The sequence below is a fragment of the Diabrotica undecimpunctata genome, chromosome 2 (genome assembly GCF_040954645.1).
Source record: "Diabrotica undecimpunctata isolate CICGRU chromosome 2, icDiaUnde3, whole genome shotgun sequence".
Taxonomy (NCBI): domain Eukaryota; kingdom Metazoa; phylum Arthropoda; class Insecta; order Coleoptera; family Chrysomelidae; genus Diabrotica; species Diabrotica undecimpunctata.
In genome coordinates this window covers 150,926,867-150,998,955 of record NC_092804.1, presented here as the reverse complement: position 1 = coordinate 150,998,955, position 72,089 = coordinate 150,926,867, and the positions used below count along the sequence as shown (strand labels likewise).

General features: G+C 32.2%; 1 protein-coding gene across 1 annotated transcript; it reads right to left on the bottom strand.

The window, feature by feature from the left end:
* Window positions 1–42,734: 42,734 nt before the first annotated feature.
* Window positions 42,735–64,401, bottom strand: LOC140433953 (uncharacterized). Its single transcript, XM_072521924.1, has 2 exons — window positions 64,022–64,401; window positions 42,735–42,822 (listed from the first exon to the last, which is right to left on the bottom strand). Exons 1-2 carry the CDS (start codon window positions 64,399–64,401, stop codon window positions 42,735–42,737), a joined length of 468 nt encoding a protein of 155 aa, XP_072378025.1.
* Between the last annotated feature and the right edge of the window lie 7,688 nt (window positions 64,402–72,089).

Sequence of the window (72,089 nt, the reverse complement as noted above, 5' to 3'; positions counted from 1 at the left end):
GTCACCCTTAATCGAAATAATTCAAATTTCAAACAAAATATTCACTTTTAATTTTCATGAAATTTTCGGCAAATACAGACATCCAAGTGGAAATTTTTCTCACGAACCGTTAGATGTAGGAAAATTCTGAGTATGGCAGAAGAACGAGCAGCTTATTTTATGTAGGAAATGTGTATTCGCTTGACTCTCGGTCCAAAATTGACGCCAATATAGCCGATTAACCAAATTTGATAAAAATCCAAGGGAATCCAAAAAAATTTTTCCAAATTTTCCAAAAAAAAAAATTTTGTTTAATGTTTTGGTACATGCGCTTGGTCCAGCTTATTCCAAACATGTGTTTTTTTCTGATTCCTTTACACCAGTTAGCCGGAAAAGAGGAAAAATCGAATTAAAAAATCTATAGTTTTTTAGATTTTCCGGCAAAACGGTGCATAATTTTTAGCTTAGCCACATGTTGAGATTTTTTTAATCAGCAAGTCACCCTTAATTGAAATAATTCAAATTTTAAACAAAATATTCACTTTTAATTTTGTCGAAATTTTCAGCGAATGCATACATCCAATTAGAAATTTTTCTCACGAACAGTTATATTTTATAAAATTCTGAGTATAGCAGAAGAACGAGCGGCCAATTTTTTGTAGGAAATGTCTATTCGCTTTGACTCTCGGACTTAAATTGACGCCAATATAGCCGATTAACCAAATTTGATAAAAATCCAATGGTCTACAGTTTTTTTCGATTTTCCGGCAAAGCGGTGCATAATTTCTTGCCACGCGGTTGGATTTTTTTAATCAGCAAGTCACCCTTAATCGAAATAATTTAAAATTTAAACAAAATATTTACTTTTAATTTTCTCGAAATTTTCAGCGAATACATACATCCCAGTGGAACTTTTTCTCACGAACAGTTAGATGTAGGAAAATTTCGAGTATGGCAGAAGAACGAGCGGCCAATTTTATGTAGGAAATATCGATTCGCTTGACTCTCGTACCAAAATTCATGGCAACATAGCCGTTTAACGAAATTTGATAAAAACCCAATGGTCTACAGTTTTTTCGATTTTCTGGCAAAACGGTGCATAAGTTCTAGCCACATTTTAATTTCATTTTAAACAGCAAGTCACCCTTAATCGAAATAAATCAAATTTCAAACAAAATATTCACTTTTAATTTTCACAAAATTTCAGCAAATACAGACGTTCAAGCAATTCAATCAACAAAGCATCCGCATTGTCGGGTGTTTGCGGTAGATAATCTGGTCAAATCCGTATATGCGCATAGATAGTAGTAGTAGTAGTAGTAGTAGTTGCCGAGATGAAAACCCTAAGAACAATAGTGGGCAACAAAACAATAGTAGTAGTGAGAAATACAAACGTTAGAGAGCAGTGCAAAATTCAAGATATTGAAATATGGGGAAGGCAGCGTAAAAGAATGTGGTACAGTCATGTAAGACGAATGGATGAGAATAAACTCCCAAAAATTGCCCTAGAAAATAACCCGCCCGATTCAAGACCTCCCGAAAAACCACCTAAAAGATGGTTAGGCAGAAACTTTCAGAATTAAATAGATCGAAAGATCTGCAATAAGTAGAAGAAGAAGTTCTTCGAATATATTTTTATACGGTTTTGTTGTAGTTTTTGCGTCAGCTTTCTTCTGATTTCTTGTGACCACACAATGTATTTTCTTGTTTTATTTTTTAATATTGAAATAAATACAAAAATATAATAAACGGCAAATGACCATTTAAGGTTGAGGCATAAATAACTATAAAAAACCAATAAAAATAAATAAATATATCAATATAAATATATATTAAATTGAAAAATCATTTTTTGAATATGGAAATCATAATCGATATTCATTAATAACGTTTCAACTAATACAATTGTTTCGTGAAAATAATGGAAAATCCGTTTAAAACTTCAAAAGAAATTAGTTTAGCTTTTTCGATAAATTAATGCATTTAGTTTTAATTTTATAATGAATAATAATATAATTGTAAAATAAATTTCAACTTTCCCTTTACTAAAATATACCAGGAAAAAACATTATAAAATATTACAAATCAGATTGCATACAATAATATTATTTCTAGCAACAATACTGCAAGATACAATAAAAGACTACAAAATATACTAAGTGAACTATATAAATTGTATGTATTTACGGATAATGCACATAACGGATTTCTACAGTTAAGTATCCATTTTTTTACTGCATTTATTCCAATCTGTAGAAAGATAAGCGGGACAATTACGTTACCTACCACACTAGTAACTAGTGAGGTAGCTGTTAAGTAGCCTCGTTCATAACACTTCAGACTCAAGTATAAAGACAGCTCGTTTCCAGGTTAAATACAAATACAAAAGGACAAGACATTGTTCAAAATAACTAATAAACTTTTTAATGTGGAAAATCCATAAATCTGAGCAATGAAACATAAGACAATGCAAGTGTATACTGCAGAATACAAGTATAAGCACAAATAAACTAAACAATGAAAGATACTAAAAAATAAGAGTCAGCGAAGTATTAAGCGATTTCACCCAACACACTGATAACCATAAAAACTCTAAAGTTACATTTAAATTATTAATCAAAGATACTAAACAATAAATTATTATCTCATTCGACAGCCTTATATCACAATTATACATACGAAAAGAAATATATAGGAACAACGGATAACAAAAGACAAACAGTGCAAAACACAACAAAGCTAAAGGCAAACCAGTACAAAAAGTCGCAATTACCCGTCAATGTATCTAAAATTCTAAACAAATAAGTCGAAATCTAAATTCACCGAGGCGTCCCTAAAATCACTATAAACCCCACAGACATTCAGTCTTAAACCTTTCACCTCCATAATCCCCAAGGGACATCCCTTATAAATGTCAAAAATGGAGCTACAACTTAATAAATATTCCTAAATCAAAATTCATAAAAAGAATATGAGCAAAGATAAGGAAAAATTATACTATCGCTAGAAAATGACAAAATATACTATTAGCCAACAGGTACAACCAGCCAGATAAGATATTCATAAAAAAAAGAAGACCCTAGAAGATCAAACATGTATTTATTCGGTGTTAGGATGTTGAGGTTAAGATTCTACAAAAGACCTCTCCACATCCACACGGTACAAGAAGTTCTATTTAAAATAAAAACAGTAAATAAAAAAATTTAATAAACTAACTCTCACAAGTGACAGTTAAAAATCTGAACAGACTGACAAGACCTATCCACTGCTATAATTATAATATAATTTTTAGCCCGTTTGAGTTAAACCAGTAGATATCATGTCCTCAATAATTATTTAAAATGTGTCAGAAATCAAAGCACTATACAATGCACACTTTCCTTAGATCAACCAGCGAAGTATATAAATTGCAAAAGCTCTTCTTCTTTAAGTACTGTCAGCATAAGGAAGTTGGTATCATCAGGAACATTTTTACTTTTGACATTTCAATTCTGATTAATTCTGAGATTAATGCTAAGCTGTATTATACCAATTTATTGGATTATTTAACTAAGAAATGCATGTTATTCTGATAACGAGTTGTATTTTGCTTTATATTTCCATAATGATAACAACTTTCATGGTAATTATCATCGATAAATTCATTAAAAAAAATACCAAAAGAATGAGATGTCCCGACAGAACACGCTAGTATTAATGAATAAAAAGACCCATACATAAACCGACAGCAAAGATGACATACCTGCTTTTTGTAACATATATCGTAATAAATTCTTCTCTTTATTCTTTGATCATTTGTCTGGTCGTGCTGACACTTTAAATATTATTATATTATTAGCTTGCTGTCTTCATTGGCTTTAATCCAGTGCCATATAGGGCTTCATGCAAAAATTTTCTTTTCATAGTCTTTATTTGGTCTGCCCATCGTATTGGAGATCTTTCTTTTGGTCTTCGGCATTCTACCGTTCTTTCTTCTACCAATAGTTCCATGGTATCGTTCTTTTAGCTATGTAACCAAAGTAATTTAGGTATGCTCGATTTACTTATTTAATCGATTTTTTTAAGAGTGCATGTTTCAGCTGCCTTTGTAGCAATGGAAAAAATAAGGATGTTGACCAACCTGAGCTTAGTATTTCTTGTTATTGTTTGGTATTTTCATATTTTAATTAATTTAGTTGTTTCGGATCGGGCCATTGCTAGTCTACGCCCGATTTATGAAGAACCTATCCTAACATATTAAATAGAATATGACAAAAACATAGGAGAGCTGGAGAAAGGCTTTATGGGCCAGTATGAAAAAAAATTAAAGGTAAAAGTCTAGATGCCAAGGCCCTTTTTCACCAAACCAAAGATATGTCCTTATACAAATCATAAGGGTGTGGAGGAAGGCGATCACAAGTAAAACTAACTGACTTTACTGTCAGAAGAGTTAACCTCAATATATATTATGTCATTTCTAGAATATAAGCAATTCTAATTTTTATTTTTCTCATTGTTTTTACTCTTTGTATTTATTTTGTACTATATACTTTTTTTATATTAGCGACGTCCTTAAATTCTGTTTTGTTGTACTAACGACTACCACACGAGTATAGTGGAGTCCAACGATATTTCGTCCGTCGGCAAATTCAAACAGATAATATTTGTATGTTATGAAATTCGAGTAACCGATGTCCAGGGACGTATCGCGATATTGGTTGTTTCACCGACACAAATTTTTTGATACAAGTATTAAATCATAAAATAACAATGTGTAATGTGTTTATTATAGTCAAAGAGCAGAAAATATGATTTTGGAAAAACAAGCAAAACGTTATATTTCTTTGTTTTTTAAATGGTTAAAAGTGAAACGTAAAAATAATTATCACTCTAACACCCTGTCGGAAAAAATACTAGGTGAAATAACGGCATCTTCTATAGGGCTTTTTAACGCTTCCCATTGTTTCAGGCACTTGTTATATGTCATACATTTTTAAGATATCTACGTTATACGTTTTTTGTATGTATAGTTATTGGTATATACTATATACCAATAACGTATAACGTAGATATGTTAAAATTATACGACATATCATAAGTGCCTGAAATATATGAAAAGCGTTGAAAATACCTATTAGCGTTTAACGATGACGTACATAGACAAAACTGTGAAAAAGTATTTTACATTTAAGAAAATATTGTTTTAAACAAAGTTAGCGATTTTTAATAAAAAAACTGAGTTGTTATAACTGAAATAATCATCATGTTAGCGTACCTTATCTAAAATATTTCTCCTGCAGGCGAGCTCTCATCACCGTCACTATCCACCAGATTAATAATATAAGTTGTCCACTGTTTGAAAATAATTTTCCCAGTCTTTTGTACTCATTTTCTACTTTCACTACACGGTTTACTGCTTTTTTCCAGTCGGCACTTGTAATCTCTGATAGTTCATATCGAATTAAATCGACCACTTTTGTGTCAAATTTTGGAAACATATTTTTCCTCCGAATCCGTTTTTTTACTTATCCCCAAATAAGTTTGATAGGATTGAATATGCAAAAATAAGGTGGTAACCTCAAAACATTATGGCCATGTTGTATTGCAATAATGTCCAGTGAATATTGTTTCTTATAAGTTTTAGTACGAAGCACTTCAACAACTCTTTCTTATTATAGTTGTCTTCAAAATACAAATCATTTTCTGAGAGGAAATCTTTTAGTTACTCTTTTGAAGACGAACTGTTAGGAATTTTTTTGAGAAGCCTTGAGTGGTAGCTAGCATTTTCCATATCTAGTACACTGTCCGGTGTTATATTGGGGAGTAGTGTATTTTTCCACTCTTCGAATATAGTAGAATTTATAGTCTGATGATAATCTATTATTTATCTATACATTTTTCCATTTTTTTCCGCAAAGCATTAACCCATTTGGCACCCAACCATTTGCATATCCACAGTGCACAATAATCATCCGAGAACCTTTATTCGGAGGTACTTCTTTCGGCACCCAAGTGAACCATCAGTCCAACCCTTACTAGCGGTATCATGCGTGTCATACCATGTCTCGTCTAAATAATATATAGTCCGCTGTTGGTCTCGATATTCTTGAATTTTTTTTTAAATAATCTAAACACCAGTGTACTCTTACTTTCCATAATAGCCACCCGTTTATCAACGATTTTGTATTTGAACCCAAGTTTTTTCAGCCGTCTACGTAAAGTGGTTTTAGGGTAGCTTCTTCCCATCGCAACAAGCTTGGTGTATATAATATCAATTGTTGGTATTACATTTTTTTGTATTCCTCGTAAACCAAATTCCTTAAACATTTAGAAGTCACGATATTAATTTGTTTAGGTTTTCCAGCATCCGATCTTGTTTTTTTCTATTTAACACCACTTTTCACGATGTCGCACATAGTAGAATACGGAATTCCTGTTAGAAAGGACACTTTTCTTATAATACTGCCTCTACAACTATTTTTATGATCATTTTGCAAATTTTTGTAAACGTTCATAAAAATTCTCTTAGATTGTTCATTCAAAACCATTCTTTTCTTTTGAAGTCTTTGACACTTTTCTACAGTTACAGTCTCAGTGTCATTGTTTTTTTGTATCACTTACACTTAAAAGATTGTTGACTACTACACTTTCTCTACTACTACTTGGGTTCTCTTGCTCCCATGCACGAAAAACTGTAGGTGATTTTTCCCATGGTCTAAACATTTTCTTTATACACAAATAGACAGTTTCGAAAAAACAAACAACAAAAAAATACTACAATTATTATAACTACTCACAACAAAATTTCAACAAAACTCAAAATTAAAACAATGCACAATGCACATGTATCTATAAACAAGCTAGTTGCAAAATTACAACTAAATTAAAAATTTGTAAGTCCAGTCCATTTTTACAACCGGATTACTCATCGTAAATCAATCAGTTTAAAACTTGAAAATTAATACTTGGGCATTAGTAAAACAGGTTAAATTGTTAATTAAGCAATATAATTGAAACTTTTTTTCTTCTTTTAAGGATAAAAAAGCAAGTTCATTAGCGGAACGTAATTCAAAGTTATTCTGCACATTATATTTGAAGCATTATTTGGTTAAAACATTTTATTTTTGGTGGTAAAAAATATATTAAATGCATGTTATAATTTGTCTGGACTACAAGTGGTAAAAGATGGTCTGGAAGTTATATTTTTGTTTGAATTTACCGACGGACGATAGAAAGTCGGTGCTAACCATACCACACATCGTTACAACACGAGTAAATTTACCACACTGGTCCCTCTCAAATATGTTTGGAACAGATTTTTGAATTTTTATCCGAACATTTATTTGAATTATCTATCCATTTTAATATATTTGAGTTAGTTTATGCAACTTCATACTTTGTTTTTCCACAGAAGAAAACAGAATTAAGAATACTTGTTCTTAAAAAAAAAATACTTGTTCATCTGACTCTGAGGTTCTCATAAATAGCTGAGCTAATCCTAGATGTCCATTAAAAATCTTAGTTGACCTAGGATAATTTGGATGGCAAACCTTATGTCAAATTTCATTATACCCCTTTAAAATAATTTTTTTACTTTGTAGTAAAAATTTTATTTTTGTAAAATTCTAATTACAGATGACCGGCTAATTCCAATAATTAAAGAGATCTATATAAGTGCTTCCTTCAGGATATAAACAAATGTTTTAATTATATAATTACAAGTATTATACAATAAAATTAATGTAACCTGCAACTAAGTATGACAAGAGATTCTTGTTTATTCTTGAGCGCCTTAAAAGTGACCATTTTTGGATTCTTTACTGCAAATTAAATAAGTAGAATACTAATAATTTTTGCTTCTGAACATACACTTCTGCACAGAATTAGTTTCTTTACTTATGATTAACTATTATATATAAAGTGTAAAATATTGATATTTTTTTTAATGATAAATATAATTTTAGTACATTACCAACTCCTTCAGTTGTTGATTGTGATGATTTTTAAGGTTGATGAACAAGGGAGAGGACATACCTGAAAGAAAGGTAATTTTATATTAGCTATATATTTCATGAAAAAAAATGCTTTGCTAAGATAAAATAAATCAATAGTTATTTCTAAAATAGAAAAAGAGCCAAATCAGAATAAAATATACATTGGAGACGATTTATGGTAAAAGTCATCTAAACTGCATTAATAATAAAACAAATTTAAATGACTGTTTTAATACATATTATTACCAATTCTTGAATTAACTGCTAGGATTTACACAAAATAGTAAAAGACAACAATATTATCCCTGACCTTAAGTCAAGAAAATCACTGAAAAATCAGTACCCACCAACTCTTTACACAGAATAACCTGCTAAATCTTTAAAGCGAATATAGAAACAAAGCTTCTCTAATAATACTTAAATCTAAAAGCCTAAAAGCAATAAAATAATGTGAGTAAGCAGGACCAGATAAAATATAAATATAAGTAATACAAATGCTTAATAATGAGAATAAGAGAAATTATTAAATAACACTAAATAAACAAGGTTTCGGCATAAGTGAAGTACTCTTTAGTTTGACTGTATTGCTTTGAAAATACAGGGACCAGCGCAGAGACATTTTTCTAGGCTTCATTGATTACCAGAAAATGTTCATCTGTGTAAAACATACAGAGCTGAGAAAACTACTACAAGATGGAACCACAGACCAGAATAACTTAAGATTCATTAAGAACCTTTACCTAAATTAAACAGCCTAAATAAAAGTGGGGAATGAAACTACATAGACAAAACTTCCCAATAGAGAAAAATGTAAACGAAGGTTATGGTTTGTCTCCCCTACTTTTAAATCTTCACTCTGAAGCAATTTTTGAAAGAGCCCTGAGAAATACTGAGGATAGCATAAAGATTAATAAGAAGGTTGTTAGTAACCTTCGCTATGCCGATGATGCAGTCATAATAGCCAACAGCAAGGAAGCACTATAAAGTCGTAGCAATCGTGTTTTGGAAAGACATGTTAAATCCGTAATTTCCCTGGGCTAGTTTGCAAAGGCACTAGTTACCGGAAACAGGGTTAAAGACTCAAGTGGGGCGGGAACAATCTACAAGGATCTCCTCGGCAAACATGCTCTACATTTATGTACTACAGAAAGCGAGATATTGCAAATTTTTCCAGCGTGCTTCAATTTAAAGTTCCATTCTAAAAAAACAAAGCTTGTAATCTTTTCCCCTTCACTTTAACGTGGCGGTATTTTAAAAGTACGATCGCTTTAAGTTTTAACGTTTTACTAAACTGAATAAAATCTAGACCTTTACTTATAGTTTGTTCAATTTTCAGCTTTTTGTAAATAAATAATTTAAATAGGTATGATTTAAAAAAAAAAGCTATCTTGGTTTCTATTGGTGATAAAAAGTTCTCTTTTTTAGGATTGTTTTTTCACCATATTTTCAGTGAGCCTACTTACAAGCACGTGACATAAAAGATATCAAAGGTATTATAAACATTTATAAGCTAAAAAGTCTTTTTCTCGAAAATTAAATACTTAAAGAATCGATTCCGATTTGCTGAATATCTCTAGAGTCACTGTTTGGGTAAGTATAGTTGCTTAACTAAACGTTCTTCGCGACAAACAAATTGAATACCTTACAAACTATTTGGTCGATATAGCCGAGATTTAGCACACTTCCATAAACTATTAATTCCTATAATTTCAAGTAGCTATATTACATGTCATTGTTCAAAAAAACAAAGTTGTTAACCTTTATTATAATGTACTGCAAATATATGTTTTTTGGTCTGTTACAATTGTCTCATTTAACTGTTTATGTATTTTATTTTAAAAGTTTAAAATTAAAAAACATTTTACCATCTACAACTTTTATTTAAACCGTTTTTCTCTAAACTGTCAAAGAAATGTTTTATAGGTAAAAAATGATTTTTTCATATTTTACGACTGTAAAACAAAGCAAAATCAGATGTACGTCTTTAAGCATTTGTCATTAGCAATTCCTGATAAAGCTTTTGGAACTTTTAATTAAAATCCTGTACAAGATTTGTACATGAAATCGTTGATTTTTTAGCAGATAGACTTATCATCAGCCGTTTTGAGTCCACTGCTGGACATAGACCTTCCGTAAATAATTCCAATGCATTCTATCTTGAGCACCCTGAATCCAGTTGCGCTTAATGCGCTTGATGTCATCTAACCACCTTGTTGGAGGACGTCCTCCAACAAGGTCAACATGCGCTCCTAGTTCGATTTCAATGTTGTAAATCTTTCAACTGCGTCAATAACACCAGTTTTTCTCCTAATTATTGTATTTGATACTCTGTCTCTGAGGGATATATTCAGCATTGACCTCTCCATCACTTTCTGTGCAACTTCTATTTTATTGATTACTTTTCTGGTATGGGTCAATGTTTCTGCTCCATACGTTAGAACTGGGAGTACACATTGATCAAAGACCTTTCCTTTCAAGCACATGGGAATATCTGATCTAAAGACTTGTCTCAGTTTTCCGTAAGCCGCCCATGCCAGTCCTATTCTCTTGTTTAGGTCCGTTATTTGATTATCTCTTACTAATTTAATCTCGTGGCCCAGATATTTATAGCTATATACGTGTCCAATTAGTTAATTAGTTGAGATGTTTTTCGCCAGTACTAGGTTGATTAAATTAATTTAATTAATTATAAGTCCAACTCATGTACACGAGCTCTGAAGGTCTTGAAGAAGCTGGCAGGCATGATCTACCCGGTCTGCAATAAGGACTATGTCGTCTGCAAATCTCAAGTTGTTCAGAAATTCTCCATTTATGTTGACTCCAATGTTCTCCCAATTATTATTTCTCATAGCATTATGCACCAAAGCGGTAAATAGCTTAGGAGAGATGGTATCTCCTTGCCTAATACCCCTCTCTAAGGGAAATGTATTTGTGTTGCCATAATACATTCTAACTGCAGCTGTTGCGCTATAATATATATTCTGAAAAAGAGTTGTGTATCTATGATCAATACTGCACTCTGTAAGAGCTCTTAACAAGGAGCTATACTGGACTAAGTCAAACGTTTTCTCAAAGTCTACAAATATTAATATCAATGGCATGTTGTATTCTGTAACTTTCTCTATTAAGGATTTTATTACTTGTAGCTGGTCATTCGTTCCAAAGCCATTCCTAAATTCGGCCTGCTCTAATGGTTGGTGAAAATCCAGCTTAGGTTCCAGTCTGTTAGTAATTATTCTCATAAAGAGCTCATATAAATGAGATTACAAGCTGATAGGTCTGCAGTTTCCAATTTCTCTTACATCTCTTTTTTGTGCAATATTGTCATAATGGCACTATTACAATTTTCTGGTGTAACTCCTTCAAAGAGGCAGGCATTATAAAAGGTTCTTAAAGCTTTTATGACGCATTCGCCTCCTATTTTTAGTATTTCACTTACAATGCCATCTTCTCCAGGTGTTTTGCTGTTCTTCATATCTTTCAACGCTGATTCGATTTCCTCCTCGGTTGTATCTAGAAGTGTCTCTGATCCTTGATTTTGTATGGCTGGGATTTCCACCTCTGGAATGTGAGCATCTTGACGATATAATGTTATATAGTAATCTTCGATAATTTTCATAATTTCTTGTTGTTACTATATAGCATGCCCTTGTCTATTTTTTAGCTTATAAATGTTTCTGGTTCCTGTATTCAACTTTCGTTTTAGAACTTTGAGGCTTTTATTTTGTTCTATGGTATTAGTTGTTTCTTTAGTGTTTAAATCCCTTTTCTAACAGCTTTTGAAATGGTTTTATTTAAATTCCTCAGCTCTGCGATGTTTACTGTGTGCTTATCTTTCATTTCATTTCTTTTTTGCATTAGGTTCCTTGTAAGTTTGTATGTTGTAAGTTTTTCATTTTTCCTTGTTTACTTAACTTAACAGTTCTTCTGTGCCTTCCTTAGAGCATACACCAACCTTTCGTTAAGTTGTTCAATATGGGTTTTATCTTGCACGTCATTCTGAAGGTTTCTATCTATTTCTTTCTGGTATGCGCTTGTGTTAGTAATAGCAGTGAACGTAACATTTTTAGTCCTTGTTAGAGATATACTAGTATAAGTATATTATTATTTATCATTATTCTCTACTTTCCATATTTCAACCTATCATAAATATATAACATTATCACTTGTTAAACTAACATTTAGAATACATATATGTATAAAATAAACACGATAATAAATGAATAACGGGGAAATAAAACTGTTTTATTTAATAACCGCAATCAATAAAAGATTCTATGAAGGCAAAATATTCCATACCCTGTCAGTTCCCTAAAATATCACACTGGAAACTATTTTCATTATCAAAACACTGTAAAATTATCATATGTCTTAATACTCCCTTCAAATTCATACCCAACAGAGTAATTCGCATGTAATTACTTTATTGATTATTTAAGAGCTCTTATACCCAGGTGATTTGCAGCCTACCGTCTTCTGAGAGTGTGTCTATCCCAGGATACATAAATAATTTGTAAATTCTGACAAAATTAAGGATTCGTGCGCCTTTACCCTATTTTTGAAACTAGTGGAGACAGTTTTAAGCTGTTTCCTTTATAAGGATTTCCCGTGCTTAAATATAGGTAACTTGTAGAATATTTATTATATCGGTAATACCTTAACCTACTAAGTGATATTAAAATTATGCGGGAAATACTGTAGTTTTGATTTAGTAGATATTTCAAATACGAAGAAAGCCTTATTATTTGTAAAAGTTGTTATTTTAATATGAAAAATAGATAATACAGATTAAGTCTTCAGTTTTTAAATATTAGAGTATTTTACTATTAACCTGTTGCATGCGGAGGTCCGATCCTAAGACTTATACTCTGAACTGAAGCTTATTTATTAATAAAACTATATAGCCCAGTCTGGTTATACAAAAATCATCGATTTCACGACAAAATGTTTCGCAGATATCTGAAGCTTTTAAGACATAGGTGGAGGTTACTAGATGACGAATAGAAGAAAAGATACTCCTATTTTTACCTTGCGTTTTTTTTAAACAATAATTTATGGTCAGAATTTGATTTTTTATCTATAAGTTTTTTCCCTTATAATTTAAATAAACAATATTTATACCATTTTTTTATATTAAGAATATCTTTATTTTCCCGTTTTTTCAATTAAAATTGATAAATAATTTACGGAGATATTTGCAAAAAAGCAGTTTTTTGCACTAATTTATAAATTTAATTAATTTTTTTATTAACAAAACAAAAAAATGTTATTAATACATTTCAACTTCGAGGAATTACCGTCCTTTAAATTTGTACGAAATTTCCCCCCGATCGGTCAAATAGTTTAAAAGTTATTCAATTTGTTTATCCCTGGGACTAATTATTTAAACCATTGAACTTGCCCTATGAATGATGCTAGACACATTTAACAAATTTCATAGGATTTTTTGAGACTTATACTATCTCAGAAGTTAAATAAATATTGAGTTTTCATCGAAATTATTTACAAAATAAACGTTTGAAAAAGGGGTATGTTTTTTACTTATAAACAATTTTAATAACTTCTATATTTTTCAAGCTACAGACTTGTACGTACAAACATTAGATAGCTTGAAAAAAAAACTCACATTTAACAAAAAAAAATAAACCTATGAACAATAGGAACGAAGTTAGCGACAATTTTTTTGTTAATTATATCCCCATTGTTTATAAACATTAAGAAGTAAAATTTGCACAAATTTTGAATGAAAATCCAAACATTATATTGAATTTTATAGGTATAAAATTCATCCAAATTTTCGAAACTTAAAACCTTTCGAAACGAAGTTACTTTCGAAAGATCGACATAGGAAAGTGGAGGGGAAACTGTTTTAGCACCTCGCTGCAAAATTTAATATTATGGTAACGGATTTATCATTCAAAAGCTTCAACAGTTCTATAGGAATTTCATTAGGTCCATTTGCTTTTTCATTTTTAGCGTTTCTTATTGTGTATTCTACTTCTTCTTTCAATATGTCTGGCCCAGTTGCATTGATTATCTGAGTTAAGTTGTTTCTATCGTCTTCAAATAATTTATTCAGGTATTCTGTCCATCTTTTTATTTTATTCTCTAGATCTACAATAAAATTTTCATCTTTGTCTTTAAGTTTACCTATTTGGCATTTCTTTATGCTTCCTGTTATCTCTTTTACTTTTTTGTGCATATTGACCGCATTGTACTTTTTCTCATAAGTTTCCATTTCTTCACATTGTTCTTTAATCCACTCCTCTTTGGCTTCTTTTATTCTCTTTTTTATGTGTTTATTTATTTCTTTGTATTTGTCTGGGTAATTATTCATCTTTCTTCTTTCTTCCATCAAGTCTAGTATATCTTGTGTCATCCAACCCTTATTCTTTGTTGTTGTTTTTGTAATATGTTTCTTTCCTACTGTTTGTATAGCTGTATTTATGTACTTTAATTTTTGGTTAACGTTGTTTGTATCGTTAATTTGTTGCTGCACTGAACGGAGCTTTTCATTTATTTCTTCTCCTGTTTCTTGTCGTATATTTTTGTTCTTAAGTTTATTTAAATCTAGTGCCTTTCTGTGTGGTCTTCTAATCTTTTTTGGTCTCGCCTCTATCACAGTAACTACCGGGTTATGATCTGAGCCTATATCAGCTCCTGGGTACGTCTTAGTACATTTAACAGCATTATGATACCTCCTTGCTATCATAATGTAGTCTATTTCATTTCTCACTATTTTTTCTTTGGTATGTTGTGGAGATGTCCATGTATATAACCATCGAGGAAGTAATTTAAAAAAGGTATTTGTTATTACGTAGTCTTCACTTTGGCAAAATTGAATCAATCGATCTCCTGTGTCATTTCTGTTTCCAAGCCCATATTTTCCCACTTGTTCTCCTACCTTACCTTGACCTACCTTGGCATATTCATGGGCAAGATCGCCCATGAATATGTTGACAGTGAAGTCGAATAAATGAACCAAATTTTAACTTTTAAACCAATGTATGTAAAGAAAATAAAAAAAGTAAAGTTCAATAAACATTGCAAAATTTAATAAGGCAAGTGATGAAAAAATCGACTTAATTTATCAAAGCACTTAAGGCAAATTAGATTAACATTGTATATCATATTTGTAAGAAAAATAAAATAAAAATCAATATTGTTAATTATAAAAATACAAACAATTATAAGTAATATAACGAATATAATAATATAATGTGTAAAAAATTACCTGAAATTTAATTTATAAAATATATAAGTATTATTACATCATTGATATAAAATGAAAAAACATATGTTGATTTTCCGGGATTTTCCGAGATTTATGGGGGGTGAAAATTATGTCATCATTATTAATACTGCGACAGACTATCGAGCAAATTAAAAAAATAAGTATTTACGGTAAATTTCAAATGGACTCAATTTTTCCGAGTTTTCCCATATTTTCCGGCCAGTGAAAACTATGTAGTTATTCATATTTCGACGAGCTACCCCAGAATAAAAAAAGAGGCTTGCAGCTGCAAAGGAAGCCGAGATAATGTAAATTTTTCCTACGTGTTGCAATTTGTAGTTCCGATGCCGAAAAAAAAACGGAGCTGAAACAGATATCCTCTCCACTTTCCTATGTCGATCTTTCGAAAGTATCGTCGTTTCGAAAAATTAGATAAATTTTATAGCTATAAGTTTCAATATAAAGCTTAGATTTTCATTCAAAATTTGTGCAAATTTTACTTCTTAATGTTTATAAACAATGGAGATATGATTTGTTTAAAAATAGTCACTAACTTCGTTCCTATTGGTCATAGAAGGTTTTTTATTTTTTAATGTGAGGTTTTTTACCAGCTATCCAATGGTTATAGGTACAAGTCTGTAGCTTGAAAAATATAGAAGTTATTACAATTGTTTATTATGTAAGTAAAAAACATACCCCTTTTTCAAACGTTTATTTTGTAAATAATTTCGATGAAAACTCAATATGCATTTAACTTCTGAGATAGTCTAAGTCTTAAAGAATCCTAAGAAATTTGCTGAATGTGTCTAGCATCATGCATAGGGCAAGCTCAATAGTTTAAATAATTAGCCTCAGGGATAAACAAATTAAATAACTTATAAAATATTTGACTGATATGGTAATTAAAGATGGTAATTCCTTGACGTTTAAATGTATTAATACCATTTTCTTTTTTTAATAAAAAAATTAATAAAATTTATAAATTAGTGCAAAAAACTGCTTTTTTACAAATATCTTTGTAAATTATTTATCAATTTTAATTAAAAAAACGGGAAAATAAAGATATTCTTGACATAAAAAAATGACATAAATATTGTTTATTTAAAATATAAGGGAAAAAATTTATAGACAAAAAATCAAATTGTGACCATAAATTATTGCTTAAAAAAACGCAAGGTAAAACTAGGAGTATCTTTTCATCTATTCATCATCTAGTATCCCCCACCTATGTCTTAAAAGCTTCTGATATCTGCGAAACATTTTTTCACCTTTTTTTTAACCAGACTGGGCTAATAAGATAATTAATAAATGTTAGCAATTATTAATTATAATTATAGTGAAACAACGAAAAATTTTTGCATCTCTCACATGTATGCCACCAGGTATAAGATAAAGATACTTGCACCAGGAAGGGATGGCGCACATATATTATGTCCCAGGGAGAAGATTTAAAATATGTAATTATACTCGTATACAAACAAAAAAACTAATATATTATAAGTACAATACTTTTAGGTTGTGTGATCATTTGGAAAACATGTTCCAACACATAAGGCCTGGTTTTTCCTGACACATAAGGCAATGGTATAGTGACAGAATTATTTATTATTTAAATTTTTTTATTTCGGGAGCAGTATTTACTAGGTGTGTAAGAAACATCACTCAGTTCAACTCATCTATCTTACTATCACTGTCTAATAGTTCTTCTTCACTAAATTTTTTCGATTTATTGGAAGATATAAATTACATGATTTAGTAATTTTAGGCCGCGACGCACCTGCTTCCAAATTTCTACTCATTGTTTTTATAATTATATTCGAATAATTGCAATTTACAACGAACTGCATATCTTTTAACTTTTTTTAATGACGATTTTAAAAATATATTCGTCACTCTTGCCGACTCGAAAATCATAAGGGATTTAAACCTTTTCTAACATAAGTGGACTCTCGTCTAGCAAATATTATTTAGGGTTTATATATAATTATAATTATTTACAAAATCTTATATACTTCAAAATATATTTTTTTAAATGTTACCCAGCACAACCAATATTTTTATTTGTTTGTATGATCTTTCAGTTGTTTATATATTCGCGAAGCAATGTAATTATAAGTGAAAATTGTCTAATCCAACAGTCTGATAGTAAATTTAAATAATTCGGTGCACTACCGACATAAAAACACATCTTAAAAATGTGTTTAATAAATGGCAAAGGACTTATATAACTAACTTTTTACATTTGAAATATATACACTGTTTCCATAATACATTTAGAAATTCAATTTCATTTCACGTATGTGGCGAAAAATTATTTCATATATAGGCAAGTTATTGGTTTTTATTAAATCTGCTAAATTAAAAGGTCTTTTAATAGGTTTTTTTTATTATTGATATACTCGTATATTTTTATTATAAATTGGTTTATAAATCGTGTATTTAATGAGCAATTTAAAACTAAATGCTCAATTGAGCCTTTTTCGCCACATTCGCAAAATGGAGTTTCAGCTAAATTAATTCTAAATTATTAAATCTTATTCTACATAGGATTGCAAAAAAATTGTTGAATAAAATGTCTCCTACAATTTAAACATCAACATTTTCTAAAAAATATATATTTGCACGAAACTATACGCACGCAACATATTATTGCACGAAATATATTTAATTTGGAGTGTAGACCTTGTTGAAAACAAGGAAACTGTCTTTTCTAGACTCCAAATAGCTTTTCTACAATATTTCTTGTTCTTATATGTGTACTATTGTATCTATTTACTTCATTAATTAATGTTATAAGTGTAATGTACTTAATGTTATGTAATTACAAAAACAAAAAAATATATATTGGAAGTGAACTGAAAAAAAATATTATTGAAAAATAAACAAAGTTAGGTTAGAATCGATGTGTGAGGTTGTCTCATCGAGTTAGAATCTATGAAGAGGGCATCACATGACTAAAAACGACCTCACTTCGGCCATATTGTTAAGATTGTTTTGACACTTTTGACAGATCGTATATGTTTGTTTACGTTTATTGTTTTTCGAATATTTTTAGTTTTAAAATACTTTTATAGAAACTGTAATAATATATTGTGATAGTGCATAATAATGATTTCTTGTTCTCAACGTAGTTGTAGTAGCAGAAGCAATGTTAATAAAAAATCTTCAGGAATAACGTTCTACACTACAGGTTAGTATACAAATATGTAAACAAAGTAATGGCCCGTACTTTAGAGAATAAATTAATAGTATTTGACTGTATTAATTTATCTTTATGTATAATATATCGTGTTTTTAGTGTTTACCGCGGGATAAATAAATCATAGTTTATTAAAAATGTATTGCACTTTTTTAGATTATGATTAAATCTTCTGAATAACTAGTCATATTTTTATAGTAGTTTTAATATTATTGAGTCCGGCCATGATCCCACCGCCATATTGGTATTATCGTTAGACACCCGTAGCTACGCCGTTTTTAATACACACGTTAATATGCTCATAGCTTCTCCATAGATTCTAACTCGATGGGTTGTCTGATACTGATTACTGGATTACCGCAAGGCCGAGATAATTAACCAAAAAAGATGTATTTGGTGACTTTTCTAGTAACTTTCTTGGGTGTAAATCTGTCTTTTTAGTTTATACCTCCTGGTTAAAAATCAAATTATTTTAGCAAAAGCTGTGGTGCCTACATATTTTGTCGTAATTCAACGACATTCTTTTTTTACAACGTTTTTCATCCTTATTCATTACAATTGACACCTTTATAATTTTTCATACTTTGCAGTATGCCCCTAAGTTAACAATTATTTCGTCGTTTTTCTATGTATTTGAAAATGTTCTTCTTAAATATCTTAAGGGTAACAGATTGAGAGCAGTGATAAACAGGATCCGTCTTCTTCCCTCATAATATCAGAATCGTGCTTGTTCGTCTAATTTGCTAAATAAAAATAATAAAATAGGTAATTTCCAAAGGTATGACAATGATGGCAATGGAAAGTTTACAATTAAATATTGAATAAAAGAAGAACAAATCAAAAAGAAAAGCAATAGGTAAAGAGGGGTTACGATTTATTGTAAAAAACAACAAGAGGTATGCCAAAGGAATATTAATTATAAAAAAAATAATTAATTAAAATAAGTAAATATCATTTATTCAACTATAAAAACTAGGAATTTGTACATTTGTCAAATAATTTCTTCATTTTTAGAAAAACAGAATATGGCAGACTAAAAACTTTTATTTTTTTTTACATATTACAAATCTTTAAACATATATGTAAAAGTATTAAATGTTACCTATAAATAATATAAGAGGATCTATCAAAGCTTTAGTTAATACAACATAAAAAATAAGGCCCTAGAATGTAAAGTGTAACATGGGAAAACGTAAAAATCAATGCAAATGTTGGATTTAAATGTAGGTGAAATACGTTCAAGAAAATGTATCACTCTGCTAAATAAATCAGAGCAGTACCCAAAAAAATCTCCATTTATTTGCATTTTACCTTTGGATTCGTATTTTAACCCTTTTAGAGCACGAAAAGCGTAAAATTACGTCAGGAGAAATGTGGTTCACAAATCTGAAGACCGTATTTTTTAAACGTATTAGAACGCCAGTGTTAAATTTCAGCCTCAAGGCCCAACGCTAGAGAGGTTACGTTAAATTCCTTTTAATGCTCTTAAATTTTCATTTAAAACACAAGAGCGCCAACAATTTTATTTTAGACATAAAACATGAATATAATGCCTATTTGTAAATGAAAACGCTGCATTTTCACAAATCTGTTCTTTGAAATTGTAGTTTTTTATAATTTTTTAAAGTATATTCCTTATTGGATGTGTTTAGTAAGATTTAAAATTATTAACAAAATAGTTGACTCGGTGAAGTTGGTACCGCCTATTTTTTATACAAATCAAAGCTCGTTGTGTCAATTATTTTCATTAGATTGGCTGAAGTCAACTTTCGTAGCAATTCCAAAAAAACACAAGGCCAGTAGCTTTAAATCTTATCGCCTAATCAGCTTAATATGCCACATACTCAAAACTGTCCTAAAAGTTATCCATAAGCGAATTTATAAAAACTGTGAAGAGAGAACGAGAGACACTTAGTGTGGATTTAGAAACAGTTTGGGAACACAAGAGGTATAATTTTGCACGTAGTTGCTGGCGCAGATATGCTAGGACCAAAGAAGGGAGGTCTTTATTTGCTTTATCGATTACCAAAAGGTTTTTGACAATGTAAAACATGTGTTAATATATTATCGGAGATTGGTCTCAACAGAAAATATATGAGAATTCAGAAAGATATGAGTATATATAGAACAAGTAAAAATAAGTAAGGGTGTAGAACAATGCTGTATTCTTTCCCTATGCTCTTTAACATATATGTAGAAAAGGATTTTTAGCTTACACAGCAGAATGAAAAAAATATCAAAATAAATAAAACTTCCATAAATACTTATTTAGAATAACAATAGATAGTAAATAACAATAGTACAGTGGAAAAGAAGTGAGTATGGTCTCAACATTAACATCACAAAAATGAAACTAATGATAATCATCAGACAATCCCATATGCAACTACAGTTGAAAGTAACCAACCAACTTTTAGATAGAGTTGAGAAATTTAAATATTTTGAAGCGATCTTAACGATTGAATTGCGATGAACGAGTAGCAATAGCTAGAAATACTTTTACTAGATCCAATAACCTTTGTCAGTGCGATACTCCGTTGGGTTCTTATATTCGCGTCTTAAATGGCTAAATATGGCCGATAATAGTGTACGGTGGGTAGACCTGATCAGTTAAAGTAAAATCGCTAAACCCTATTGAAGCGGCAAAATATGGCGCCTCAAAAGATTGCTTAAAACTCCACGGATCGACTATATTATAAATGAAGAAGCTAATAAAGAAGCTGAGAAAGGTAATATCCAAAAAGAGCTTGTAAATATCGGTAAATAGCGAAAAGTCTCATATTTAGGCCATATTTAGGCAACAAATATAATATTTTAAAAACTATTTTAGAAGGGCTCGAAGATTATTAAATACAGACCAACAAGAGGAACTCGAGGGAAATGAGAATTGGCAACAAGACGAAGAAGAGATGTGCAAAGAACCAACTTTGAATGAAGCCGAAAAAATAATAAGAGACCTAAACAATATCAAAAATGCAGAAAAAGGTTTTATCCCAACTGAGATTTTTAAGAAAGGTGGCGAAAGATTAAAGGAAAGGATATTTCACTTGACATTACTAATTTGGCAAAAGGAAGAAATGCCGAAACAATGGAATAGGACTTTTATTTGTCCTATCTATAAAAAAGGACACAAAACGAAGTGCAAAAACTATAGAGGTATAGCACTATTAGAGGTAGTCTACAAAATACTTCCAAAAATTATTAGGAAAAGATTAACAAAATATGATAAAAAAGTAATTGGAGAATACTAGGGAGGTTTTAGACCAGGAAGCACGACTACTAATCAAATTAGTATAATAAGATTGATACAAAATAACAGCTACGAACAAAACTAAGGACTACTTATGCTGTTTATCGATTTTAACAAGCATATTACTCCATAAATCATCCGAACGATGCTATATGAGGCTATGAGAACATTAAAAATACCATAAAAACTTATAAGGCTAGTGAGAATGACCCTTTGGAATACAATAAATAGGGTAACAATGAAAGAAAGCTTTTCAAGACAGGTCACAGTGAATAGAGAATAAAGAGAAATAAAGAGAGATAATAAAGAGAATAAAGAAGATCAAATATGAGCACAAACAGGATTATTTTCAATGGCAAGGCATAGTGTATAGCGTACGCGGATAATGTGGTGATACTACTGAATATTTAGAAAAAGTTTTCCAGAAATTTGAAAAAGCAAAAAGATACGAATTAATAATAAAAAAAAACAAAAATGCAATATATGGAAATAGAGGAGACATAACAAATAAGAACAAATATATCAAAATGAAAAGGAGCAGAGACTGTATATAATTTTAAAAAAGTGACAGAATTTGAATACTTAGGAGTAACCATAACAAATACGGGAACAGAAGAAAAAGAGATAGACAAAAGATTATTGAATGGAAGCAGAGCGATGGGGTTTTAACAAATTCATTACTAAAAGCTAAAAATGTGTCAAGAACAGCTAAACTGCGAGCCTACGAGACAGTAATCTACCTACAGTGACATATGCCAGGGAAACGTGGATTATAAACCAGCAGGAAGAGAATAAAGTAGAGTTCTAGGAAAGAAAGGTGCTTAGAAGAATCTTCGGAGGAATAAAGACGGCAGTGAATATTTGGAGAAGACGAACAAATAAAGATATAATGAGGATAAATGGAAAACCTGTAATTACGGAAAACATACGAGCCCCAAGGAGCTAGATGGCTTGGTCACAATATACGAATGCCAGAGAATCGAAATGTAAAAACAATACTGAAGGAGAAAGAAATGAGAAAAAAAGAAGATTACGTCCAAAGAAGAAATGGTTGGAAGCAGTAAAACAAGACTTGTTAGAAATAGGCGTGAGAAATTGAAGAAAGAATAATACATAATAAGAAGAGTAAAAGAAAAATTCCCATGCATCATCCAACTAGCATAAATGCCTACAAGCTGCATAGCGAACGCCACCAGAAGACAAAAATGTGAATATCAGAACTGAGACGTCTTTATTGGAGGATTATTTATTTCATTTTATTTAGGAAATAATTACTATGGATATAGACTGATTCTCTGTACAGTATAATGTTCATCATCTAACCTTCTGCGTCCAAAGTTGAACATAGGCCTTCCCTAATTCCTTCTAGTTCTTTCGCTCTTGAGCTTCGTGCAGTCAATTCCCAGTGATTTTTTTAACATAGTCTGTTCATCCTGCAAGTGATCTACCTCTGCTTTTTTTGTCAGCTCGTGATTTACATACTGTTATTTTTTGGGTCCACCACCCATCATTCATTATAGTCACATGGTCGACCGAATTACACTTCATCCATGATATACGCTTTATGATATCTGTGATGCCTGCCCTTCTTACTTTTTCGTTTCTAACTTTGTCCCTGAGAGTCAGTCCAAGTAGTGAGCGTTTTAATCGTCTTTGGCTATTCTGAGTTTGATTGCTGTAGCTTGGATTAAGGAAAGTGTTTCGGGGCTGAAAGTTATGACTGGAAGCACAAACTTGTCAAACGTCTTCTTTTTAAAATAATTTGGTATGTTGCTCTTGAAGATATCTGCTAGAACTCCATATGCAGCCCATGCTAAAGTGATTCTTATTTTCAGTTCAGCAGTTTGGTTGTCCTTAGCAATTTGGATTTCATGACCTAAGTATTTAGTTAATTTTTCGTTATAATCCATCTATTATTAGTTTAGACTCTCTAAAAAATTCTTGTTAGTAAGTCAAGTAAATTATGCCCTCCAATTAAGAATGAACAATATGCTCATCTTTGCTGATGAGCATATTGTGATTTCCTTATGAAACACAAATGTCATAAAACATTTTTTTATTTACATTAAATCATACACTTTTGTCTTATTATTTCCATATTTTTCTGGAAATCCTTGTCTTTTAAAAAATATTTTATTGTCGTTAAGGCGGAATGAAATGTTGAAGCATTTAAGAAGCTTAACTTAGGTGCTCTTGAGAAATAACTGAAATATTGAAAAGCTTCTTGACAATGAAATAGGGCACTAAATCGCCATAGATTTAGATAGAATTTAAGCAAATTGGATCAGTTATTATTAGATGAATAAATAAAAACAAATGATATGCAATCCGATATTTGGATTACCAATTTTCTTCCGCAGATAGTGCTTAAAACATTTGTTTTTGATTTTATATTTTAACCTTTAATTTAAAAGGAAAATAAATGTTTATAAATATTTAGCAGCGGGTACAAAAAAATAAGAAAAATACTGATGGTTATTGAATGATGAATACGATTTGTGCAGATGAGTGAGGAGAAATGGAGTGCAGATGAGTATGAGATATCTGAATGTATTCAAAATTTAAGCAAAACGATCACAAAATTAGACCTAATTTCTGAACAACTTTATAATGCTTATAAAACTGGTTTAAACTGGCAGCAACTTAAAATAAAGATATTTGTTACTTCAGCCGAAAAAAAAGTTTTTGTTAGAAAACTTCAGAAAGAACGTCTTACTCTCATGGTATTCGCAAATGCATCAGGATCACACAAATCATATTTTCTAATCGTGGGTAAATTCAAAAAACCTTATGCCTTCAATAATGTTAAAATTAAGAAGCTACCGATTAGGTACACGTGGCAAAGCCGTGCCTGGGTGACAAAAGAAGTTTTTCTGGATTGGTACAATAACAGCTTTATCCCACCGGTTAAAGATGAGCTAGAAAAAATAAACTGCCATGTAAAGCTCTCTTTTTGTTAGACAATGCTCCAGGATAGCCTGATAGGGACGAATTAAAAATCTAAACTGCCGATGGATATATTGAGGCAATGTACGTAGCGAAAAATACTACTGAATGGATTATACTAATGGATCAAAATGTTATTAAAACTCTTCAGGCACACTACAATAAACAACTCCTTGGGGATGTTTTAAGTCAACCAAATGCTGACATCACTTCAATTTTAAAAAACGTTAACATCAAAGATTCGATTATCAATGCTGCGTTTGTCTGGTAGCATGTCAAGCCTACTACACTGATTAAATCGTGAAAGAATATTTGGCCCAACCCACTCCTTCTAATAGACGTTAACAAAGAATCAAATAACCAATATGCGCAAGTTGTACTAGATGCTGCCCTTCAAATTTGCAACGATTAATTCATCAGAATCAAGAGAAGCTTTACAAAAGTGGATTTTAGATGACAATCTCAATGTTAACCAGATGAAGAAATAATTAAAGAAATGACAGAATCTGATGAACACGTGACCCAGGAAGAACAGGAAGAAAAATCTTTCACCGTCAACTGTGGTAATGCTATATTGGCTGCAAACACTTTGATACGTTGGTGCGAGGAAAGAGCATATGACTTTGAAAAAATTTTAATGTTAAGAGAGATACCAGAGCAAGTAATGAAAGACTGTCTAAACAAGAAAAACCAAAAGACAATTGAAGATTTCTTCAAAGTGTGAGCACAGTACATATATATTTACATACGTCCATAATTAATCAAACTTAGTTGCGGCATTTAGTTATTAGTGCGTATAATGTTTATAAGTTATTATTTACACACTGTATGTACATCAAATTTATTAGCTTCCATATTTTGTTTAATAAACATGTTTTAGTTAGCCGAAATTGGTGTTTCATTTGCATATTAATCTGGGTAGCATTTTATTCATATAATTTAAAAATATTGTAGGCTGCTGCTAGTAAAACAGTTCCAAATATATAATCAGTTTCGGTAACCCGGACACTTTTGGTAATCCGACACCCCTTTGGTCCCATACCTGTCGAATTATTAAAGGACAACTGTATATTATAATATTACGTGGAAAACATAACACATATTTTTTTGCGGTTTATATGTGTGTTTGCGTGATATCTACAAGTAGTATCCTATTTAGATATTAAGATATCAAGACATCCAGACAGTGTGGTGAATTATTGCATTCCTTTTCCATGAAAAATAAAATACCCTTATTTAAATATTTTTTCCTTGTCTATATGGAGAATACATAATCTGTATACAAAATCCAATCTGTGCGAGTAAATTTCGTTAAAAAGTAATATTTATTTATTTTAAAATTTCTTATTTACCTGGTCAAACGTCATAAATTGTTTAAAAAAGTATTACCATCTCTAGACTTATTAATATCAACTACAAAGACTGAAATTTGTTTTTTTTTTCAAAAAACGCCGAATTCCTCAAGGTAACTTTAAATTAGGAAAAATAGAATTTCCAATCAAAAATTGTGTAAAATATCTAGGCACATATTTGGATCGTAAACTGTTATGAAAGGATCAAATTCATTTGATTATAAAAAAATCGGAAAACTCCATAAATATCCTTAGAGCATTTTTTAAAACCAGTTGGGGAGCTGACCCGAATATTGCATTGCCATTCTATCGCTCAATGATTCGACCAATTTTCGACTATTGTTGTCATTTATATGGGTCTGCGTCAATAGTACATCTTAATAACATTAAAAACCAAAAGAATAAACATTTGAGGCTATGTCTGGGTTAATTAAAATCGACTCCTATTACTATTATTGAAATTGAAGCTAAAGAGCCACTCCCATATACGTTGAAAGTTATAGGTAATTGACAATATTTGAAGAACAATTGTATCAAAATAAAATACCACCAATTTATACTCAACCTCCTAAGACTCTCGTCTCCAACGTAATAGAAACATATTATATGGATTCAAACCTTCCGGGAAGTATGATCAACAAAATAATTATAGATAAGTGACCTGCATTACAATATATTTTTAGTGACGGCTCTAAAATTTCAAATAAAAGGGGTTGTGCAATATATTACTGGAATTCTGATTAGAAAGAATCATATAGATTGCCCAATGAAGCTGCAATATATACTGCCGAACTATCAGCTTTATTACTTCTTCTTCTTTTTCTTCGCCAGACTAGCATTACTCCTATTTATCTGCCTCTTCTTCGGTTTCAGTCGTTGTTGACTGTACATTATCTTTCCACCTTTTTGGCGGCCTTCCAACGGGTCTTCTGCTATACGGCTTGTTGTTTTTACAGATGTTTGCTAATCTATCTGGTCCCATTCAGTTTACATGTTCGTTCCAGTTTTTTTTTCTTGTTTTTATCCACCTGTTAATATTTTAAATTTTGCATTGTTCGCGTATACTTCTCTTGATTTGTCTGTCTCTTACTGATATGCCCGCTATTGATCTTAATACTTTTATTTCGATATTGTTGATTTGTTGTTTCGTCTTTCTTGCATCGGTCCTTGTCTCCGCTGCATATGTTGGGATTGGTCTTACTGTTGTCTTGTATACTTTTATTTTGCTTTTTGTGGTCAGATATTTCTTTCTCCATATGGTTTCTCGGAGGCAACCACTTACTCTTGCCGCTTTTGATGCTTTCCTTGTGGTCTCTGTTCATATATTCCTGTCACTAGTGACTCCTAGGTAATTGAATTTCATTACTTGTTCTACAATTTTGCCGTCTATTTCTAGTTTGCGTCTACGCGGCTCTGTACTGATCACTATACATTTAGTTTTTTTACTGATATTCTTATATTAAGTTTGTTTGCTGTGGTATTGAAGGTGTGGAGCTGCCTTTGTAGGTTACCTTCGTTATCAGCAATTAGTACTGCATCATCGGTATAGCATAGTATCGTGATTTTATGCGCTCCCATGTGGTATCCGTGTCGTTTTCTTACTTCGATAATAAAAATTGCTTCTATTGTGCCATGTTCGCTTTTTCCTCGATTTTATCTTTTATGACTGCCGTTAACAATTTTAATGTAATATTCATCAGACAAATGCCTCTAAAATTTTCAGGATTTCTTGAGTCTCCCTTTTTAAGTATCCGCTGGTATATTATACTACTCCGGTGTTTATTATATTAACGAATAATTTTAGGAGCCATTTGCGTAGTGTTCGTCCGCCATATTTTAGCAGTTCATTGTTTATCTTATCAGGACCAGGCGCTTTTCTGTTTTTTAATTTTTTAAATCGTTCTTGTAGCTTTATTACTTGCGTTAAAATATATAGCTGTAAATTTAAATTATAAGTAGTTTTAGATAATAAAATTAAAAATTGTAAATATGTCAAAAACTGAAAAAATGTGTGTACGAACATATTACTCTATGTAAATTTAGATTATAAATAGGCTTAGGTAATAAAATCAAAAATTGTAACTACCACAAATAGTATGGATAATTGGCAATGCCAAAGCCATTATACAATAAAAAAAATCCCTTATAAATAAATTTGGGTAATTGGGATGACATGTCTGCTTAATGTAAGGAAAAATGTGTAATGTTAAAAAAAAAGAAAATATCTTCAGAATAATTTTAATTACGATTATCATTTTTCTCTCCTTTAAGTATTTCACTTTCCACGTCCATGATACCCATCGATATCCTTAATCGTCGAATATAATGGATCAGGTAATGTAGTAGTTAAAAGACAAAAATAAACGAGACCTGACAATGACTAAACCTCAGAGCCTTTTAACAATGAACTGGATACTAAAAATATCAGCCGAGTCACGAAAATTAAGCAGAAGACTAATTTCCCGATGTTTAGAATTATGCCCCTTTTGAGTTACCTCTGACATGATTAATTGATATTAGAACTTGGTTATTTTGAGAAAGTAATTTAGGTTAGTGGAAGCAATTAGTGTTGAAAACAGCATTTCATAAAAAATATTTAAAATAATTCATATATCAAATTGTAGACTAAAAGATTTTTTAACTTTTTTATTAAATAAGAGAATCATGATATTAATTTAGCTTAAACTGGGTTTCCTATTTCGTCTTCAGCACTCTTACTTAACACTTGTTTTGATTTTGGTAATCGTTTGGTATAAATATGTTTTTTATTTGCAGTCATAAGCGGCACGTTTACGAGGGGTAGTGGACATTTTTATTGAGTTTTTTTTACCTATATTTTTTTTTATTGAAAACTCATTCTTCTTCATGATTACAAGACCTAAACTATTAGTAGGGTAAAAATTCACAAATCAGTGGTTTTTGTTATTTGTCAAAGTGAAAATCAATAGAAGGAACCATACAGCCTTAAGAACAGCCTTCTCACAAAGAAGTTTCATTTTTACTCCTTATAAAACAATATACTATTGTGTTGTTTTTTTAATACTGCTATTTTTTGCCCCCTTATAAAATATAACTAGTTGCAGAATTGCTAATGTAGATATGGTTAGTAATTTGCAATTTCATTTTGCACCTCTTGGTGTGACTATATAGAAATAATAGTATAGGGTAAAAGCACCAGTTATTGGCCTCTTAAGGATAGGACGTCGACATATCTATGAAATGTTTTGTCACTGTGGCCTATTGTAACTATTTTTAACACGATGGAATTTTATTATTATTTCTACATATTGCAAAGTTTTATTACGTTAATATTTCATGTGTGAAAATATTTTATATGTGTTCTTTTGTAAACGTGCAAATGAACCAGTTATTGGCCACGCTGTTCCAGTTATTGACACCAGATGTGTTAGTGATTGGCCATCATTTTTTAAAGAGATATTTTACCAATTAATTCGTAAGTTAAAATAGATAGATAGGTAGGTGTTTGGGTAAGCAAGGATTTTGTGATGAGTGTGGACACAAAAAAAACACATGTCAAAGTAAACTTTTATTTTTTATTTTTGCAAGATTCGCAAACATATACTTGATCTGTGTCGCCATAGAATCTTGTTATGCAAGTTACATGATATGTTCTAAGACACATTTGGCATCTAATGCCTTCTTTACACTCTGTAATATTTAGTACACATAGATAACACGCACCTTTAGTAACTTTTTGGTTTTTAAAATGTGATGGAATGTTTGATACTAAGTTTTTTTTTAAAACGCGGAAGAACGTTTGATACCAAGTTTCAATTTTCAAAGTGTGAGGAATATTTGATAATAAATTATCAGATAGAATTGTAATTTTTGTTGAGGACTGATCTGTATTATCATCAAATAATTTCCGTTTGGGTACTATTTTCTTCTCAGGACTTAGAGATTTAGTGTGGGCGAGAAATATTTGCGGAGATAATCTCAAATTCACTTTTGGTGTAGGTGAGTGCTTGAAAATGTCAATATTATCTTGGTTATTTACAGAGCTTGATGATTTTGTGTGAGAATGAGATTCTGGTATAGGAACTTTGACAAATTCAGGTAGTGGTGGCTCAAAAACCTCAATATTGTTACTTCTACTTTCCTGTTTTAGAGGAGAAAACACTTTCAATGCTTTTTTTTATCTTTTTTTGATATTTTTCAATGGGAATGTGAACTTTTACACCTTTTTTTAATTTTGTTGAGGTCATTTCTATGGGTTGTCTACTTTTCTCTTCAGACTTAAAAGTTTTAGCTAATTTTTTGGGATTTTTATTATTCGAGCTTTTTATTTTCTTTTGATTTTCCTTAATACTCTGTTCTTCTTTTCTTTCAAGTTTTCTCTGTTCCTTTTTACGCTCCTCTTCTAATTTTTTTCCATTTTTTCTTTTTCTATTTGATGAAGTTAGAACAAATGGAAGCTTTTGAGTTTCCTTCTTTCCTTTTCGTGCTGGAGTATCTGGCCATATTAAGTAAGTCGCAATAGATTTATTTGTAGCATTTACAGATGTATTTTCAGAAATGTTTAGAGATTTCTCGGGTTTTTTGGTTTTTTGACCTTCTTTAACCGTTTTCGTCAAACTTGATTCAGCTTGATTTGTATATTCTTCTATTCTGTGCATGTTGAAAATTTCATTCTCAGGTACCATCAAGGTTTCGTTCTCGATTTCAGGAATGTTTACAATTTCAGTATCATCTATTATTACAGGTATATCATTTATATCGAAAATTACTTCACTTGTGTCTAAAAATTTTACTTGTTCGTCTAAAATATTTTCTTGTTCGTCGTTTGTAGAAATTTCTACCGAGGATTTTTCTGTAAATGCTGAAAAGATTTGTTTCAATATTTGGTAATCATCAGATTGATTTTTGCAATTAATTCGACGTAGCTCTTCAATTTTGTCATTGCCAACTATTTCACAAAATTTTTTATAAGAAATTGTTGTATTTGGATCAATAAGTGTTGGTAAATCATTGTGTTCATCCAGATTATCTTCAGTTTCAAATTCTTTTCCAAGACATTTTGAATAGACAAGAGCAGAAGAATTCCAAGGAAATATACCGCATGCCCTAAACCCACTTCTGATAACATCTGGATTTAACCAATCTATAGCAGATTTTAAAACAGGGGCAAACTGTACTTTCGTTAACACTTTTTGGGGGTTGTCTCTCCTAAACTGAAGCACAGCTTTGTTCCGAAAAGTTTTTAGAGGCTTAAATGCAGCCACATCCGCTGGTTGCAATAATCTCGTGGCATTAGGATATAAAGCTACTAAAATAATTTTTAAATCTGTACAAAGTTGACTTGTCTGTACAGTTAAATGGGTTTTATGCCCATCAACAAAAAATATCACCGGACGTGTAATATTATTTCGATCTAAATAAGGGTTAAATATATTTCCAATATATTCATAAAAGTTTTTGTTGTCCATCCAACCATTTTCAGTTAAACCAATACCCCACGAATTTGGCACAGCACTTAGTATATCATTTGGCAATCTTTTATGGGGATAAATTATCATAGGAAGTAAAATATTGCCTATTGCAGAAAATGTGAACATAACTGTTAAGTTAACCTTTGGGTTATGTTCAATTTCATAGACGTTTCTGGAACCCTTCATAGCCAAAACCTTTTTATTTTTGGGTCATAGATAAAAACATGTCTCGTCACCATTGAAGATTCTTGTTGGGTCTTGAAGAATGTCTGAAAGTCCTTTTTTATTTGGATAAGATTTTATGTTGTCAAACCATTTGGTAATATCCCTTTGGTTAATGTTTAAACTTGCTGATGTCACTCCCTCTGAATTCCTTAGCGAAATGTTGGGATTGCGCTTTAGAAATGCTGATAGCCATGTTCTACCTGGTCTATTTTCAAAAAATGGATTAACTCTAGGGTTACTCTCTAAAAATGATTTAGCGGAGTCCTTAAGTCGTCAACACGAACAGGATATCCTCTATTTTGACAATGAAAAATCCAGAGTTTCAGTTGTTTCTCTTCATCCTTCGAAAGAAATCTATCTGGTCCATGAGTTATCTTGTAATGAAATTTTTCACTTTTCCGGTAACTTATAGTGGCTCTGGGAATATTAAGAATTCTTGAGGCTTCTCGCTCACTCATACCATTTTTAATTAACTCTAACGCTTTTTTAACATCTTTTTTTTTACTTTTTTTTTATAATTGTTTTCAGTTTTAGATCGTTTTGGCATATTTTCTAAAATAATTTATAATAATTAGTTATTGGCCACATATAAAACACTAGTTATTAACATATGTCAATCACTAGATTCTTACAAAATCTAATGTTTCAGTTATTGGCCATCTAGGCCAATAACTGATACATTGATAATTTCATGCATTAGTAGTTGGCCACCTTAAAATTTACGTTATTTGTATAAATAACATTATATTCGTTATGCAGTTTGGAACAGGACATACACTATATTCTCACAAAAACATAAAATATAAAGTAGAAAGTAAATTGCAGTATATAGTACTTACCGACCAACACAAGTTTCTATAGGTAAATAACAAAATTTCGGTTGCAAACTAGCGGCACAGAACAGTGTCTCATTCAACATCGAATACTGACTAAAATTTAATGGTTACCTTGAAACTAGATGTGTCATGTTCTAGGAGACATGTTGCCAAACTTAAAAAAAGTAGTTGGAATTAACAAAATACCAACATTTTCCTAATTCTAATCAAAACATATTAGTAGGCCAATTACTAGCACATGGCCAACAACTGGTACATTTACCCTATTACATAACGAGAGTTTCGTGGCGCGCGCAGTAATTTTACAAGCATGTAATAAGCTTACAACTCAAGTTGTGTACTATACTTTTTCTACGATTATTTTCATTTATAAAAATAAAAAGTATAACAAGTAACTTTTATTTATTTAACAAAAATCGGGAACAATTTAAATTAAACATTTATTTATAATAATTAATTGTAAAATTTTGGCAATTATTTATAACTCTACCCTTATTTGAGTTTGGCGGTTGTTCAATAATACGTGGTGAATGGTGAGATGACGTAAACTGTACGCTGTGTTCTTTTTGAACATTGGTATTTTCAGTGTATGTAAAGGTCTGTAAATTACTTTTAGTTGAATTTATAATTCTATTGGCTGTTGACGTCTAATTATTTATTGACTCATCGACATATCCTTCGGCCGTTGGTGAAGATTTCCATCCGCCATGTCGTTTAAGAGTTATTCAATCATCACTGGCATCTATCAAAATAGTGGCAGAAGTTCGTCTTAAACAGTGACCTGTGTACATTTTGGGATCTGGTAACTTTTAATTATCGGCTATTTGTTTAGGAACACCGCCTATTTTGTTTAATCCTACCACCTGTTTCGTACATTTACCTGTTTGATAAATAAGAAAAAATTTATTTATTTGCGGATCGCTAATCTGTAGACGAATTTCTATATACTTTTTACGGATTTTATAGAAATTTCCGGAAATAACAAAAGGTCTACATATATTTTGGTTTTCGTATCAGAAATTTTAACCAATAACATGGTACTTAAATCATCAATGTTAGAAATTTTAAGATTTTTAACTCTTGTATCCTACAAGCTCCACATATTCCAATAATTGCAATAACCTTAAAATAAAAGTATTATAAGTAGGCACATTTATGTTATACTTTTAAATAACATACCTTTATTAACAAGTACTGTATATCAGGAGCTCCATTTAAAAACAGTTTCATCAGGATGTAAAATTTTAGATTTTTTGTTTTTAAAACCTTCTAATTGCCTTTTTACATAAGCTCGCAATTTCGGGTAATTTTCAATATTAACATTATATTTGAAAGTTATAACACTTCTTAGCATAGAATATATTGCCCATAATGAAGATGGTTTAAATTTCTTAGCGATTTCTCCAAAATAAGCCAAGAGTACGTTTTCAGAAAATGAATTTACATTATTTGTTGTACGCCAATCCATAAGTTGCTGATACACGTTTTCATATCTTCCTCTAGACTTTTTTAGGTAATAGGTTCTCGGTAGTGTTCGCAGCTAACTGCATAATATTGGGTGGTGTGCTACTAAATTCATCTTCACTATTCGAAGAACTCATTCTATTTATCTGTATTTAAATTACCACTATATTTACACTGCCAGATTAATAATTTTTAATCTGTCAAAATAACGTCTGTTAATTCGTTTCAATGGTAACTCGACCAACTGACTTACAAAGCTTATGTGATATTACACATTTTTATAGGACTGAAGACTAGTTTCTTATATTACGTGCTAGTCATTACGTGTCAGTATCTGTTTTGATGTATTTACTTAGCATCCAAATAGTAGGTAATATACAATTGACTAGTAAGAAAGTAGAAAATGTATATTATTATTCTTATTAAAAATTATACAGTTTATATTTAACATGGGAAATCATCAATTAAATGAATTTTACCAACTCGACTATGAAAAGTATAAACTTTGACTTCCGGAATTTTTACCAACAACTCACGGGACTTCGCATTCGGCAAAATATTGTACAAGTAATGACCGAGCTAACCACTCTCACCTCATCGCAAATATAGGCAAGTGACAAGTATTTGCAAATACATATATGAAATATCGTCATAATATGCAAATACCCTGACCAAACTAGTACTATTGTGTAAAAGCTGTACTTTTTTTAATACTCCTTTTTTTTTATAAAAACAATGTTTAAAAATAAATGATTTGATTTTTAGCTTAAACGATAATAAGTAAAGACTTTTTACTTCATCTGGCCAAAAGTGATACAAACAAACATCAGTCAAATTTTTTATGCTCTTTGTCAACCTAAAACGTTGCGTTGTGAACTATAATCCTAATATAATAAATAACTAAGTTTTAAATTATTTACAAAAGAGTTAACGAAACTCATTACATCTTATTATGATGAAATTTGAGCTAAGCCTATTCTTTATTATCAACTTTACAGTTCAGAAAAAAGTGAAGTACGTAATATATAACAGGAGTATTGATTTAGTTCTTAAAATTTGCTTTAAAAAAAAACTTCCTTGGCCAATACTTTACTCGGAAAGGTTTATTTTCATAAAACTTGATATCCAATCGCTACTGATCCATGCAAGTTGCATCGTAAACTTTATTTTGCATACCAAATTGTTTTTAAATATCTGATTTGCGAAGTCTATCTTATATGTGGTCTTTATGGCTTCTTACATTATGTAAATTTTGATAATATAAACATAAAATATTATACAGGGTAAAAGTATATCCATATAAATGTACAAGCATTATGTAAACAAAATAAGAGCACTCTTAAAATTTTTCCTAACTGGGAATATAAGGTTGCTCTTCCTAGTATCATAGTGTTTGTAGTGTGGTGCAAAAATTACAATTACGAGAGGCTGCCGTTTTGTAAAAAAATTTTAAATGTGATCATTCATGTGGCAGGTGTTTTAACATTTGGAAGCTTTTGTGTCATTAGATATCGATTTGTGTCAGATATAAGAGGAAAGAACATGTAAACGGGACTCAGTTTTACGGCGAGATTGGTATCCACGATCATTGGTATCTGATCAAGGTTAAATGTTAAAAAAGTAATGGATTTGACCGTTACTTAATGGAAATTTATTTTATCTAACAATAAAACACCGAAAATTTTTGTTTTGAACACTTCTACATTTATTTTAAATTGTAACTTGGGAAAGGCACTCTAACCACAAAAACCAATAATCCTAGAAAATGTCCAATTTTAGACTGCATGGTGGGATTCCAAGCATGTGACCGGGAGTTTGGTGTAGCGTCCTCAGCTGTAAGAAATTGAGTCGAATAGTTGTTTGTCTCATCGCAGATAAAAGACATAACTTTATAATCTACTACAGCATCAAAAAATTCACCTGGTGTATTCGCCAACAATGCTGCTACCTCTGGTTTCACTCCCGATGAAACAGATCGGTTTATAATTTCCAATTCTGGGCTCTCATAATTGATCTTTATTTGATTGTGAACCTGCTACCGATATTGTTGTCAAATATTAAGATTCTTGCCATTAGTTGGCATTTTTTGAATCGGCAACACTGGATTTGCTGATGTACTATGTTAAAGGTAACATAGATCTAACATCCTGAATTCCTGATTTCACTCGTTTTGTTTTATTTATAAATGTCTACATATTTTCTACACTTCTTGAATTGGATGATGTTTTTGTTTCTGATTCTGACTCATACTGGAATGAGTCATTATTATCTGAGTTTTTGAACGGTTCCCAGTCATCTTTATCTTCTTCTTCTTCTTCTTCATGTTACGTTCCTATCAAAGATTGGAAATCCTTCTGGCAATTATAATTTTGTTAGTTACGCGCCTGAATAGTTCAATTGAACTGCATCCAAACCATTCACGGAGATTGCGTAGCCACGAGATTTTACGTCTACCTACGCTTCTTCTGCTTTTGATTTTACCCTGCATTATATTCCTTAGTAGTTTGTATTTTTCACCTCTTATGATGTGCCCCAAGTATTCCAATTTCCTGATTTTTATGGATTTTAAAACTTCGCATTGTTTTCCTAGTTGTTCGAGAACTTGTTCGTTTGTTTTGCGATCCATCCATCCTTGATATTTTCAAAATACGTCGGTAACACCACATTTCGAATGCTTCTAGGTTTTTAATGTTTAATTTTTTAAGTGTCCAAGCTTCAACCCCATACAAAAGGGTAGAGAAAATATAACATCGAAGCATTCTTATTCGAAGCGATATATTGATATCGCTATTACAAAAAAGTTTTCTCATTCTTTATCTTCATCTAAAGATAAATGCATAAAATCAACAGTTTTAACTTGTTATAACATACACAGTCACAGTTGTCATAGACTGATAGAAAAATTTTAGGTTATGTTGTGTCATGTGTTTCTCACAGCAGTGGGACCTAAGGCACATAGAGGCATTGAAGTGCTTCAACAGGCCGCGTTGGTCCGACGGTACCAAAGCAATTTTTTATTTATCTTTTTTTTTAAATAAACAAGAGTTTTGACAAAATAATCAAACGGCAAGGCTTTATATTCAAAAAACTACTACTATAGTATAATAATATTGACCCATAGAGGCACAATACAAAGATATGGCTGACAGGGAATGTGTTAATTCTATGCCGGTACGAAGTTTGCTGTGTTATCAAGTATGCAAATAAATCTACGACTGAAAATTTCTTTTAGTTCCTTCAATATTATTTTTTATATCTAACCTATTTTAAATCAAAAAAAGGATAACATACATTTAAAAAACACTTACCCTCAACTATCGAAAAACTTCTGAAGCTATACGTGATTCTAAAAGTATTATTGTCAGGAGATAATATCGAAATGATATTGGAGAGATAGTGTGATGAGACTCTAAGGGATGCCGTTGTAACCTAACACTAGGTGCAGTAATGAATATAGCTTGTTGAAAGATGTCAATAAAATTAAACAATAGAACCGGACAAAGATAAGGAGTTAATAGTGTATGCAGTGTGTACTGCCGTAATTTACAAGTCGCTGTTAATGTCTAAAACAAGCCCTTTAGTAAACTAGTTCATTGCACATAATCAAACTTAATGTAGGGATAGTTAGATTTTAGATAATAAACCCTGGTTAGTCTTATATCATATTTTATTACTTACAAGAATTAAAACCCATAAATTTTACTGTAAAACTTTTATACCTAGAAGAAACTTCAAAAAGACATAAATATTTCATAGTTTATTATTTGAAACTTTAATCATAAAAGTGTAAGTATTTAAAATTAAAATAAACTGAGTGTACAGATACAACTGTGGAATATGATAAATAATAAGATAATCGTTCCTTCCAATGTTTACATCTTAACAGATATGTAGTGATTATGAATGTTGCGTTTCTTTTGAGGAATCGCATTGTTCTTTTTACATTGTCTCTCCATCTATCCCTATTTTGGGAGGCACATACAACATTAACGAAGTTCGTATTTAAAGCCAAGTTCCTCCAAAAAAAGTGTTTGTTTAAATAAATTTTATTTATAGTACAAAAGATACTTTATAATCATGTGATAAATTTTTAAGCTACATGATAAATTTAAGACAACATTGTTCGAAACCAGATAGATTTCATTTCAATAAAATCTAGATATAAAAACGCTATAAAGTCTCTGAGAACATACCCCGGAGCTGACATAAATTCAGACCATAATCCATTAGTAGGCGTAATGCAGATAAAATTGAAGAAGATCCAAAAACAAACAAATATACCACGGTTTGATGTCTCAAAGATAAAAGAAGAACCTATACGTCAGAGCTTAAAATAAGAAATAAATGATAACTTAAAGACAATCAAACAAGACGTGATAAAAACAACATATGTTAATGACAAATGGAACATGGTACAGGAAACTTTAATAAAGGCAGGAGAAAAGCTACTGCAGACAAAAATAAGAAAAAAAACAGAGATGGATGACTTCAGAAATCTTAGATCTAATGGAGGAAAGAAGGAAACATAAAGGCAGGAGTAAAGCAAAATACAAGGAACTACAGAGATTGATAGGAAAGAAAATAAAAGAGGCCAAATCCACCTGGCTTGCTAATCAATGCAGTGAAATAGAGGCATATGCTAAACAGTATGATAGCTTTAACATGCATAAGAAAATAAAGGAAATGACAAATACACTGAGAAAAAAGAAAGATGCCCTTCTGAAAGACGCAAATGGAAAAATAATTATAGAAATTAAAGAGAAATTAAAAAAATGGAAGACATACATAACAGATCTGTTTGAGGATAATCGGCAAGAACCGGAAGAAATCTTCAGCGAAACGGGGCCAGAGATCATAATAGAGGAAATCAAACAAGCAATACGAAACGCAAAAAACGAAAAAACTGTAGGTCCAGACGAAATACCTGCGGAGCTACTGAAATGTCTAGACGATGAAACTCTACCTGTACTTCTGGACCTATGGAATGAAGTATATAAAACTAGAAAAATCCCACAGGAATGGTTGGTGTCCACCTTTGTAGCAATACCAAAAACAGTATATGCCAAAGATTGTTCAGACTATAGGACAATATCACCAATAAGCCATACCCCTAAAATATTTCTAAAGGTGATTCATGGAAGATTATATAGAAAACTAGAAGATGATATGGATGATACTCAGTTTGGGTTCCGCAAGGGACTGGGAACGAGAGAGACATTGTTTGCTTTTAATGTCCTCTCTCAAAGATGCTTAGATATGAACCTAGATATTTATTCCTGTTTCATCGACTTCGAGAAGGCATTCGACAGGATCCGACATGAAAAACTAATAGAAATACTGAGAAACAAAGATATAGACAGACGAGACTTACGAATCATTATCAATCTGTATTGGAATCAAAAGGCCAATATAAAGATAGAAGAACAAAAGTCCGAAAATATAGATATAAAGAGAGGAGTAAGACAGGGCTGTGTTCTGTCACCATTACTGTTTAACGTGTACAGTGAAGCCATATTCCAGGAAGCGATAGCGGATCTGGGTGATGGAATCTCTGTAAACGGAAGAATAGTAAATAACATAAGATTCGCTGATGACACCGTTATAATGGCAGACACCCTGGAATCGCTACAAGAATTGGTAAATAGAATTAACGATTATTGCATTAGATACGGACTAAAAATAAATAAGAGAAAAACTAAATTCATGATTGTCTCAAAAACGCAACATGGAAATGAAAGATTATTGATAGAACAAACCCAAATAGAAAAAGTAGAGACATATAAATATCTGGGAACCTGGGTTGATGACAAAGTCCGAATTGAAACTGCAAGGCAAGCATTTGTGAAAATGAAGACAATGCTTACCAACAGAGACCTTCAGTTGCATCTCAGATTGAGGGCTCTAAGATCTTACATATTTTCTATCTTACTATACGGAATAGAAGCTTGGACATTGAAGAAACAACACATAAGGAAAATAGAAGCGTTCGAAATGTGGTGTTACAGAAGAATATTAAAAATTCAGTGGGTTCAAAGGATTACCAATGCTGAGGTACTACGACGTCTAAATAAGGAGTTAGAAATTATGAACAGCATAAAAAGAAGAAAACTAGAATATTTGGGTCACATAACCAGAGGAGAAAAATATGAGCTGCTGAGAATTATTATGCAAGGAAGGATCCAAGGAAGAAGAAGCATAGGAAGAAGACGCATCTCCTGGCTGAAGAACCTTAGAGAATGGTTTAACTGTAGTTCACTACAACTTTTCAGAGTAGCAGCTAACAAAGTGACCATAGCCGTTATGATATCCAACCTCCGATAGGAGATGTAACTTAGAAGAAAGATAAATTTAAATTTTTTTTTTCAAAATAGTGGTTCTGAAAGTGGGTGCTTAAACTTATCCAATTTGTTGGTAAGTGTCGATATTTCTTGAAAACGAATCATTCGAAAACACAAATCAAAATTTTTTCATATTCTGTGTCTAATTGGCTGTAAAAAACTTTTAAATTTTTCGACCTTTTTTTTACTTTTTTAATTGTTTATAACTTATTAAATTTAAATTTAAATTTAAATTTTTTGTTTAAATTTAAATGAATTTAAATTTAAACATAAACTATTTTTTGTTGTAGTTAATAGAGAGACATCTATAGAGTACAATGACGTTTGGTTCATGTTGATAAGTGCAATAGTTTGGAATTAATAGTGAAATTGTTAATTAGATGAAAAAAGGTGAATTCGAGAAAAGCGATTGATTAACCCTGCATTACTACCCGGGGTAGAGTTGTACCCCAGGTTGTCGTAAATATCCTGTATTTTTTTTACTCTTGGCAACACTGTAACGCGCGCTCGTGTAATTTCTTGTTTTAGCAGGTCAGTTGTTATGTTGCAGTCGCTGAGTCAATAAGTGCTGTTGTACGTTGTTTTTGCGGTTCAGCTGTACCCCGGCTAATATTACTATTATATTTTTACATCGGTCCGAAAATAGTATTTCGGTAAGTAATTTGATTTATTGATGTAGTTAGGGTTTTATATGCGCTTTTGCTTACAGTTTAAACATGGATAATGAAGCTCACAGACCATTAACCCAAAAAGAACTGGAGGCAATAATTAAGAATCTCTGAGATTTTGAGCCCGACGACCAAAATGATAGTTCTGAGGACGACGTAATAATAGAAAATTAGAGATCGGAGCCTGACAAAGGTTCTGATGATGATTATAATCCGGTGCTTTACGAAGATTTCAACGATGAATATATACCGGAGAATAACGAATATTCTGATAATGATTATGTTCCGGAGAATAATGAAGATTCCAACGATGATGATATGCAGCAGCAAAGAAGTCAGACTGGCTGTGAAGTCAGTTTAACAAGCCATGAAATTCCGTGCGAATCTCTCTCAGCTGCAAACATCGGAAGCGACATTGAATATTTGCAAATTGAGGAAGTACCTACCAAACTACGTGAAAATAATGGCTTTAGATAAAGCGGAAAGTCAACAAAAAGTCACGTTGAACGAATCAAAGAAATCTAGTGATTCATTTACCTGGAGATATAGGTGCTGCTCGGTGACGTGGTGGACAAAGACGCAGCAAGGGGGAGCAATAAGGCTGCTAGGTAATACACAAAGGCTAGCATGCCTGTGTATTACGGGGGCCTTAAAAACAACTCCTACTGCACCACTTCATATCTTTATACAGGGCGAAGCCAGATCCGTGATGCACAGAATAATCCATAGTCAGCGACATATAAGCCAGATGCATGGTACTGACAACAGAAAGCTAATCGAGGAGCTAAAAGCCGATATTGTGATGGGGAAACCTATCGATGCAACAGTTACGAGATATAGCTTTAACAATAAGTTCACAATTAAGATACCAGGCAGGGAAGACTGGAATAAAGGTGTACCCATACAAGCTGCTGCTACCTGGTACACGGATGGCTCAAAAACATCGGAGGGTGTGGGAGCCGGCATAGTAGGGACAAATCAAGAAATAGATTTCCCGGTAAGTCTATCTAAGGATGTGACAGTTTTCCAGGCGGAAATAACTGCAATCCATCACTGCGTGGAAGAAATAGAAAGGCAGGAAAGAACGTTCTGTTAAGTTGCTATCTTCACAGATAGTCAGGCAGCGCTTAAGGCACTCAATTCCGTAGAGGTCAATTCTAAGCTAGTATGGGATTGCGTGTGTGCCCTAAATAAACTAGGAGACCGTAGCAAGGTTACGGTAGCCTGGGTACCGGGGCACGAGGGTCATAAGGGCAATGAAAAAGCAGATGAAATGGCCAAACAAGGCTCATCATTGCCATTCATTGGACCGGAACCCTTCTGCAGAGTTGCTAAATCAGTAACAAGAACGGCTACAAGGAAGTGGGTAGCTCGCAAATCTCTGGAATGGTGGAGGAATTCACCAGGACAAAGACAGGCGAAACAGTTCATTACAGAACATTCGCCAAAATTTACGGCAGACCTAATAAGCAAAGACAGGAAAACAGTCAAGGTCATAGTAGGTCTTCTAACAGGGCACTGTAAGCTGAATAGGCACTTGAAGCTGATGGGATTATCAGATGATGACCTGTGCAGATTCTGTCACCTCGAAGAAGAAACAGCAGAGCACATTTTATGTCAGTGTGACAGTCTGGCAAATGTGCGGTTCTTTGCATTAGGAGAAGAAAATCCACCGGCAAATAGCTACATGGAAGGTACAGTCTCGAAGCTACTAGACTTTATAAAAAGGGTAAGGCTAGAGAATGTTATCTAGGACTAGAGGACCACAATAGATCTGAAAAGGTCACAGTGGAATAGGCCGAAAGGCCACCTCTCTTAATCTAATCTAATCTAGGTGCTGCTCGACAAGTAACTAGTGGAATTTCAGCATGGTCCCCGTTTTTCACTGATGATATTCTGAAAAATATTCTAAAAAAGTAAATTAGATTACAACCAGAACGTTATGTAAGAGATCAACATGTTGACGTGAAGAAAGTGGCTAATACAACAATCAGACCATCCTATGTGAGAGATATGAATCTAATAGAAATCAAAGTATTATGCTCTGTTTTCTATTAGATTAGATTATGTATTTTATTACTACGCAAAAGTTCTAAATATGAATCCGGTAACAACGAAAGTACTATTTTTAGAGAGAAACGAAAATTCCATTTATTCGCGATGTAAAGAGTGAAGCTCGCTTTGCATTTCTTACGAACTGCATCAGGTTTGACAACAGGGACACTAGAAAGAAGCGTCGTAAAACAGATCGTTTTGCGCCATCGCGAGATATTTTTGAAGCAGTTATTTAAAAATGTAGCAAACTTTACACGCCTTCACACTACTGCACGTTAGATGAACAGCTTATGCAATTCAAAATGTATATACTTTCAAAATCCGATAATTACGTAATTAAAATGTTAGCATTATGCGATGCAAAAACTTTTTATCTTTTGAATGCCGAAGTGAATATTGGTAAAAATTCAACACTGGTAGGTGTCCATTTAGCTAAATACTATACGTTAAGTTTAACAAAACCAATTCATGGTACATATCGTAACCGTCCAACTATGTTCATTTTCAAGTGGTTCAGAAAGTGATAGTGAGAATAATGGTAAGAGATACTTTTTAGACGAAGAGAAATCAAATTGGTTCAAGCTTCCAAAAAACAAACAAATGAGAACAAGGTCGGACAATCTAATTACATATTTACCTGGTGTAAAAGGAATAGAACGAGAAAAGCAGAGTTTTCTTTATTGCTGGTTGTTATTCTTTAGAGATGAAATGTTAGATGACATTTATTGACTATACAAATGTAAAATTAACGACGAAAACTCCACGGTGCGATGCACAACCGACAAAATATTTCAGATCTTTGGAATACTGATGGAAGCGGTATTGATGTCATTCAAACAAAAATGTCACAACAAAGATATTCCATTTTGTTACAATGTTTGCGATTCGACAATGTGCAAAATAGAGTATAACGGAAACAGATCAACAAATTGGCAGCAATTAGAGGTCCTATATATTTGATCAACTCGTTGTCAACTGTAAAACTGTAAGAGACACTATATACCAAGTCAACATATTACAATAAACGAAAAACTGGAATCGTTCAGGGGACGTCATTTCTTCAATATATACCGAATAAGCCAGAAAAGCATGGCTTAAAATTATTTGCGCTCGTGGATGCCAAAACTGAATACTATCTAAACATGAAAGTTTACGTCGGCATACAGCCAGAAGGACCTTTCTGACAAAGTAACAATCCGCAAAACGTAGTTGAACGTTTGATTGAGCCAGTTTCTGGTACTAAACGTAATATTCCTTTCAATAACTGGTTTACCATTTATCCGCTCATGATCAATTTACTTCACACTGATCATTTTACATCGGTTGGGACAGTTAGGAAAAACAAAAGGCAAATTCCAACAGCACTTCTGAACACACGAGGAAGAGAAATTCGCAGTTCAAAATTTGCCTTTAGACAAAGACACATTGGATGAGCTATCTGCTAATTACAGGGTATCAAGAAATGTCATCGTTGGACTTTGACACTATTTTTTTTTTTCGTTTTTAAATACAGCTGGAGTGATGCTCAAGTTATATATAAAACAAATACAAAAGACGATAAATTAACATGACGAATTTTTTTGAAAGTACTGGATGTGCAGCTGATTTCTGAGTTTCGAAATCCACGGAGACAAAACCCTTCCTTGCGTCGACCACTACGTGATAATCAGCAATCAAAGGTACATCAGTTGAGACCTAAGCGACGTAGGATAAGCAGTAGATTTTCTTTTTGTCCAAGAAACAAAGATAGGAAGACTTTTTACATTTGCGATGTGATACTCGCAATAATGACGTGTTCAAATTGCGACAATTTAAGTAACTTTTTTATTTTTCTATAAGTTTATTTAGAGTTGTATGATCAATAAAATTTTTTATAACATCTGAGTGTATTACTGTTCACTCGTGTTTTTTGACTAGCATAATTGCAATATGTTGGATAAATGATGTTTGCCATTTAAGCATAAGACTTTTACAGTACCATTTTTAATTTATTTGATTCATAAATAAGTAAAAAATCAAGATTAACCATTTTAAATGATTAAATTTAAAAATTTTAACTTCCTGCGTTAGTTTAGTTTGGGATATAACATACCCCGGAACACCTCTCGTGCTAATTTATCTAGGCATACTATCGCAGGGTTAAAGTAACTTTATGTTCTCCGTCATTGAGGTATTCAGTTATTGCGTAATCCCTCTGGGTTTGCTCATTTGCATTTTAAGATGTATTGTATTTGAGGTTTGTCGGGGTAGTCAGATTAAAGTCGAGTGAAAATTCATATAAGAAGGTATCAGTTATTACGTTTTTTCTGCATTGATCCCTGTATTAAACCTTAAACTACTTTGTGCTATCAATAACTTTCAAATGTACTTTAGTTGTATTTAAATGTTTATGGCTTTCGATGATGTGCTGGATAGCCAAATTTTTTGACGAAATGCCCCCGAAGATAGTCTGCCAGCGAAAGTATGGACAAGATTTAATAGAAAAGCTTTGGTCGATATGCCTTTTATTTGTAATATTTATGTATTCGAGCATTTAACCATATTTTATTTTAAATTAATTTCAATGTTATACTTTGCGTGAATGTTGTTTATATGTGAATTACACAGACCATAAAATCAATTTTTATAAAATATAGAAACAAATAATGTAAAATGCATACACACAATTTACATTAAAGTTAATATGACAACTGTCACATTTATGTCAGTTAAAGTGATTTTTTTAAATAATGGCAGGCAGTGAATAATTTATCTTTGGCCACATTCCTTTACTAACAACAGAATTTATAGGGATGGCGCATTGTAAAAGTCACAGCTTACTGAAAAAGTTGCCGTACCGTGAAATTGGGGTCTTGCATAAAAAGAATAAAACGGGTAATGATGGCGAAGTTGCTGAATTTACTGTTTCAATTATAATGCACCACTCTGGATACGTAACTTTCAACATTCGAAGATCGTTAAGCCAATATTGCCATTTTCGAAATTGCTTTCAACATTCCCAAGAAAGTTTAAAAATGGCTACAAAGATTTACGGCTTATTCCATTTCAACAATTGCAAATGTTTCCAGTTAAACAAAGATTTGTTTTATTTTTCTTGTTATAAGCACCTAGCGTTCGAGATAATGTCTAATGTAAAGTGTAGCACTGAAAAAAAAACTTAAATATATTTAAAATTTAAGTCTATTAAATTTTTAAAAATACAGGATGCATCAAATTGCTAGGTTTTACGTTTTTAAAACTGTTTTTATTAATTGAAGAGGTAAATCTCAAAGCATTTATGCAAAATATTTAATTCCTAGATGAGTGCTTTCGGTTTACAACAAGGAAAGATGTATTTAATAGATGGGTACTTTAACCAAGCACAAAAGAAAACCTGGAAGACGAAAGAGACAAAGTAAGGAACAGACAAGAGGAAAGAGGAATGATTGAAATCCCTCCCCAATGATTGGAATATTGGAATAGTTTGCACCATACAAAAAAGGAGATATTTTTGAATGCTCTAACCACAGAGGAATTACGCTTCTAATTGTAGCGTATAAAATATTTTCCACAGTACTATGTTACCGTATGGCACCATATGCAAAACGGATAGTAGGAAAATACCAGACTAATTTCAGAGGTGGTAAATCGACAATACATCAGATTACAACCCTGAAACAAATTATGGAAAAAATACTGGAATATGGTATTGGTACTCATCACATAGTTATAGACTACAAAGCAGCCTACGACTCTGTGAATAGAAGAGAAATGTTCAACGCAATGAAAGAGCTATGAATACCAAATCAATCGATAAATTTAACAAAACTAACTCTTAAACAAGTTGAATGTAGAATACGCATTCAGGGGAACTGTCTAAACCTTGTACTCTATCTCTATCCTGTATACTGTTCAATCTGGCTCTGGAAAAAGTAATACGTATGTCACAAATCGCAGCCACTGGTTCAACATATAATAAATTAGTGCAAATCCTGGTCATTGCAGATAATGTCAATATTCTTGGGAGAACGGAAAGCGCTGTACGAGATGCGTATGTAGCATCAAAAGAATCGGCTACAAAAATGAGTTTAATAATAAACACCAACAAAACGAAGTATATGAAAATAAGTACGCAACAATTAATACTACCGCAGAGTTAAACCGCAGATTTTGCACGGCCAACAGATGTTATTTTGGGCTCAATCACCTCCTTGAATCATCCACAATTATATCGAAAAATATAACAATAAAACTCCACAAAACAATAATACGCCCAGTCCCAACATATGGTTCAGAGTAAGAAAAGTACTAAGGCGAATCTGTGGACCAGTGAATGACAATGGAGTGCGGTGACGACTTAATAGAACTTATTCGAACTTAATAGAATATATATTAATTATATGTAAGTGGATGGAACAAAATGACTCAGAACAAGGTTCCTTGATAACATTTAGATATATTAGAAATATTAGAAATATGGAAATAAGTGCTTGGCAGAGAAAAGCGATGGATAGGGACGACTGGTGAAAAATGATTGAGGAGGCTAGGATCCACAGAGGGTTGTAAAGCCAGAATGATGATGATTAAGTTTACAAACCCATCTTCATTATGCTAAAATAGAATAAATAATATACAGGGTGGTCCTTAAGTAATTGTACAAAAAGAAACAGTAGATTCTACACTTTAAAATATTACGATTTAAGCCAAATTGCTTTAATAAAATGTTGATATTAAAAAAGATACAGGGTGTTAAAGTGCAAAATTAAAATTTTATTTTTCGCTATAATTTTCATGTTTATAAACATTTAGGTATAACAATTTAAAACTATATACTTTTAAATATGAGAAATTATAATTTGATGCACACTTTTATGTAACTGATAGAGGGCGCCACTTATGCCACATATGTGGTATAAATTTGCACTTAACTTTTTTGCTCTTTAAGTTACCTGTATTTGGGATAAAAAATATTAAAGATATATTATTTTAACAAAAAAAAAGGTATACCTGTTAATAACTTCAAAACTTAACAGTTTTCGAGATAATCGCATTTTACAAATCAGCTGCATAATTCTGATCTAAGGCAATTACTCCAGGCAACGAAGAAAAAATAGACAAAAACATTAATACTTCTGAATTTTGGTATAAAATACCTTTAACCGTTGATTGAATAACCCAAATTTTTGGGTTATTCAATTTAATCATAGGGTGAAAATTACAGTGTTTCGAAATATTAAAATTAAAATGCCTCAAAAATCTTAGCTATTGGGGCCAATATTGCTTTTGTACTATAATTCTTTTATCATTGAACCAAATGTCTCTTATAGCGAACTGGAAGCTTTTTAACCACAAGGCGATAAATCTAACTTGATCTACCAAGCGGTAAGTAAATCTTCATTATTATGACAAATGCTTCTGTTATCGTAAGACGTGTACGACAGATCCAACAAAACTTTCAATTCTATAGGATTAATTTGCCTAACTGCACTGTTACTGGCTGCGTCACAAGATTTCAATGCTATAAACTTGTTGGTTTTAACTACTATCTTTTTCTTTACAAGTTTTGTCTAATGAAGACAAAATGTGAAGAAAAAAGAAAGCCTTTTTACAATACAGAACACAACAAATACAAAAGGCATACAATCACTATAAACGAATCAGAAATGAAACGAATACTTTAGTTAGACAAATCAAAAAGGAACACTGGCAGAGTTTCTCAAAACAGATAAAACACGATTTCTACAGAACACAAAAAGAAATATGGAGAATGATTAAAGTACAAAGAAAAGAGATGAACGAACTAATAAAAACGAAACAGATTCAGAAGAAAACACGGGTAGACTACTTTCAATCTCTATTTGCTAAAGCTGGCGATAATGAACCACCACCAGAGGTGACGAAAAAGAAGAAATAAATATTGAGGAGAAAGAGGTAAAGGAAGCATTAGGGAAATTACAAAATAGAAAATCACCGTAAGAGGATACAATACCGAACGAACTCCTTAAGTACGGAGGACCAGATCTGACCAAAAAACTATTAAAACTAATCCAAAAAATAATAGAACAAAACCAAATTATTTAAGAATGGAGATCAAGCATCCTAATACCTCTCTTCAAAAAGGGAGACAAATCGGACCCTGAAAATTACAGAGGAATTAATTTATTAAACACAACACTAAAATAAACAACCAAAGTGACAACAAATAAATTAAATAAAATTATAACACTAGCAGAAGAACAACAAGGTTTTAGGTCAGGAAGATCATGCACCGACGCTATATTTATAATGAGGCAAGTGCAAGAGAAATCATTAGAATACAACAAACCGGCATATCTATGTTTCATGAAACTTACAAAGGCATTTGCCGGGTCAAATTAAAAGATATTATTCACTTACTGTATGCAAGAAAGATACCTCTAGGCATAATCGAAACGATCGAAAATATCAAAAGACGATTAGTAGGAAGACCGCGAAAACGATGGAACGACAACTTACTGGAGACACATTAAAAAACAGACAGAGTCATGTCTATATAAAAGGAAGAAGAAGAAGAAGAAGTTTTGCCTCACTTTATTTTTTTGGTTCTGGCAAATCGGGTACACTATTTTTAGCACGAGTTCTTCATCTTTCCAAATCAAATTAGGTGTTTGGGCTTTTACTTCTACTGATATGTATTTCATGACATGTTTTTCTATAATTCTCCTTGGAATTAGTATCAATTAGAGCTTTTAATGCTCATCTTGTAAACTTGCGTCATCTTCTAGTTCAGAATTAGCAACAATTATGTCAAAAATTGTTGCAACCTGATTTTTTGTCCTTTGATCTAATGTATAAATTTATTGCGAAACAAACACAACAATAACTTACTCTTGACTATAACACAAATTGTAGGGTTGGTAACCCTTGGGTCATAAAACATAATTATAAATAATACGCGCTTGACTACAGGTTTTTCAATATTGAATAGTGGGATAAGGGGACAAAATATACCTAGCTGCGCAGACAAAATGCCATATGGGCATTTGTGTTTAAGCGCAAAAAATAAAATAAAAAAATGACAGAGACTGTACATTACCACTCGTAGGTTAAATAAAATAACTCTTAGTAACAAAAAATTCGTTCATTGCAGTGAGTTCATATTTGCTCAATACTCTTTTTTTCCTAAACGTTGTTTAGTATCTACCAGATATTTATTTTGTTTTTTATTAATAACCACACTAATGTTGTCAGTTATTATGTTACTTTACCTATTAATTTATATAATATCGGTGTTTTGTTTTTGAAAGTACAGTATACCTCAAAGGAATATAAAATTATTTAACTGAATACTCAGAACATAAAAATAGTAATTTTAACAAATTTGCTACTACTTTTTAACAATAAACTGTAAAATAAAAAAGAATATTATGAACTGTGTTAACTTTTTTATTGAACTGACTTTTATGAATAATATATGAAGGTGAATACTATTTCTAATTGTACCAACAGCAATTTCCACCTTGACCCTTATTTCTAAACAATCCGTCATGTGCATGCCTTAAATTGTTAGGTATATAGATTTTCTTATAAGATCGCCTTTTCAGTGGCGGCAAAAAAATATACATATATATATATATATATATATATATATATATTGATTTATTTATTTATTTATTTATAAATAAGTTGCGTTAAAAAAAAACTAAAATTTAAATGTAAATGAAATTAAATTAAATTAGGAACTTAACTTATTGGGTAATCATACTCATAACCTTAACTGATTTCTTAAATGTTGTTGTAGGTATTCTAAATAACTGCAAACTATTGCTGTGCTGATTGGCAGTTCATAAAATTCTTTGTTTGGTCTGAGTGTATTAATGCAAAGATGTTTGGATGTAAACCAAGACCTTTACGTAGGTTTCATAGATTTTGAGAAGGCCTTCGATAAAGTCAGACACCAAAAGCTGTATGAAATCCTAAGAAGCAAAAACATCGACAGTCGCAATATTAACATCATATCCAGGTTGTACTGGGGACAAACAGCAAAAATCAAAGTTGATAATGAGTTAACCGAAAAAATTGAGATTCGTCGAGGTGTGCGTCAGAGTTGTGTGCTTTCTCCAGTGTTATTCAATATATATAGCGAAACAATATGTCAGGAAGCGCTCCTAGAGCAAAACATTGGTATGAACATTAACGAAGAGTTAATTAACAATATACGATACGCTGATGACACGTTAATAGTAACAGATAACCTAGCAAATTTACAGTTTTTGATGGAAAACATAAACACCCATACCAAAAAGTATGGTCTAAAACTGAACATCAAAAAGACTAAATTCATGATTGTAACAAAGAAGCTATACACCAATGTGAATTTAACCATAAATAGTCAGCCAGTTGAAAGAGTTACGTCCTACAAATATTAAGGGGTTTGCTTCACTGATACTAATGACCAGACAAGAGAAATCAAGAGGCGAATAGAGATAGCGAGACAATCGTTTGTCAAAATGAAAAAGTTCCTATGCAGCCGGGACATAAATATAAACTTAAGAACAAGAATGTTAAGGTGCTATGTTTTCTGCGTTCTGCTGTACAGCATGGAAGCCTGGATACTGAAAAAGATAAACATTAAAAACATTGAGACATTCGAGATGTGGTGTTACAGGAGTATGTGGAAAATACCATGGACAGAAAGAGTAACAAATCAAGATGTTCTGCTGAAGATGGGGAAGGAATGCGAAGTCATAAAAACCATACAAACGAAAAAACTGGAATATCTGGGTCACATAATGAGAGGAGAAAAGTACTCTCTGCTTAGACTCATAATCCAAGGAAAAATCTCGGGAAAGAGAAATGTGGGATGTAGGAGGATTTCCTGGTTGCGAAATTTAAGGGAGTGGTATGGGTGCAGTTCAATACAGTTATTCAGAGCTGCAGCCAACAAAGTAAAGATTGCTGTGATGGTAGCCAACCTCCGATGTGAGACGGTACTGCAAGAAAAAGAAAAGAATTCTTGTAATGAGTTTATTTTGACCATAGTTTGTAATATTTCCGTATGTATAAGCACGTTTATTAATAGCAAATGGAACACAGACAATGAACCCTTTCTATCCTCCAAAATTTTTCACTTGAATATCGAAAGAGGCCATCCTGGCATTATGTTTTATAAAAAAACGTTTTCCCTGGAAGATTTTAAAACTGTCAATTTTAAAAGGAAAATGCGGTGTTCTCTCGATGGTCTCCTATCAAAGATATTGTACCAAATAAATAATGAAAAATCAATTCCAATTGATAGTTTAAAATATAACCACTTCATGAAATTGCTAGAATACCTTCTATAAATCTTTAAAAACAACAAAAATAAAGTTGTCGTTATCGAAGACAATTCTTTATGTTCCGAAGATAATTAGCAATATTATTTTTAAAATTTTAAGTTCTGGTTATAAGATTATTTTCCTAATAAAATCATACCAAAAGGACGGTTGTCCTTCTTTTTTTTATTAATATAGTACCGCAGAACCAAAAGGTTGTCATCCTAAATTATTTATTATTACAATCCAAAACAACTTAACGCTGAATATGTTACTGTAAAATAAAATACAATGCATGCTTTCCCACTTTCTTCAAAAACATGAAGCTGCAACATTCATTTCATCCAAAAAGTAATTTTAATTACAGAAAATAAATTTTAAGAACTAGTAGTTATCAAAACCATAGCCCATGCTATATTTTTATAATACAAATATTTTAGTCATTTCCAGAATTTGCTTTTGTCGAATTGAACACTCCTACTGAACTTTCTCCTACTGAACTTTCCCTTAAATCGCTTTAAAGTAATAAAAAAAAAGGTTTTTGTCAATATACTCATGGCTGGCCTTTACTGTTCGGTTCTTCTCAATGAATTTAAATGATTTTTTTTTAAACAGCCATTTTCAATTTGCATAAAGATTTGGCGCGTTTTTGTTGTTATTTCCTTATTTTTATGGCTTTTTTATTTTTTTCACGTATTCTGGTATAGAATTCCTGCTGTCTATTCTGCCTTTTTATGTGTGAATACAGCTGATCAGCCTGTTTGTGGTTATGCAAATTGTATTTGTTATCTTATATTTGCATAAAATTCGTCCAATTATGTATATCTAAGTGCATTTTTTATATAATAAGAAAGTTTTTTATTTAAATTATGTAGAATCTTTTTGTTATATTTGCTGCTACGCTTTTTGTATAGCTATCATTGCTTACCGATACTTAAAATTGAAAGCTTATGGCCCTGGATCGGTCAGCTGTTATACCTCCAGAATATGCTAAACTATTTTAATACTATAAAAGTGAAATAGAATTGTTTTTTCTTTGGTTTTATGATTCATTTCGTCAGTTTGTAATTACACAATTGCTCTATAGTGCCAACTGTTCCCTACTTAAGTTTGTTTGACATTCATTTATGCATTTAATCGGATAGAAACTTTATTGTTTTTAGTAATGCTGTTTATTTTAAGTTTTATAATTCTTTACTTTTTGTTTATAATGAATTTATACTTTATCTTATATTTTCGGTAAATACAGTGCTAAAAGGACATCGATTTTGCTTCAGAAAGCATTAATGGTGCATAGATGCTGAGTGCAAGCGAACAAAACTTTCCTATATAGTTTTAGTTTTTGTACTGTACGTAGAGATAAAGTGAGGCCGCAAACTTCTATTTTAAGAGACGCACGTGAAAAATGAAGGGCTTTTAATTTATTAGTTCAGCTTTATTTATTATTAGGTTAGTAAAAGCAACGAATGCTCGCTTCTAAATATATACGTTAAAGATAAACTTTTTATTATAACTTTACAGGTATAAAATTACGGAATTAAATTAAAGTAAATATTTTTAAAGCTCATTTTTAAACTTGATATCGTAAATGCTTTTTTTTTACTGTAAGACTCCTCTTGGTTCATTTTCGCTTCTAAATATTATCAAGAATGTTCCCCTTTTGCAACTAGCAGAAGTCTGATATCATTGTTGTGTTCCATGTTCCTTGATATTTTTCTATCTTCTTGATATTTTTATAGAAATGTTCTCATTGTTCTTCACTCTCAGCCCTTAAATTCCTAGGAAAAAAGTCCAATATTTCCATGAGATAACCCAAGTCTTAAAAAGATTTTAGTAGTCTTTAACTAACTTTTTTTAACAAGAATCTTTATTAATTAAATAATCAAATAATGGAAAAAAAATGTTTTTAATAAAATTTCTGACAAATTTAAATCTATCAATACACCTCTTAGTTATGGGAGCACTTAATAGCATGAAAGATACTTCACCAGGTCAAGACGACATACCAATACAATTTATTAAAACACTTACCATAGAAACAAAACAGGTTCTACTTAAATTTTTTAATATTATTTGGTCACAAACATCATTTCCAAAAATTTGGAAAAACGCCATTGTTATTCCTATTATTAAACCAAATACAGATAAATTACAATCAAAATCATATCATCATATATCATTACAAGGTTCATCATGTAAACTTGTGGAAAAAATAGTCACCAAAAGATTAATGTGGAACCTAGAACATAATGTTCAACTTACCATCTGTTCGATGGTACTGGTTGGCTTCAGACCAGCGGATCTACAAACGACAACAATATAGATCTTGAAAACGCTATTCAGGAAGCTTTTAAAAATAATCAAAAATGTATGGCAATTTACTTTGACATAATTAAATCATTTGATACAGTATGGAAAACCGTATATTGAATATAAAACAATTGAGTTAAATGACACATTTTGACCTACATAAACAATTTTTTAACTCAAAGAACATTTTAAGTCCGAGCTAATGGTGCTTTATACTATCTTAAAGAAGAACAAAACGGAATCCAACAAGGATCGATTATCAGTCCTACTCCGTTTTTATTAGGAATAAACGATATACCTAATAAAAATCATTGCGAAACCTGTTCAGGCAAGATTATATGCTGATGACCCAATTATTTACATCAAAGGCAAGAACGTTAATCGTATGGCGTTAATATTACACGAACACATAAATAAACTAGTAAATTGGTCCCTAAGTATCGGTTCCAGGTTTTGCTTTATTAAAACAAAATGTATAATATTTTTAGAAAAACATATCGAGGATAAACCGAACCTAATGCTTGAAAACCAAAATCTTTTCTATACAAACGAAATAAAATTTTTAGGAGTGATATTTCATCAACAATTAAATTGGAAAAGTTATATCCAGCAGTGAGTTCTTTCATGTCGAAATGGTCTTAACTTGTTAAAGTACCTAGCTTACAAAACTTGGGGTGCCGATGGTAAAACACTGCTCATGTTATACAGAAAATTAATTCGTTCCAAAATTGATCACGGATGTATTGCTAGAATAACAACGTTAAAACCTTTGGATACGTTACATAACACCTCCCTAAGTATTATACTTGGTCGTACAGAACAACTCCGATAAATAGCGTACAAGCTGAAATAGGTGAACCCACGCTAAATCTTCGTAGGTAGCTAATAACCCTTAATTACACTTCTAGCATAGCTGTATGTAAAAGAATTTTAATAAATAACATTCTAGACATATCCATGGCTAATGACTCTTCAAAGTTCAATCTCCCATATTTCCGCATAATTGATCATGCTATGAACTTACTTAACTGGAAGCAGTTTTCACCCTTATATCAATAATAATTTTAATTTCAAAAAAATAGCACCAACCCTAATCTTATTATACAACTCTTCAGAAATATTCTGGGCTAGGTGTTGCAATTTCAAATAAATTTCGTTTGGAGGTCGTAGGTTTAGTTATCGGAGTTGATTGAACTTCAAAAGAAGCAGATAGGTCGGGATTGGGCTCATTAAATATATTAATAATCGGTGTTATATCATATTTCACATATCATTTCAGGGTTAGTAGTATTTGATATAGACTTACTTAAATTAGAGAGGAACTTTGTTGTTGTGATCTAGTATATGAAGAAATTGAAGCTTGGAGTTGGAGGCCGGCACATTGAGATGCAAAATGAACTGGTTGCTTGCACTTATAGCATAATGTATCTGTTATAAAAAAATGCGATATTTTAAGTCGTCATGAATAATTTGTAATGTATCGGAAATTTGGAAACTATCTTCTGGAGGAGATATGTACACCTGCTTTTGAAAACTAAGTATGTGACTATACGCTGGATCGGTTGCTTCAATTCGTAAGAATGTAAGGGGCGACATTAGCTGTAATCCAATAGTTTTTAACTAGGTTTCCAATAAATTATGGCCTGCTCTTTGCTAGAAAAAGTTATTGGTGAGTAAATCAATGCTGTGGAGTATCTTTGAGTGTTTGGTGAGTTCTCAGTCTCAATAATAACTTTGCCGTTATTACTATTCATTTTGGTCGTTTTCGATTTTTTGGTTTTATCAATTCGGCTGAGTATGGAACTGTTTTATTTAAAAGTTGACGAGCAACCAGATTTTGACAATTGCTGTTTATTCTAACCAAATTGTTAGGTTAGTTAGGACAATTATTTATTTAGTTTATTATCATGCAATCAAACCAAATAAAAGTTGTCTTTACTAACGTATGATTTCCTGCACTTAAACAATTACTATAATAACTTTAGTAATAATTTTAACTTGTTAATTATCGGTTTATACTATTAATATTTCAGATTTGTGAAACCAGTTGCTGGTAGCACGATCGAGTATCTATCCTGCTATTAAGATTGATTTGTGTGTTTTAGCAACAATAAGGGTACAGTTTTATTTCTTTAGATATCTCAAGGTCTTCTAAAAGGTTTATCAGTCTTCTTCTTCTTCTTCTTCTGGTTCCTATCCGTTTCGGATGTTGGAAATCATATTGGCAATCATGACCTTGCTCGCTGCGGCTCGAAACAGCTCCGTTGAGGTTTTCTTAAACCATGTTCTTAAATTCCGCAGCCATGATATTCTCCTTCTACCGGGTCCCCGCTTACCTTTGAATAAGTCTAAAAAATTCTATTTGGAATTTTACATAAAATTTTACTATGTCAAAAGTTTGATTTATCTGTGCTAATAAGATGTTCATTGATTCTTCAAGTCAGGGTTCTCATTATTCTACCCACATAAGTCATGTTATGTCCAAATTCTTTACTAATTTATTCTTATATAGTAATAATCTTTATTAGTTTTCAAAAATTTCTTTTCATTATATTTAACTGAGAGCCATCCTTCTCTTTAGAGATGTATCATTGTCTTGGCAAACTCAAAATAAAAAACGTATTTGTACATAAAAGTTACATGAAAGTTAGGGTAAATGGTAACTTATCGTCAAAAGGGGAATTAGAAAATGGGATCCCTCAGGGATGTGTCAAAGTCCTACGCTATTTATAATTGCCATAAATGATGTACTAAAACTCCCACTTAAAAGCCGTTTATATGCTGACGATCTCGCAATACTTGGCCAAAGCAAAACTTAACCATCATCTCGCAACTTGCATAGAACTTCTTGTTGGATATTCAAAAATGTTCACAGGAATCTGGATTGATCTCTTTGACAACTAAAACCAAATATATAGTATTTTTTTTAAAATAAAGTCAGTAGACCGATTTCATTTATCCATGTTTCCAAACCTCGCCACAATGGCCAAAGATTTTTTATCAACGCAAGCGTCTTCAGCTCCAGTCGAAAGGCAGTTTTCTATAGCTGCCCTAACCCTTACCAAACAAAAAAACCGATTAGGCGATAACTCCGTGAGAAGCTTTATGTGTCTGAAATCGTGGATGGCAAATGAAGACATTAAAGATTTATTTTAGACAGCCACACTACATTTTTGGTGATTTTTTTATTGTTTATTTTATTTTTTGTTGTTTTATTACCAGAATTCAAAATATTTCGTTTTGTTATTTTATTTATCATTTTAATTATGCAACTTACATTTTTTAAGTTTTTAATTTTTATAGATGTTTTTTAAATAAAAGGTTACATCCGTATATTTTTATTGTTATTGCGTTTTGGCAGTTTTTTTCAAGAAAAATCAAGTAGTCTTGATGGACGTCTTGAGTTTGTCAAGTAATTGATGTGTAACTACTTGACTTGACTTGAATTTCAAAAAATAATACTTGACTTGAGCTTGTCTTGATTTCAAGTCAAGTCAAGTCAAGTAGTTTGAAAATCAAGTCAAGTCGTAAATCTCTAAGTCAAATGGGCCATGAAGATCGCCAATGTCCTTAGGGATGGGGCACGTTAAGAAGACCAAAATTTTATCGGCAAATTTCACTTTTCCCTTAAACCTAACTTCTTCTGGTGCATCTTGTACATTGCGTGTATAAAATCCGTCGTTGCCCTTCATTTCAGAATTGGATAAAGTAAAATACTTTTCATCATCAATATTGAGAATTATACCAGGAAAATGAGTACAGCTCAATGTACGGCCACATCTAGGAATTTTTTCCAACTGAGCTGGTGTGTACTCAGAAGCTTTTTTTCTTATATCGTTTTAAATTACTTACTACAGTCATTCGTGAAACAATATATATTCAGCCAACATTTCGCAGACTTTCCCAATTTGTTCTGCAGTCTCTGAATTAATCTCTGTATCCGAGCAAAAGTTAAAACTCTTAATCTTTCACTTTTAGGCAAATTAAGGAATGGTATACGATTTTCGCACTCTTTAATTGTCTGGTAAATCGTTGACACAGAAATATTTTGAACACTAAAAATTCTTACAATATCGCGTTTTGGTACATGTCCAACTGAACTATAAATACTTTGACGAATATTAAGTTTGTACGCCATCTTAACGATCCGTATTTGTCAAAACTGACATTGTGTATATATCGTTAAGTTGTTTACTAACTTTGGTTTCCAATGGCAACTTCATCCAATGCTTCCTACCAATAATACTTTTAAATCTAAAATTTTCCGAAAACTTCAGGGACATACGTTATTTACAGCACTCAGAATATGTTTGTGGGCATTTTGTACAACACCGATTTAAAATTTACTTTGCAAAGCTAAAGAATTCTCGTTAAAGGATAGAAGAGCTCACCTTAGTCTAACGTATGCAACAAAAATTAAGGATAATCCAATAAATCCTGTCTATGGAAATACTTTTACTAATAAATTGCCAAACCTCACAGCAAACTTCCGTACGGCTAAACTTTTCTATAAAAAAATGATAGCCCAAAAACAACTGAAAGTGTAAGAACAACTGTAGTAACTCCTGCAAAGGTCCTTAAATTCAAGCTATTTAGTGTTAGTACTATCTTAACAGCCGAACTGTATGTCCTCCATATAATATACTGCAAATATATCTTAACCGACTTACTAAGTGCCATACAAAGCATCTGACAACTGTTTAAAAAAAAAACCGCTATTAAAAAATATTATTAAAACTGTCTTTTATCATTCTCATCTCAATCATAATGGGATAAATTTTATCTGGATTTCATCCCGTTTATTAATAAAATGCAACGAAATTGCTAACTATAGTTCTAAAGAGCGTATCAAATTTAAAGTTTAAACAAGTGAAACCCCGCATAGAAACAAGGAATGTGTTACCTACCTCGAGAAGCCAAGAAATAATAATAACGCGTCTCAGACTCGGTCATACTAGGTTAACGCATGATTACTTAATTAAAAAGTGCGAATCGCCACGGCGTGAAACTTGTACTATCACACTAACAATAAAACACATACTATGTGAATGTCGCCTCTACTATAATCAACGTAGAGTAAAAAGTAAAAATAAGATACCAGCAACACATTATAAACATTATTATAAATTTCTTGAAAGACATTAATAAGTATCGTTCGCTTCATAAAAAACTGGTACAACTCTTATAATCGAAAATCGTCTTTTTCAAGTTGTTTAAGTTGCTCTTGTCACATATGTCATTTTAATTTCTAGGGCAACGTTGCCAGTTCAACGAGAATATTGCATCAAATCAGCTAACAGGAGGGCTGTGCGACAGACACATTATAAAATTACGGTAGATGCATTCCAATGTTCCATGTGCCAATATCATACGTTTAAAGATCCTTTAAACATGTTGGACATTAACTCAACCCTCTCTCTGGTTATTAAATTTATTAGATACGGTTTTTTGTTGTTAATGATAAAAATAATACCTACATAAAAACTTTAAGGATAATCCAATAATTTTTGAACGTTCTTTTTTTATTTAGATTTAGTGCAATTCCGTTATGCACAGGTTTACATTGGAAAAAAACAGTGTACCAGTTTTATATGACGGGAACTGTACCATAGAATTTATTAAACTTATTTAATCTATTAATTTGTCGCTAATGACCTTCTGCTCGATGTGATTATGTAAATAAAAAAAACATGCCGTATTAAAAGATATAAAGATATTTTATTTCGTAAAACAAAAAAAAAAGGAATCTACTAAAAAAAATCTCTAGAAATAATAAAAACTACCTAACTACCATTTCGTCTCGACACCAATGCCTATCTCGTGACGCAATATTGTGTGCTGTTGTTTTGGGTGAGTGAATTGATGCCTGACACGAAATGATTCGCGTTATCAAAACGGGCGAAACATATGTTTGTGTAAAATATTAGGGATAGACTAAGTTTTCATATGAGTATCACCCCTACTTGCCTGACACGTTTGTAGGGTACTAATGCAAAAATTATATAGACCGTGAGGGAAACTCGTGACGGTTTTTAATTTAGAGAAAAATATACATACAGTCTCTGTTGTCTGTCTTTATTATTTGATATAGTAAAGTCGGTCATGTTTTTTAACTTTTTTGGCATTTAAACCAGATTTGATATTTAACATTAAATATTTTTTTTGTATTTAATATTTTTTATTTAAGACAATGAAGAATTAATGGGAAAATAGAAATAAAAATGTATAATCTTTTGATAGATATCTTTAAAGTAGGTTTATATAGAATATAAAAAAATATATATGTAGTATATAACATAAAAAATTAAAATAAATGTTGACAAAGGATAAGATCACCACCTCAAGCTAGTTCATAAAAAGATGAATTTAAATTTAGATCTGTTAATAATATTGTATTTGCACCTACTAGTATTGGTGAAGATAAATGTAACAAAACTGATGTAATTACAAATACTTGACAAATATGGGTATTCGATAAAAGTTTATTTCGATATGGCGTTTATTAATGCTGTATAGGCGAAGATATAACTGTAGTTATATCTTCGCCAAATGTACTACACTAAAAATAGCTAAGTCAACTGAGGATCCTCCATGTACAATATTATAAGATAAAGGAGGATAGACTGTTCATCCTGTACCCACCCCCCTTTTTGTTATTCTTCTTAATATTATTAATAATAATAATGACAGAATGCTGGAAAATGACTACTACAAGCTTTACTGGGACTGCACGCACTGGGCTCACAGACCAACCAGTGGCACATAATAGACCGGATCTCATACTAGTTAATAAACTTAACAGGCAAAGAACACTTATTGATGTGGCGATACCTAACACCAATAATTTGCGTGTTAAATACAACGAAAAGATCGCCAATTATAGAGAATGGAAAGTACCCAGACAGTACCTATTATTATATCTACTACTGGTGTTATTCCCAAAAACCTCCTAGCGAACATCAAACGCTGGGTCTAAATGAACATCTTTAAGGCCATGCAGAAAGATGTACTCCAATCTTTTTGATACCGTAAGTATCTGGGATGAGTGAATTTTCCCCTAAGAGGGAATGTGAGCCGTATGGCTAAATCTGGAATAATAATAATAATCAGAATCACCTACCTGAATCTATCACCAGAATTACCTGAAATATATTGTCAAAGCCCCTCACGTCCAAAACGACAAATACCGATGTGGATGTTAAGCCCAAGAAACCATCCAACATCTTACCGGAGGCTGCCGGGCATTTGCTGCAACTGAATATAAAAAACGGCGTGACTCAGTAGGGAAGATCCTTTAGCAAGAGATAGCTTTTAAACTGAGACAACTACAAGCTATACTGGGATTACACTGTGCTCACAAACAAAACTGTAGCATATAATAGACCAGATCTTGTGCTAGTTAATAAACTACGAGACAAACAAGACTAATCGATCTGGCGATACCTAACAACAATAATCTGCTTAAAACTACAACTAAAAGATCGCCAAGTACAGAGATCTGGAAATACAAATAAGGAGATAATGGAGAATGGAAACTACCCAGAAAATACCTATTATTCTTGCTACCACTGGAGTTATTCCGAAGAACCTCCTAGAAAACATAAAAGACTTGTGTCTAAATAAACATCTATATAAGATCGTGCAGAAAGCTGTGCTATTCTCGACGTCCAGATACATGCGAAATTTTTTGGGAGATACATCGACATACCAAGTCACCTAGGACTTGATAACACAGAAAGAATACCACCAGAAGCTCAATTATTTTGGTAATGTAGGTATTTGAGATAAGTGAATTTTCCCCTTAGAGGGTGTGTGAGGCGTATGGCTAAATCTGGTCATAAGAGTAAAAGCGATAATAATCATAATCTTTTATATGAAAAATACTATAGTTATTATTGTGGCCCTTAGAAATTAGTTTTATAATTAATATATATTTTTACTTTATTATTGACTTTATCCTCTACAGCATTGCTGCTAACAATTTCCAAAATACTCTAATATAATAAATTTGTTTTATTTTCACTTTTTTACAATTGGTAGAGCAGTCGTAAGGATATCAATAAAAGAAACTCATAACAAAATCTATCGCACTTTTTTTATTTCTTATGACAACTTCCATTTCAATATTGAATATGACTTAATATATTTTCCCTGGAGACCGCCCTACTCGTCCCAATATGCACATTGCCGTGTAGGCTAACAGCTGTGTATTAGAGATACCGCTTCCATATTGTTGGCGCTAAAATACAGGATGATAGTGATTTATATTTTATTCCGTTACTATAATTTATATATTTTTGTTATTCTAAAGCACAAATGGACCTAACAATAAATCAATTATTGATTTCTAATATTTTTCCACTGAGTATGATCTCAACGTCTTTTTGACGTACAGGGTTGGGATAAAGTATGGGACCAAATAAATATCTTTTAAACAAAAAAGACAATATTTGTCAAAATTTTCGTGCAATTACAATGATACATAACGCATCTAATGCCATATTTTTTATTACTACTCTACTTCCGTTTTTACGGAAAATATCCCCAACTTGTTTAATTTAAATGGGACAACCTGTATATTTTTGCTGATTTAAAAAAATCTTAATATTTCTAATTCAGATATGCAAGTATAGTAATGTTAAAAGAAATTTGTTAAAACGAGAACCCAATTAAATTATCCTAAGTTATGGTTTTGGTCGTGGTATTTTCTAGGTCTTTTTGATACGAGACGGCACTATCAAGTGTTACGTCTATCTATGTTTATATTGGCATTTGCCAGTTGGTTATGAAAATAAAATGTCGTTCATTCAGTTTTGTTGAGCATCAGCTTAAGTCTTTATTTCCTAAAGTAATTCTATACTATTCCAAGGTCGTTATTAGGGACTTCTTTTTTACTTAAAATATGGTTTTCTTTGGTGGCCAGAGCTATGCAATTCTTCTTCTTCTTCTTAGCGTTCCGTCGTCCATGTTTGGACATAGACCTCTCCCAACTCCTTCCATCGGTCTCTATTCTGAGCATTATATTTCCAATTTGTTCCGGCTATTCTTTTAATATCATCAATCCATCTCATCTGTGGTCTTCCTCTTGGTCGTTTACTTTCGTAAGGTCTCCAATGTTGTGTTGTAGTATTCCAAAGTTGGTCGTTTTGTCTGGCAGTGTGTCCCGCGAAGCACAATTTCTTCTTCTTCTTATGCCGTCCCCATTAACGGAGGTTGGCGACCACATTTTTAAAAGCTTCTCTGTCTTTTGCAACGTGGAATAATTCGTCTACAGTCGTGTTTGTCCAGTCTCGAATATTTTGCAGCCATGACTTCTTCTTTCTACCTATTTTTTTTGCCATCGACTCTACCCTGCATAATGACCTGCAAAAGACTATATTTATCATTTCTCAGTATGTGTCCAAGGTATGCAGTTTTGCGTACTTTTATTGTTCTCAATAATTTTTTGTCTCGAATTGTCACATACATACATTGGACCATCAGTAGATGGGGCTGAGATGATGACTTTCTTAGCACCACCTTCAAGATGTTTTTTGGCCTTTTCAATTATGGTGAACACTCCGGTAGATTCTACTACATAATCTGCACCTACTTTTCCCCATGGAATAGCAGCTGGGTCTCTTTCTTGGTGTACTAAAATGACTTTGCCATCAACAACTAAGTTTTTGTCATCGCTGTTGACGCATCCCTTGTAGCGACCGTAGGTAGAGTCAAATTTGAACAAGTAAACCATGTAGTCAACATCAAGGAATGGATCGTTGACAGCTACTACATCAACTCCTATTTCAAGAGCTGCACGGAGTACAAGACGACCAATACGGCCAAAACCGTTAATTCCAATTTCCACCATATTGAATGAATATGTTTTTTGTACACTACCGGTTGAAAGTACCTTAAAGGCAGATCCTAAAAAAGTGGCAGTTTATCTCGAAGCTCCATTTAAGTTTGGCAATTTTTGTTGCTATGTCCTCGACTTTTGTTTTGGATCTTACCCAGTCGTTCCTCTTTTTGTCTGACAGTCGTATACCTAACATTGCTCTTTCCATTTTTCTTTTTGTTGTGGCTAGTTTATTCATATTTGCCTTGGTAAGGTCCAGGTTTGACATCCATATGTCATGATAGGAAGGATGCATTGGTTGAACACTTTGCTCCTCAAGTATTGGGGTATTTTGCGGTTCTTAAGTATCCAACTAAGTTTTCCAAATCCTGCCCATGCTAAACTTGCTCTTCTAGTAATTTCCACACTTTGGTTCTCTTTGTCAAGTCTCAGGATTTGGCCTAGGTAAAAATATTCCTGGATTTGTTCTATCTCACTGCCATTTATAGTACACGTTTGGGGTCATCTGTGTTTGCCATTATTTTTGTTTTTTTCATATTCATTTTTAGGCCGACGTATTTGGAGCTGGCTGCTAGTTCCCCCATCATAATTTGCAGTTCCTCAAATGTGCTCGCTATAATCACTATGTCGTCAGCGAATCTGAGGTGGTTTAACTTGTTGCCATTAACGTTAATGCCATAGATTGACCAATTTGTAGTTTTGAAGACGTCTTCTAGGGCTAGGTTGAAAAGTTTTGGCGATATTACGTCTCCTTGTCTCACTCCTCTCTTAATGGGGATGAAATTTGTATTTTCGTCTAGTTGTACTATCATAGTTGCATTTTCATATATATATATATATATATATATATATATATATATATATATATATATATATATATATATATATATATTATGTATTAGTTGCCAATATTTTGAATCTTTTCTACAATTATTAATAGCTTGTTCTATGGCCCACATCTCGATACTATCAAACGCCTTTTCATAGTCGACGATGGCAAGAAATACGGGTAGTTGGTATTCATTTGCCTTCTCTGTTCTCATTGTCAGCAGATGGTCTGATGTACTATATCCTTTGGGGAAGCCAGCCTGTTTAACCGGTTGGTAATTGTCCATTTTGTAGGTTAACCGGTTGTTAATAATTCTCATAAATAGTTTGTATACTTGACTGAGCAACAATATAGGTCTATAATTCTGTAGATCACATTTGTCCCCTTTTGTGTGTAAGAGTATTACTAGACTCTCGTTCCAGTTTTTAGGGATCTTGCTATTATGGAGATATCTATTAAATAGCTCTGTTAGTACAGGGATTGTTAATGCAATTAGCATAGCAAAATTCTTGTAAGTCTGTGTCAGGGAGGTCGGATATATAAAAGTTGAATAGGAGAGTAGTCAGTAGTGAGCCTTTTAGGAGACCATTATTAAAGAGTTTTGGTTTGATTACGTTCTTGTCGAGAGTTACTTGGATATTTTGATTACTTATTATTTGTAATAAGCGTACCATTATCTGGTATAACTGGAAGTTGTGTATGTGATAAAATATTTTAATTTAAGTTCGTCAATATCTTTAATTCCCATTGTAACGATGTGCATCATTAGCTATTGGCGCCGGCCTGCACACAAGTACTTCCACCGCTAAATTCCACTTCCTTTGATGAGCACCTGAGGTCAAAGACAGGCAACGGTATAAAACAACGTACGCCGCAAGAGCGAATCGAGTTTAGCCAGCGGGCTGATCTGGTTGAAACTTCACCGGTCTTTTTTGTGTTAACCACAGGTCAACCGTCCGGAGTTTTATCAGAGTGTTGATCTGGGAACAACTACACTGGCCCTAGGGTGTTGGTCGAATGTTATCCGCTTCTGCTAGAGTGTTGATCTAGTAGCAGATCCAAACCAGTCTTAGAATGTTAAACTGAGACACACCCGTTCCGTGTCTAAGTGTTAATTAGTCACTTCCTGCTCCTTACCGAATCTAGTATTGGTTCGATCAGTCCACTTATAATCCAGATCATTCCTTTAGTTTAGATCAAATTATATCCTAGACAGTAGGTACGTAATTTATTTGTCGATCCTAGGGAGTAGGAGAAAAGCACTATAAATTAGCGCCCGAGCCGAAGTAAAGCTTCACAAATTGGTAAACGCCGCTTCGTTTTGTAACTACAGACACAGACTCAGTAACCGGTACTACGACAGGTACGTAGATATACCGCCTGTCCAAAGATGAATTACAGCAGGAGGACAAAATGATTGGCTTAGATTTCAAAGGAACCGCCAAAGATCTGAGGTTAAGGCTGAGATTTTTGTTTAAAGGTTATGAGGATCTGACAAAAACCAAATAAGACCCGAATAGGAACCAAATCCGAAAAAGAACAAAAGGAAGCTAACCGTAATATAAACTATAAAAGACCAGTATACGATGGGATCACTGTTGATGGGATCACACTCTTGTAGGCTCCGTGCCACAAGAAAGTATGCTACTTTTTTGCTAAAGAGAAGAGGGTATAACGATTTGTATCGCAAGCTATCGTCGCCAATCTATACGCAAGCACTCCCAACGCTAAATCCCACTTTTATCGATGGGTGCCGGAGGTAGAAGGCAGGCACCGGTATAGAACAGTTCCGCCAGAGTAATGATCCAGTGGCAACTCTACCAGGCCTTTGGGTGTTAACTTAAACTCAACTATCCAAAATTCTATCAGAGTGTTGATTGTCGTACCGGAACTAAGCCCATATGGAAATTTTAAGTTGTCCAATATTATACAACATTACGCAATATTGCACAATACTGCGTAATGCCACTCCGGACGCTCTATGTTGGGATCTCGTCTTGAAAAAGACGAGATCTATTTGTTTATTTTACTGGTGGGTGAAATAAAACTCAAACTGTAAGTGGAAAAAGAGACTCAACCACAGAGTCTAGGAAAATTAATCAGAGTCCCTAGAGCGAAGTGCTCTAGGAGCGCCCGGGAAGGGCCGACTTCGACTGACTGGAGCTCTGAAATATCTCATATTTAAAGACATTTTAACTTTTATATGAGATTTTCGGACCTCTCCAATAGAAAATTTAGAAAAGTACCAGAAGGAGGGCGATGCGCATCAGGGTGCGTATTATATTGCACCAGGATGACGTGATCTGGGAACAACTCCATTGGCTCTAGAGTGTTGGCCGAATGTTTACCGCTTCTGCTGGAGTGTTGATCACTAACCGAGATCGTTCCTTTTCTTTAACATGAAAAGTTTAACGTTTGAAACATTGTATTTAAATTTTGATTTTATGTCGTTAATTATATTTTATTTTCTGCAGGTATAAACTCGGCATCCGACACATGGGGCGTGAGAAATCCGAGAGTTGAGAGAGTAACTGTTATAAGTTCAAAAATTTCACTCCAAACGCCAACAGCGCCTCAGTAGCTTTCGAATAAATATTTGTCTACAATTATAATGCAGTCAGGTCAGTCGACAACTAGATATACCATGAGTAGTGTCGTTTTCAATTTGTCTGGGGTTTGTCACACCCCACGTGTCAGAACTCGCAAGATTATTTTTTCCGTTTTTATTTCGTACTTTCATTTTCATTTTCAGAGGTAAGCCATGGTGTACATACTATTTATATTGAGTTATTCATAATTTTAGCCACGTTGATTTGGAAATAATGGGCGACTATAGAAATGAAGACAAATTTATTGATCAAGATGATTCAGAGACAGAAGACAATAACAATGTATGTAGCAACAGCGATTCCCTCGAAGTGCAACAAGAACTCAAAGAAGAGAATGGAAATCAGCGAGCTGTTGTATGACCCCAATAACCGTATGCCAAGACACCAATTGAGTGCTTCCTGCTATTTATTGATGGACAAATGTTTGCTGACTTGGTTAAGCATACTAACCAACGAATTGCAGAAAAATCTGATAGTTGGAAGAACTTTTCACATTATGGAATACACCTGTGATAGAAATCAGGGCTGTGTTGTAGCTTTTTTACCTGTCGGGTGCATTAAGAAATAATCATCGTCATTTATATAAATTTTGGAACACTGACGGAAAAGGAATGGACGTTGTGCGTTGCACAATAAGCCAACGTCGATTCGATTTTTCAATTTCATGTCTAAGATTCGATAACAAACAAAACCTCGAAGAAAGGTTCAAGTTAGATAAACTAGTTCATATCAGAGCTTTCTTCGGTTTGTGGAAAATTGCAAATCTGCATATTCTTCCTTTGTATTTTTGACAATTGACGAGAAGCTTGAATCGTTCAGAGAGAGATCTGTTTTTAGGCAATATATACCAAATAAACCATCGAAATATGGAATAAAAGTACATGCATTAGTTGACGCACGTACGAACTACCTACTTAATATGAAGGTGTTTGTGGGACAACAGCCGGAAGGACCTTTCCAAGTTAGCAATTACCCGAAAGACATTGTAGAAAGGTTGGTTACTCCCCTGTCTGGCAACAAACGCAAAATAATGTTTGATAACTGGTACACTAGTCGTGATCTCGTGGTAAAGTTGCTTGAGACTTATAATTTAACTGCAGTAGGTACTATCAGGAAAAATAAGTTTGAATTGTCCATAAAATTCTTGCAAGGAAAAGGAAGTGAACATTTTTTCAGTATATTTGGATTTAAGAACAGATTTTTTCGTATGTACCAAAATAATGCAAAGTTGACGTAATAGACGGGCTATAAAGTAGCACGCAACAGTCGCCGCTGGCCTTTAACAATTTTTTTCTCTCTAATGAACTCCAGGAATCAATAGCCATATCATTCACAGACAAAACAACGATAGTCCTTAAATTTCTAGAAGGTTTTCCTAAAGAAACTGGGTTTCTAATTGATCCAAGAACATCAAAGAGAAATAATGAGTAATTCTGATTATTTAGAGGGTTAAGACGCAGTATGCGAAAGATTTTAGGTGAAAATTTCGAACCACCTGCAAAGAAAAAGAAACCTGATCAGCAGGGACGATGTTCAAAATGTCCCAGAAATAAAGACAGGAAAACCAGATACGTGTGTGAGGCAAGTAAAGTTTTTTTGTGTTTAGAATACTGTGTGACACTGCGAAACTTACTCTAACTCCAACTTTAAGAACTGATAACTCAATAACTTATTTGTAGAATTTAATCCTGTTTTTCTTTTAATAAGCTAGATACCCTTTCTATTGTAGTTTCTTGTTTTTATACCATTAATTTATATAGAAATGTATTGATTCTCCGGTCATAATACGAATCTTTTTTATCGAAAACACCATCGAGCCATCGAAATCAGTAGGCCATCAGTAGTCAGTAGCCACGTGAGCAGTCGACGTCATCGTCGCGTCGTTAGAATTGACATTTTAATTGTACATATTATCAAATCTAGAATATAGTTTTATTTTGTTGTCATTTTATTTTGAATATATTTTTATTTAAATTAAACCTGTGCTTTACTGAGTCTGCTGGCTAAAATAGCTACCCAATTAACCGTAAACCAGTTTTTATAATTATCGTGTAATTTCCGATATACAAATAGTGTAAGATAGTCGTGAAACACCTTATATTTATGTATCCATGTTATAACTGTTTTAATACACATTTAAAATACTTTTTCTCTTGAAAATACCAACAATGCTACAAATGTTATTTTTTCAAATACATATGGAAAATGTTGAATCATTCAATAATACTAATGATAAACGAATAATGCATGTTTGGACAAAAAAATATCAACATTAAATATTATGTAAACTCAATGGTTGTTTACAGTGCTTTCAAATTGAATTATCTAATGCTCCTAATGGTTTTTAACAATTCAATAAGGTCAACAATTCAGCATTACACATTTTTATAGAGATGTATCAGCTTAATGTATCGTATTTGGTAATATTTGGATTGGGTTTTAACAACAAAAGTGGATTATTATTGTTTAACTTTATATACAGATTATTATTTTGTTCTTTTATAATTTTAATAGCATAGATAAGAATTTTAGAAGCATTTGCTTTAGTAGACATGACGTTTTTATGCTAGGAGAATAGGGTTTTAAACTCAACAGCATAAAATTTTCGAATATTTTTTATTTCTAGGGCCTAAACAGAGATGTCCTTTTTTACATGAACAAAATATAATTTAAAACTGCTTGTAACTAGATTTCCAACTAATTTCCCAAAGAAATGTAAAATAGTGATATTTTATTATTTATAGATCAATAAAAGAAAGAAGCAAAAAATAGAGATATACATTTAGCATTTGTGGACCTGAGAAAGGCGTATGGACCTGAGAAAGGCGTATGGTTCTGTACCAAAATGAGAACTATGGTAGGCGATGTACAAATTAAAAATACAGACGGAACTCATAGAAACTACAAAAGCTCTGTATAAAGAAAATAAAGTGTCCATTAGAATGGGAGCAAGAATCATAGGAGACTTCAACACAACAAAAGGGCTCCTGGAAGGTTGTTTCATATCTCCAACCTTATTCAAAATATACTTGAATATTTGAAAGGAGAAAGCCTTGAGTACATGGAAAAGAAAATGCGAAATCATGAGATTACCGGTACGAAATGAATATCTATATACGCTAAGCTTTGCAGACTATCAAGTAGTGATTTCACAAGACCAAGATGACCTTAGTTACATGATAAAGAAACTACAAGAAGAATACCTATACCAAGAGTGGCCTTGATATTAACTTTGCTCACACAGAGTACCTATCTACAAGTGAAGAAGACATAGAAGATTTATATATTGACGACAACGTAACAATCAAAGGAAAGGATAAATTCAAATACTTGGGGTTTATAATCACGGAAAAGGCGACAACAGAGAAAGAAATTAAGAAAAGATTGAGACAAACAAGAACAGCAATCCGACAACTTAACTCAGTATGGTTGGATACATACCTAAATATGAAGACAAAAACACAAATTTAAATATAAAACATTAGTACAAAGTATTATGACATATGAGGCTGAAAATTGGATTATATTTAAACAAGCATATAATAGCAACAGAGATCGAATGCCTGCGAAGATGCTGCAAAGTAACAAAACTGGATAAGAGAAGTAATAACGAAATAAAGCAAAGAACATCAATAAAAACAGAAATAATAACATATATAGAACAAGAAAGACTAAAGTGGTATAGACATGTAAGAAGAACTAGCGACAGCAGATGAGTAAAGAGAATAACCAAATGGAGCCCCATAGAAAGAAGAAAAAGAGAACGACCCCGAAGATCATGGAGGAACGAAGTAGACGATGCCATGAGTAAGAAGGCCTAAACGATGGAGAATGGGACAACAGAGAGAGATGGAAACGGTTGAGCGAGGGAAGGCAGTGAATACTGCAGAATCCCTGAATATACAGTGATGAGTGTCCTACCACCCGGCTTTTTAACGTAAGAGATAGAAAACACAGTTACCTTATGAAATAAAAAGAGATAAAACTCGTAGAGGTGGGAAATAATCGGTAGAAACCTATAATTTACATGACATTACATTACCACCATCGATAGTCTCACACCTTTAGACGTTAGCTTCGAGCTAAATCACCTCGGTCATAATAAATGTGTAACGTCGTTTGTGTGACGTATTTCCATTTTTAATTTGGCATAAAGTAAAAACTGATTGACCACAATAAAGCAAAAATGTGAATAAAATAATTTAATTAATAGTGATTATTTAATCTAAAGTTTTAAATTATTAACCAAGAATAATTTCTAC

What these genes read in the sequence shown, in the direction of transcription:
- LOC140433953 (XM_072521924.1), bottom strand. Translation starts at nt 64,401, where the DNA reads ATGGTGGAAATTGGAATTAACGGTTTTGGCCGTATTGGTCGTCTTGTA. An exon ending in CCATCTACTGATGGTCCAAT is followed by an intron (nt 42,823 to 64,021) that starts GTATGTATGTGA and finishes TTACTTTTTTAG; the next exon opens with AATATTTTTCAGAATATCAT.